The 63,549-nt window shown below is 26.1% G+C and overlaps 1 protein-coding gene across 1 annotated transcript; it reads left to right on the forward strand.

Moving 5' to 3' along the window:
- The first annotated feature begins 9,989 nt into the window (after window positions 1-9,989).
- On the forward strand, window positions 9,990-56,550 carry LOC145844213 (eEF1A lysine and N-terminal methyltransferase-like). Its single transcript, XM_082951586.1, has 13 exons — window positions 9,990-10,153; window positions 16,740-16,849; window positions 17,293-17,394; window positions 23,100-23,285; window positions 29,425-29,565; window positions 30,312-30,423; window positions 33,823-33,945; window positions 34,430-34,599; window positions 35,668-35,881; window positions 39,326-39,449; window positions 49,689-49,915; window positions 55,455-55,553; window positions 56,059-56,550. The coding sequence occupies exons 1-13, from the start codon at window positions 10,009-10,011 to the stop codon at window positions 56,313-56,315; spliced, it is 2,010 nt and encodes a 669-aa protein (XP_082807712.1). The 5' UTR covers window positions 9,990-10,008; the 3' UTR covers window positions 56,316-56,550.
- Window positions 56,551-63,549: the final 6,999 nt, after the last annotated feature.

Consider the following 63,549-nt stretch of genomic DNA (forward strand, 5'->3'; position numbering starts at 1 on the left):
ATTGTTGCCTCTGACTTTGACCAGCTATTTCTCTTAAATTATTTTAAATTTTTTAAATCTCAGGTTTCTCACTTTTCCTGGAAACCTGGAATTTGAGAAATTTTGAAAAAAAAAAATGGAAAAACCTGGAAATTTTAATAATTTTGACACATTAAGTATTAAAATTTAAATCTGACACAAAAAATCTATCATATAGATAAAAATATATTGTCATTGTCAAACATTTTTTATTACAAAATACTTTTAAACTAGTTAAATAGTATTTTTTCAATGTTTCTATACCATTTCATTCTATACCATACTATTACAATGTATTCTATACCATACACAGTTTCTTACCTTAAACTTAACTTAAAACTAAAATAGACCAAAAAATGTCTACTTATAAAAACCTGGATGAAATTTGAAAAACCTAGAAAACTTTTTGATAAATTAAGTGGCAACCCTGAAATCTGTAAAAAGCATCTTGTATCTTGGTTAAAATTCTATAAAACAAGAAAAAAATGTGAAAAAAGTGATTCATTCCCCTATGCCCTTAACTCATCATTAATTTGATTCACAGCTAGTTCAGTTGTACTATTTTCATAAACCCATAATGTTTCTCATGCAGCACATCATTCAACAACAACAAATTTTTTAACCTCTCACACAAAAGTTGAAAAAATAAGTTATCAAATAAAAGAGAAACTGTTTAATAGTTATTATTGTCATTTATTACTAGGTTTATAAATTAGGATTACAAAAGCATATCAACTCAAGAAACACACCATACTCAACACATTTATTACACAAGTTAAAAAGATAAGGAGAAATTATTTTCCCACTAAGTTTACAAAACAACTACTAGGGATATCAGAGTGCACTTTTATTTGGTTTCACAGTTTTAATATATTTCTGAACTTAGCTCTCTAAAATTTCATAAAAACAAAATCGTTTTTTACTGAACCACAACTATACTCACCATTTTTTACACTAATAACATACTTTCTCTTTTAAAAAATTATCAGCAATATTTACAAAAATTTTGTTCATTAGATTGCCAACCTTTTTTTGAACCATCCACAAATTTATCTTTTTCACTGAGCACATCTTAATTCTACATTTTGAGGTAGATTTAGTGAAGACAATACTATTCACATTTTTCCATAATTGCTTTCTTTTTTCTAAGTTTTTTTAACTAATTGTTTAAATAAAGTTTCTTTGAGCAAACTTATAATATATTTTTATACTTTTTATAAGAAACAAAAAAACTTTTATTTTTGGTGCTTAATGGCAAATTTAAACAAGATTTTAAGTTAGTAATACCTTTGTATATCTATGGTTTAGCTTTTAGTTTTTCTTATTGTTTGCTTAAACTTTTTATAGGAACATGGAGAAATACTGTTTTAGTAAAAATATCTCAAGTACATCCCATCATTTTCACAATTTTCTTTGCAATTTCATACTTAAATTATTAAGGCTATTGTCAACAAAGTTGAGATGCCACACGACCATCAACAACAGTATCCGAGACAACCTACAACCAGTTTCTTCTTGATTAACACTTGTCAAGCAGGCATAGTTGTAAAAGAACTGCTGTTGAGATCTTACAAAGCAAAATATTCTGAAAAATCCCTATAAGTCCCTAGAAAAAGTTGGATAATATGTGAAAATCCCTAGAATCATGTTTTTTTGCTTAGTGATTGAAGTTTTTGTCCAGATAACCAAAATTCCAGATAAGTACAAAAAATCAATTTTTTCATATAATAGTATGAATTTGAACAATGCTTGCTAAAAATGACCTAGAATGTTCATTGTAAATTAAAAGGTGTAATTCAGAGGCATTTTCTAAGAGTACTTGACCAGTTATTTGACTGCCCTTCTCACGTTATTGACAAAACCAGATATAAAGGGTGCTGTCCAGCTTTTCAAACCAGCCTTCTCTACTTTTATTTGTTTTGGTGGCTTTAATTAATCCAAGCTGCTCCTTTTCTGCTTTAAACTTTTAAAATTTTTCTTCATTTTTTAAAATGTACAAAGTTGACCAGCCTATACTGAACTGCTTGATTATAGAATTTGGCACATTGCTTTTTACCATTTTACAAATTTCTGATTTGTTTTTAATGGTTAGTGCAACTCGTTTTCTTTTTTAGAACTCTTGTCTATTTCTAAACCTAGTATGTTAAGTGTGTTAAACTTTTATAACTTTAAAAAAATATATATAGTCATGCATCTTATCTTAAACAAAAAGTGTTTGAATTAACAATTTTTGTACTATTGTTTGAATTAAAAATCAAACATAATATAAGGGTTATGCACTCATTTTCTAAAAAATCATAATTTAATTACCTATAAAAAAAAACTTTGAAAGTTTGAAAAAAAAATTAAAGGTTATGCTTTAAATAACATTGCTTTAAAAATAAATAAACTGACTTACTTTACATGCAAAGGTTTTTGATAACTAAATTAGTTTTGAACAAAGACAAAATGTAGTCTTTTTTAGTCTAGTTTTATTACGACATAATAATGAACAAAGTTGAAAAACTTAAATATCACTTGAAATTTTCTAACAGCATGAAAGCTGAAATTTTTGTATCACACAAAAATGTTAGTGTTCAATATTTAAATTTTTTTGAATTTTCTTCCTACAGAAACTGTCCAGATAAGTGAATAAGCACTGTATTACAATCAAAATATTTTTTGGTTTTATAAATTTTATTATATTTTAGAGTTACATACACTTTTTTTCAGAATGCAAAACATGAAGTACATTTTATAAATATTTTAGTATCACTTTTTGTATGATTTCATGAGTGTAAAAGTATTAAGGATAACAAAATAGATTTTTTTTTGTTATATTCTCTGATTTGATCAGATAAATAATTTATTTAATATATTTCTACATTTTTACATAAAAATTGTTTAGTGACATAACATGCTTGTTTCACCTATAAAAAATTACACTATTTAGTGTACTTATATATTATATTAAGGGCATAGGGGGGTAGGTCTGACATTTTTTTTACTAAAAATAACATTGGATCTTATATGAAAGCTTAAAGTACAAACTACAAGCCAGTTTTTATAGAATAAAAACATATTATTTAACTTTTGAGATGTTGTAGATGTTATAATAGTTTCCAAAACAAATGAATGAATTGCTAATTTTTCACGGTCAATTTTCTCAGAAATTAAAAAAATCACTAAAAATCTATCTTCACCTTCATTTTTTGAGCTAGAGACCTCAAACTTTCGGGAAATATTCCTTTTATAATTTAAAAGACTTTGAATGTTGTAATTTTAAACATATTAAAAATAAAAGTTTTAGATAAAAAAAAAAAAAAGTAGATTTTTTAATAATAATTTTATTTTTTAAAATTAAAAAAATTCCTGCATTCAATCTTTTATAAATTTAATATTACACTTTCTGTAAAATTTGAAGAAGATTGCTTAAAAAATGAAGGAGAAGATAGATTTTTAGTGAATTGTTCTTTTTTGCGTTTTTAGCGCCTTCCATTAGGAACCTATTGAGGTCACCGACTTTGATCGCTCATATCTCAAATTTTTTTTTGAATTTTTTCAGGCGGTTAAAAATGTCTGATAGCTCAGATAAAACACTATAAAATAAGATCAACTTGTAAAAATCAAGGTGGACCCCCCTATGCCCTTATTATTCAGAATTAAAAAACTCAAGTGTTTATTGGACAATAATAACTGAAGTGTTTTTTTTTTTTTATTACTTAATAAAATAAGTTAGACCTTCTAAAAACTATTTGAATGCCTCTTATATCTTAACTATTATAATAATTTCAGGGTTGCCACAAGGTCAGGAAAAATCAGTAAAAACTAAAAACAATGACAAAAGTCAGGAAAAGTTAAGAAAAAATGGGGGTTTTTGAAAAAAAGTCAGAAAATTTGACAAAATTAATAAATAAGTCAGATTTTGTCAGTTTAAATTTACAAAACATCTTGTTTTCCAAAGCCTTCAAATGGTAAATAGTTGATAAAAAAACCTTTAAATTCAGAAAAGTTGCAAAATTTTCCAAGAAATTTACAAAATTATTGAATTTCCTATGCATTCATCTGGTATAAATTAATAACAAATCCTTAATAAAACTTCAAGTTTTTTTTATTTACATAATAAACAAGTACCTTACTTGAACTAGCAGTTTTTGTAAGCTTTTTAGTATTGATGATCTGTAGCAAGGATACTTCCATAGTGAAACTGATATATAAACAAAAGTTTATCTAGCGTAATTTTAGAATCAAAGTGTTTTTTGTTTAAGTAATTAATTGAGTGATTTATAAATAAGCAGTTAGTGTAGTATTTTATGTAACAAGTTGATGTGTATACTTTACCTCTTTATAATTTTTCAAAATTGTTTAAATTTGTAAAATAAGTTTTAAGAAAGGTGTATGCCATGATTAAGTTTACTTATTTGTATTTTTTATAGAATAACTTAAGTTTTTAAAATAAATAAGAGTAGATTTATTTGTTGCAAATTTTATACTACATGATAAGAGGAAATATTTTGTACAACAGATATATAGTTTACAGGGTTGCCACTTGGTCAGGAAATCAGGAAAAGTCAGGAGAAATTTAAAAAAATGACAAAAGTCAGGAAAAAATGGGAGGTTTTGATAAAAAGTCAGTAAATTTGATAAAATTAAAAAAAAGTCAAATTTTGTCAGTTTTAATTTACAAAATTCCTTGTTTTCCAAAGCCTTCAAATGGTAAAAATTAATTAAAAGTCCTTAAAGTCAGAAAAAAATTCAAAAATTTTCCTAAAAATTTACAAAAAAAATGAATTTTATTTCCAATGCCTTCACCAGGTATAAAATAGTAAAATATCGTTTATAAAACTGCATAAATTTTCTATTAACATATTGAACAAGTACCCTACTTGAACAAGCAGATTTTGTAAGCTTTTTATTATTGATGATCTGTAGCAAGGACACTTCCATATTGAAACTGTGATATATACACAAAAGTTTATCTTGCATAATTTTAGAATCAAAGTGTTTTTTGTTTTAGTAAATGATTGAGTTTTTTATAACTAAGCAGTTAGTTTAGTATTTTATGTAACAAGTTAATGTGTATACTTTAACTCTTTATAATTTTTTCAAAGTTGTTTAAATTTATAAATTAAGTTATGAGAGAGGTATCTGCCAAGATTAAGTTTACTTATTGTTTTTACTTTTTGTAGAGTAACCTAAATTTTTAAAGTAAATAACAGTATATTTATTTGTTACAAATTTTATACTAAATGATAAGAGGAAATATTTTTACATCAGATATTTAGTTTACTTTTTTATGTCTTTTCTTTACAGTTACTTAAGTATATTCTTTCTTAATTGATTTTTGATTTAAGAACTCTATATTAAATAGAGTGGGTAGTGTTTTATTTAACTAAGTGAACAGTTTATAATAGTAATACATGTTTTAGATAAATATTTTTTTATTATTAGATATTTTTACCTTCTAGGTTGTATTACAACTTTTATGCTCATTCTTACTAAAGTTAAATTTTCTAGTTAGATAAATAGCTTATTACTGGTAGAGAGTAAATTTAGTTTTGGTATTAAGTAATTAGATTAGATTAATTTGAACAGAAAACTAATACTTTATGTATTGGGTGTTCAAACTCAAACTAATCATTGTTATTTTTCTTTTCAGATTGTCTTTTTTAAGGTTTGAATTGTTAAAGTTACTTATATTTCGTTTCGTGATGCTAAAAAGTTGTGTCTTTTTTCAGACTAGCTGTGTTTATAAAGTAATTATACAAGTAATTTGCTAATAGAGCTGTATATTGCAAATACATCAATCATACACAGATGGTTCAAGTGATGTAATGGAAGTTTGATGATTTAATTCAGGAAATTTTATTTTTGTAAGCTATATTAAAATTTAAAATTTTAATGTGATGAAGGTATTCTGCCTCTTTTGTCTCTAAATACCAGACAGAATTGAAAATTTGACTTAACAAAAATAAAAAAATGGTATAGCCTTAAAATCAGTCTCAGTCTTGTACACACACTTATAAGAGATCTTTCTGTTTATCTTCTTAGTTTTAGTTTTATTTTAAATTTTTAACTAATAGTATCTAATTTATGATATTAAATTTCTCTATTTGCTAGTAAAATATTTTGTTTTCTACAGAATTGAAAATGTTTGTTTTTTAATAAGGGAAATATCTCTTCGAAGTGTGTGTATAAGACTGAGACTGATTTTTTTTGATGGTTCTAACCATTTTTTTATTTTTGTGTATTAATATTACAGGGTTGCCACACACTCAGGGAACTCAGGGAATTTTCAAACTGTAGAAAATCTCAGGGAAACTCAGGGAATTTTGGCATTTTTCTTTTAACTCAGGGAAACTCAGGAGAGTTTTGATTTTTTCTCTAAATTTCAGGGAAGTTTTTGAAAATCTCAGGGAAATTTTTTTCTAGATCTAGAATGAGGTTTAGTTAATCCAGTTTCAATATTTTGTTCAAAAGTAGTAATTTTTATTATTTAAGTGGTTATTTAGAACTTTTTTAGCCTTGCGGCTAGTTCTTCAATATTCTTAGTATTAACATTGTAGTTTTTTAAGTTTTAAATTTATATTTACTCAAGTAAAATCAAACAGTTTAGAATTTTAGTTTTGTTAGTAATCAGAATTAACTAAGTTCTGAATTATTAAAATTTGTAAAATCTTCTAAATAAGTAAGTAATAAGGAAGTAATATCAACTAATATGGGAGAGATGACAATAAGGTCCCGAAGAATGATCAAAGATCATCTATATGCAAACAGTCTAGAACCAAGCACAGTTGAACTAAGTTCTGAATTGTTATAATTAATAAAATCTTCTAGGGCCCAATATTTGGCATATCTTGAGCAACAGCGCTTTGCTAAAAATGTTCCAAATAAAGGTGATGCTTTGAGCAAGTTAGGAGAACAAAAAAGTAAACTTACAAAGCAACTCAAATGTTTGAATGAAGACTATGATAAATATACTGCAGATGCCAACAAACAGTCTGATTTAGAAGCAATGAAAGAATTATTAGCAAGAGGAATAGCTGCTAAGGACAACGCAAATAAACTTGAAAATAAAATTAAAACTATTGATTTAGAAATTGCATACTTAAAAAAACAGTATTAAGATTTTTTTATTAGGTAATGTGAAATTGTTTTAAAATCAAAATTATGTTTTCAGTTATTAAAATAGATTGTGTATGAACATCTAAAAGACATAAAAAAAAATTTAATTTTAGATTATTTTGTATCAGTTGTTAGGTATTAAGTTGTACTTTGATATGAGATATTTCTTTAGCTATTTCTTTAAACTTTCTTTTTGCAGGTTTTTTTACAATAATGTTAAGCTTTTAAGTTTTATTTACTGCATCCAGAACAGTTGCTAGGAAAGACATACAAGTCATAATGAAGTTATTATGTATGCATTTAAGTGAGTTCTTCATGTGAACTTATTATTATAGTATAATTAAATTTTGTCAATTAAAATGTCAAACAAAATAAACTTTATTCTTTTATGTAGAAAGTTAACTAACAAGTTTACACAAAGTTGTGCAAAAATTTAGTTTTTAATTTTTAATTGGTTTAAACCTTTTAAGATTGAGTTTTTGAAAACAGTTTTTTTCATAAATTTAATGCAGAAGCATACACATACAACCTTCCTTTTATTTTTAAAGAAGAAAAATGAGAATGAGGTGTTAATAATTTGTGTTAGAAGAGACAATTTTTTTTTTAAGATTTGAAAAATACTCAGGGAAATTTAAGGTTACTCAGGGAAATTTTTGGTCACTCAGGAAGATTTTTTGGCTCAAAGAGTGGCAACCCTGATATTAGATTCAATACTTTATATAGTTTCAAGTGTTAGAATATATATTTTAGAATAAGTTTAAATTAAGAGTTTGATTTAAAAAAGTCAGGAAAATTTTTATAAAAAATCATGAAAAGTCTAGAGATTTTTCTTAGCTTGATTTGTGGCAACCCTGTAATTTACTAGAATACTACTTTTGCATGTAATTTAATACTGTCCATAGCATAAAATTTTCATTATATGCTACAAGTAGGGTTTCTCACTTCCCTATAAATTTCTATAAATTTGCAATATTCTGAAAAATTCCTATAAATCCCTAATAAAAACTGAAAAATATGTGAAAATCTCTAGAAAGTATGTTTTTTTTTGCTTGTTGATTGAATTTTGAAAGCCAAAACAGCTAGATAGCGTGGTGAAAAACACATAATAAATAATTATTTTTTTTAATGCAAAATCATTGCAATCTAAGAGCAAAACTATGGCTCATTTGCGCCACACAGAGGATCAAAATTTTCTAACTTATATTAAATACAATTTATTTAAAGTTTTCTAATTTTACTTAAATTAGAGTTCAAAAATCCTCAAACTTTTGTAAATGACTGTTCTTATAAATGGTTAATGACATATTTTACTACATGTACCTTTTAAATATGTTTGTAGTGTTTAAAATTCCTTGTTTTTTTTTGATAATTGACCTATAAATTTGATATTATTTATTGATTTCCCATTAATTTTTTTTGAAACACTAAAGCTCCCTTTATAACCTATATAAAATAGACATAAAGACTTTCATACATCAAACTCTATCCTATAATAAGTGTAAACTTAATAACTTTGATGATAAAAAAAAATTAATATTAATATATTAATTTATGTAAAATTTAAGTTAAAGAAGTTATGAATAGTAGCTTTATAGAGTTGTTATCCTACACTATCTATCAAGCAATTTTTTTAAAATTATTTCCCTATTGTTTTTCTTTAAATTTTATGGGTTTTGCTATATATTTTTTTGAAATTTAGTTGTAACCCTGTAAATGACAGGTAGATAAACTACAACTTAGATTGTATTTACCTGCATCATGCTTTTATTAAGTTGAGGTAAATAAGAACCATGAAGTAGTAGCAAGTTTAACCTTTTTCGTACTAAATTTTTAAAACTTGTATTTTTCATAATTAATATTATAATCAACAATAATGCTATTTTTATGTGAAAGCAGAGTTGCCAAAAAACTTTGAATCCTGGAAAAACCTGGAACATGACAACTGGCAAAAAAAAACACCTGGAATTTTAAACAAAAGTAACTAAAATACTTGGAAAAACTTTGAATTTTAAACTAATTCTACACATTAAGTGATGAAGTTTTTAGAAGATGCGTAATATTTGTTATTTAAACAAAAACACTTTTGTAACATATAGTTGTTTCAAATTTAAAAACTCATTCAAAGTAGCTTTGCAGTATCTTATTAATGTTATTATACTATTAGTAGTTTTAAACTTTGAATTTAACTTTTTACTAAAAATTAATCAAAAAAATTGTTTTTTAAAATAGGAAAAAAATGAAAACCTTTAGCAACCTTGTATTAGTAAAATGCTGCTTACTTATTTTTTTTTAAATCTGTCCTATATATACTATGAATTTTATGTAATTTTAATATAAATATTGTGGTACACATTTTTTTTTACAGTTAATTTTGTGCATCCTTTACAAAAGGCTGTGGACCTTTTATGTGTATAAATAAGGATTGCTACACACTCAGGACACTTAAGATATTTTGAAGCCTTTGAAAGTCTCAGGATATTATAAAGTTGTTTTTTAAACTCAGGCTGAATCAGGACATTTTTGTTTGTTATAGAAAACTCAAGATAGTTTTAAGATTTTAAAAAATCTCAGGACAGATTTAGTTGGTTTTATTGCAATATTTCTGCTTTTACATAACCAATTTTGTTCAAGAACTTGATTTTTAGTAAATTTCTAAATACTTAATTAACTTATCTTAGCCTTGCAGCTAGCTCTTCACTACTCTTAGAAATAATATTGTGTTTGTGCCAGAAGCTAAAAATTATAAAAAAGCTCAGGATAGTTTAAGATCACTCAGGATAGTTTTTTTGACTCAAAGAGTGGTAACCATGATAAATAAGTATAAATTTAGTAAAAATGATAATGTTATTTATTTTACTACAGCAATAAAAAACAAAACCTATCGAAATGGATTTATTACCTAATGTAACAAAAGATTTTAGCTCCAAAGATTACTGGAATAAATTTTTTACTAAAAGGACAGCTGCTTTTGAGTGGTATGGAGACTATTTGGAACTATGCAGTGTTTTGCATCGCTACATTAACTTCAAAGGTTTTTTTAAAGTAATATTTTTATATTTAGGTCTTTTGAAACTTTTTTATTATTAGAAAGACTAAAAAACTTTTTTTTTGTAAATATTGTTCAAAATAACACTTTTGAGTCCAGTTTTCTCAACATCTTTATCAAAAAGTATTAAAATTCCAAGCAATCTTCACTATTCTCTTCCACTAGCTTTGACCTGATTTCCTGGCTATCTTATACTGATTGTAACTGTTTAAGGGCAAATGAGGTGTCCAACTTTACAGATAAATTTTTATTAAGGGCATAGGGAGTCCTGCATTTTTTTACAATATTAACATTAGCCTTTATTTAAAGCTTCAAGTGTATACTACAAGATACTTTTTATCGAAAAATAAAATCAATCAGCTTTTGAGATATAAGAAATTTTGTAAAAAAATGCTAATACATCCATATGGAATCAAAAAATTTCAAGGCCAGTATTCTTGAAATTTTAAAAATCTATCTCCTTCATTTTTAAAGCAATGTAATTCAAATTTTTAGGAAAGGAATTTTTCAGTATTATAAACAGCTTGCAGGAAGAGGAATTTGAAAAATAACCCATAGAAATCAAAATATTAATTTGCTATTTTATAATCATATTTGCATACTTAATTTAGGTCGTTCTTCCTCAATTAATATTGATTTCATGCTGTAGAGTTTGCTTTGTTTACATTGTTCAAATCTTATTTTTGAACTGAGTCAGAGTTTTGACAGCGTTTGCAATAAAAAGATGGTCAAATATTGTGCTGTTTTTATCTGTTCCGCAGTGGTCTGTAATTTGTTGGAAGACTTGTGATATTTCTCCAATATAGGAGATGCTCTGATCTGCAGAGCATTTGTATTCATAAATAATATTTGCGTGAAATACTCAACTTCTTCTGGGGTTATAAATTTATTGTTAACACTTGACATTACTAAAAGAAAAACAAATGAAGAGTACATTATTTTTAAAATGTTATTAAGTTTTTGAAAAGTAAGGTAATTTGTTTTAAAACTAAAATGTTTTAATTGGGGACAATTATGTACAAAGGGTCAATTTTGCACAAGTAACAATTTCCAGAAGAATAAATTAATGATAGAAAACAAAATGAATAAATAACAATAACCAACTAAGGATAAGGGGTAACAGTGTTATAAAAAAAACTATTAAGAAAAAAACAAACTTACAAAGGGTAAGGACTAGGGGTAACATTGATAGAAAAAAAATAAAAATTTAAATCTGTGTGAAGTAAGTGACCCTTAGTTCAAAAGTGACACTTCATGCAAAAGTGTCCCTTTGTGAATTTTTGACACCTACAGGTTTCAATTTTTTTATTTTTATGAGTAAATTGTGCTTTTTTGGCTATTTAAGGGTACACATTACATGGTTATTAAATTCATAAAAATCAATCAATAAACTATAGTGGACATGTAACATTTTTGATATTTTCTTTATTTAAATCTAAGATTTAAAGTCAAAGTAGCCAAAAAACCTAGACTTTGACAATTTAGCCTAAAAAAACCTAAATAAACCTAAGTTTTAAATAAGTATTGTGTGTAAAATAATGAAATTTTAATTAGCACAAAAATTTGTCATATAGATCAGTGCTTCTGAAAAGGGGTTCCGCGGAACCCTAGGGTTCCGCGGAACCCTAGGGTTCCGCGACGCCTCTCAGGGGTTCCGCGAAGCCTTTCGAAATTTTAAAAAGAACATTTATTTAGTAAAACATTTTATGTAAAATTAAAATTAGGGGTTCCGCGGAAAAGTTGAACTTTGAAAAAGGGTTCCGCCACTAGAAAAAGGTTCAGAAGCACTGATATAGATTATTTATTGTTATTATTGGCTTTTTTCAATAAAAAAAACTTATTTAAGGTAGCTTTACAATATAATATTTTGATGTATTTATACTAGTTTAGACAGTAGTTTACCTTAAACATGATTTTATACTGAAGTTAGACCCAAAAACTTGTACTTTCAAAATTTTGGAAGAAATTTCTGAAAAAAAATGTGGTAATCCTGTATATAGTGTATTTAGAGCTTCAAACCAAAAAAAAATTCGTCTAAATTATGCCAGTTGGCATGAAGCAATTTGAAGTGCTTTTACTAAATATTTAAAAATGTTTGAAATACTTTTGTGTGTAAGTAGTTTTTAAACTCGTATTTTCTTTGACGGTTGTCTAACAATTTTTAAGGATACCAAAGTTTTATCCGTTTTTAATAGTTAAATTAAAACTTTTTCAAAACTTTTTGTATTAAGTTAGATTAGTAGTTTTATCATTAAAAATTTTCTTTTAGCACAAAACGAATAGAAATATTTTTTTTATTTATTTGTTGCATTTTTATTGTGAGCCCAGTAAATATTTGAAGATGGTATGTTGTGGACAAGAAAAAATATATATCAGGGTGCCCACTAAACCGGGAATCCTGGAAAAACTTGAATTTGAGAAATAAACAAAAAAAAAAAAACTTTAATTTTAACAATTTTCTATACCAATAAAATTTTGATTCGAAACAAAAAATATATCATAAAGATATATTTTTTTCATTATGAAAATTGTTTTATTAAAAAACACATTTAAATTAGCTTTACAGTATTTTTCAATGTTTTTAACCTATTTAATAGTTTTCTATCTAAACTTAATTTTAAACTGGAAATAGACAAGGGTTGCCAAAAAATATCCTGGAAAAACCTGGAATTTGAGAAATTAAAAAGAAAAAAACTTGGAATTTTGAACAAAAATCATCAAAAACCTGGAACTTTAAACAATTTTTACACTTTAAGTTGTAAAGTTTTGACATGACACAAAATATTTATCATGTACATAGCAAATCTTTGTCATCATCAAAAATTTTTTTTTTTCAAACACACTTGAAGTAGCCTACAGTATCTTTTCAATTTTTTAATACTACTTAGCACATTTTTTAACCTTAAATTTAGCATAAATGTAAAAATAGACCAAGAAGGATTACTTTTAAAAACCTGGAAGAAATTTGTAAAACCTGGAGAAATTTCTCAAAGTTCTGTGGCCACCCTAATATATGAAAGTTTAAGGTTTAAATGAAAAAGAATTATGCAAATATTAAAATCTGAGTTTTCTATATCTCATTAATTGTTTTATAAGACATATTCTTCAAAAACGCCTTTAAGTGTAGTAATACTATATACCAAAAGTCAGTGTCTCTCAATTTACATTGAGCTAAAAATATACCTTATAAAAACTAAACATTATTTTGTAGTACAAAAACCCTAAGTCACGCTCTTAGTTTAATTATTAAATTAATAATAATTCCCAACCAGGGGTGCTCGCACTCCTTGGGGGTGCGAGGCAGCATTCCAAAGAAGATTTTCACTCTCTGATAAAGTTTATAAAGTTAAAAAGTACATTTTGTTATAAAAAGAAGTTGGCCCTAATTTTCTGAATATTAATTTTATTACCACGTCATATAGCAAGAGCGCTTTTCTAGAAGTAAATTCATTTTACTAATTTCATTTAATAGCTGTTAGTTTAGAATTAACGTTTCAGCAAAGCTTTCTTAGAGTTTTACACCTGTGAATTTTAATCTTCCATTCTTTAAATATTTTAATTTCTTAACTGGCCATTAATTGTTTAAAGCAGTTTATGAGCTAGCATCTATTTTAATTGAAATAGTTAAATAAAAATTAGTATCTTCAGCAGGTTTTTTATTAGCTGTTAAGAACAGGTTCTGTTAAGTCTATTACATTTATAATGTTATCTTTTATTAAGCTTAGTTGTGCAGGAAGTGGTGCTTAATTACTGTATGTTATACCATTTAAGATAACTTGTTTTTAGCTTTAATGAAACCAATTTTATAGATCAGCAAAAGTATTCAATGTATTAACTTTATTTCTATTCATTCCTTTTTTGAACTTAAACTGTTTACCTTTTTCAATCTACTTTTTTCTATTTATGTTGTGAGCCAGGGGCGTGTCTAGACTTTTTTCAAAGGAGGTTCACAATTTTTTTGTTCTTAATTTCCCGCTTAAGTACGCATTTCTTAGGTATGCACTGCCAGTTAAGTACGCAATGTTTGGCCGAAAAAATGATTTTTTCTGCTTAGAAATAAAAAAAACATACAAATATTATATATTTTTATTTATTATACTGTATTAAATTTAGATAAATTAAAACTAAAAGAGCCGGAAAAATTTATATTTATAATCAAATTTTTTTTTCATGCAATTTAATCTATAAAAATTGAAATTTCACTCAAAAAATGGGTAATTACCTCGGATGATGTTGCACCAATATCAAGCTGAAATTATATTAAATTCAATGTTGTTTTCTACCATAATTATAGGCTTTAAAAATATATTTTATAAATACATAAATAAAACTTATGTATCATACACCAATAAAACTTATATATTTAATTGCTTTTTTTTGAAAAATAAAGCAAATGACACAATAACTTATATACATTCCTATACTGTAAAATAAAATCAATTAAGTGTTTTAGTTTATAACAAATGAATTTAATTCTAATTATGTATTTATATAGCTTGTTTAAAACAAAGAATAATTTTAGATCAATCATATAAGGCTTAAGATATTGATTTTAAGCCTAAAATTATGGTTCAAAAAGATATATATAAAATTTAATTTCAGCTTGATATTGGTGCGACATCCTCCTAAGTAGTTAACAAAAAATGTCTAGTCTTTTACAAAAAAATTAAAATATCTTTAAATTTTAATTAAATGTTTGCCTGATGGTGCAGGAATTCTAATAATGATTTTGAAATCTCTCTGAGTTAGAAATTTCAAAAAATCAAGAACCAACTTTGTTGCCAACAGACGTACAAAAATAAAATAACTTAGATAAAAAAATATCAAAATACCATTAAATGATAAAATAATAAATTTCTAGGTGGTGTAGTGGTCTAAAGATAGTTTTGAAAACTATCTAAACTGAACTTTTTAAGGTTTAAACCCAGTTGGTTGACACATAAACAAAGAGTATAAATTTTAAAATACAAAAGCTTCACACAAGATAATTATATACAACCAACTTGGTAAAATAAAACTTTAGTGATTATATTTGACATTTTTTAAGTAAAATTGAACTTACTAGTTCAAAAACAATACTGTATCAAAAGTTATTTACACTAAGTAACAATTTATAGTGGGAACTAAGAGCATCTTAGTAAAAAGTTTTCTAGAAAAAATTGCTATTTTAAAACTTTTACCTATTATGATGTCACGATTGAAATTTTATTTAAAATCTATTTCAGCTGGGCAAAAACGAGCATTTTTTGTTAAGGAAACTTTTTAATCTTTCAGTATTATAAATTCAACATTTAATATTCAAAGTTTATCAAATAACCAAAACAAAGTTAATAATCAACGCTTTTAGTGATATTATAAGAATCTTTTTTCAGGGGGTTCACAGGAAACAGGAAACCAGTCAAAACACGCCCCTGTTGTAAGCATACAAACTTTTTTTGTATTTGCTTTTACACATATCTTTTGACAATTTAAGACTAAATATCTTTTTAACTTTTTAAAATCTTAACTCAAACCTTTATTATTTTGAAACCTCCTAGCTGCTAATAGTTTTGAAAATAAAACATTTCATAAGCTTAACTTAGAACAGCTGATTTTTATTTCTTAAGTACATATACTCATAACAAAATGTATAAAAAGTTTAGTTTTAAGTTTAAGCCTAATATTTATTAGTTTTCTAGTGCTTTTTCCTCACTTCTAATATTTTTTCAAATCTTAAAAAAATAAATGACGAAGTCATAGGCTGAAGCATTGTTTTTGTATAAATTTTTTGTTAATTTGATTTTTAATTGATTTTTTTTATAAAGATGGATTTGTTTTTTTCGTTTAATTGAAAAGTAATTAATTTTTTTAGTTAGTTTAAAATGAGCAGGTAGAATTACAAGTGATGAGCTCCAAACTCACTTGCTTGACTTTCAGAAAACGTTTATCGTTGCAGAGGGAAGAGTGAGTTCTGATGTTTTCTACCTTATAAAAAATAGATAAAACTTGTTCGAATATAGTTTATTATGTTTTTAAATTTCTAAGTATTTTATTTTAGTTAACATAGAACACTATCATAAAAATTAAAATGCAAATTATTGATTAATGAAATCAATGATTTTATAATCAAATTATTAATAAATAACTATAGCATATACTGTTAGGGGTGTGATATCAAATTAAGAGACTTTAGGGGTGCGGAGCATTAAAAAGGTTGGGTGGATTAGTTGGGAACCACTATTTATTAAACTTTAATAGTAGTTGGTTATTATTGCTAAGTTTATCAATTTCTAGTTTAAAACAGTGTTTTATTATTGATTACTACAACTATTTTAAATAATTGTAAATTGCGGAAGACTTTTCACACATTGCAGCTTGTGAGCAACTTTTTGGTCTTTTACGTATAAAAGGCTGCTAGCTCTTGCTATAGGCGATAAATTAAATATTAAATTCTAATATGAAAAAGTTTCAAAAAGTATAACAAGCATGAAAAAAAGGAGCTATAATTGAATGAATACTTTAAAATGTTTATTAAGTTCATTTTTAAAAGTTTTTTGACTAAATTAATTTGAAAAATCTTATATTGCTTTAGACCAAGTGCTAATGTCTGGATGTGGCAACTCACAACTTAGTGAGCAACTTTACGACGCTGGTTTTAAAAACATCACTAACATTGACATAAGTGAAAAAGTTATTAACCAGGTTATTTTACTTTAAATAAAAAGTTATAAAAATGAATTTTTAATAGAATTTATTGATTTAAAATTTTTAGCAACTAACTATGCATATATTTTAGCATTAAGGTATTCATAATTGTACTTGAAGTTTGCTTATTTTGATACTAATTTTAAAAGAATGCCTGTCCATAGTGTTAAAAATGATGTATATATATTTTATTAGCTTGTTAGAATAAGAAACAAGAAAGGCGTTATTTAAAGTTGTTATTTTAATATTAAAATTATTTTTATTGTTGTTAAATTTGTTACAAATTTTAACTTGGATTTCTTTTAATGCAAGTTAAGATTTAAAAAATAATTTTGGACAGAAAAAATCCTGGAAATAATTAGGTTTGCAAATAATTTTTTTTTATTACATAAAATTATAGAAAATGAGTTAAAAAAAAATTATATTTTTGTTCTCTACAGATGAGAATTTCTAATACGAATCGACCTGAAATGAATTGGATGATAATGGATGTTAATAATATGAGAATGGAAGACAATATGTTTAATGTTGTGTTAGATAAGGTAACAAAAAAAACTTTATTTTAATTAAGCCATTTATATTAGTTCAATATATTAAAATTAAATAAATTTAGTTTTATATAAAGAATTTAGTTTGTTTACATCAGCATTTACTATCAGCACACAGTGACTTTGGAAAAAAAAATCAATTTTGTAATTCTTCTTTAGAATTACTGATCGGAAGTTCTTTTGAAAACTTGAAAATTAAAATTCCATCTATAACTGAAACCATGCTAGCTGGTGCAAAGTTTAAAGAATTTATTGCTATATATTCAATAACACTAAAATAAGAAAACCAACGCTAAAAGAAAAGACAAACAAAAAAAAACCTTAATTTTACAATTATTTTGTTTATTTTTTATTGTTTTAAAAATTTTTATAATAAATTTATTATACATATAGTAAACAAAAAAGTTTTTTTTATATGTAATGCTCTTTAATAATGTTATTTATTGTTGAATAAGAATTTGAGTTTAACATTTATACAAAAAATAATAATATATGACATAACAATTTATCAATCTATTAGCCAAACTTAAAAACCATTGGACAATTCAAAATTTAGCTGTTTTTTTTGAGATTATTTTATAGATAATTTAATTTAAGCCCATTTAATCGGTTTAAATTGGAAAGTTGTCTGTTACATTAAAGTTAGTTGTTTTTGTACAATTTAGTTTTAAAGGTGTAGATAACTTAATGAGAGACAAAAAGGATAATGACAACATTCTTAAAAATATTAAAACAGTCCTTTATTTAAAAACTAGAAGTGACAGTAATAATAGAATAACATTTAAGGGCATAGGGGGAATAAAACACTTTTTTCACAATTTGATCTTATTTTATATAGTTTTTACTAAGCTAAAGATGCTTTTTACAGATTTAAAAAAATCAAAATCGTTTTTGAGATCCATCGGTCAAAGTCGGAGGCAACAATAGATTCTTATGGGAGGCGCAAACTAAAAAAACTAAAACAGCTAAAATAGACTATTTCACTAAAAATCTATTCTCTTCTACGTTTTTTGAGATAATTACCTGAAATTTTCAGGAAAACGTAGAAGATAGATTTTTAGTGAAATAGTCCATTTTTGCCGTTTTAGTTTGCGCCTCCCATAAGGAATCTATTGTTGCCTCCAACTTTGATGACCGGCTATATCTCAAAAATAATTTTGATTTTTTTAAATCTGTAAAAAGCATCTTGAGCTTAGTAAAAACTATATAAAATAAGATCAAATTGTGACAAAAATGTTTTACCCCCTCTATGCCCTTAAGTTTCTCAAATCGTTCTTTTTTTATGTCAATATTTCAAGTTTAAGGCCATAGGGGGGGGGGGGGAAACCATGTTTTTTACAAGTTGATCTTATTTTATAGAGTTATTTCTAACAGGGTTGCCACTTTACCTGGAATCCTGGAAAAACCTGGAATTTGATAATTTAGGCAAAAATAACCAGGAATTAAAGAAATTTTGAAAAAAACCTGGAATTCTGAACAAAAAACCTGAAATTTTTAAGAATTTTTAAATGTTCAGTAATAAAATTTTGGTTTGACTCAAGAAATTTATGATATAGATGAAAAATTTGTTATCACCAACAATTTTTTTATTAAAAAACACATTTTAAGTAGCTTTACAGTATCTTTTCAATCTTTTTATACTGTTTAACACTGTTTCTTACCTTAAATTTAACTTTAAACTGATATAAACCCAAAAAATTTGTACTTTTAAAAACCTGGAAGAAATTTAAAAAACCTGGAAAAAATTTTGAAAAAACGAGTGGCAACCCTGTTCTAAGCTTGAAGATGCTTTTTATCGTTTTAAAAAGTTTGAATTATTTTTTGAGATATAACTAGTCAAAGTCGGGCCGCGTAATAAGTTTCCTATGGAAAGGAAAAACTAAAACAGCGAAAAAAGACTATTTTATTTAAAATCTATCTTCCCTACATTTTACAAGCAATCTTCTTCAAACTTTCACAGTCTAATTTTTATACAATAACAAAAAAATGTTACTTAAGAATTAAAAAAAATTGTAAAAATGTTAAAAAAAAACACTTTTTTTTTTTAGATTTTGTAATAAAATTTAAATTTTTCTACATTATTAAAATTCTAAGGTAATGTTTTTTTTCTTTTAATATAAGGAACATTTCCTGAAAATTTGAAGAAGGTTGCTTGAAAAATGAAGGAGGAGATAGATTTTTAGTGAATTTTTAAATTTTCGAGAAAATTGACCCGAAAAATTTGCGGTCCATACGTTTGTATCGGAAACTTTGTATTAAAGTTACAATATCTCAAAAGTTAAATGATATTTTTGAATTCTATAAAAAACAGACTTGTAGTTTGTATTTAAAGCTTTCTTATAAAAGCCAAAGTTAATTTTAATAAAAAAAATGTCGGAACCCCTCCTATGGCCTTCAAATAGAAACTTTTTTGATTTTTTTGAAGCGTAATAGTTTTTTATATACAATGTTAACAAATACTTATCAGAGTATACTTCAAAATTCTGTTTACAGTACAAAGATCTCTATATTTTTAGAAATATAATCAGTTTTTTGAAATAAGTGTCCTATAAAAATATATGAAAGAGAAATTTGTCGTGACTAATTTTAAAGTATTTAAAAAAGTTAAGTAGAAATCTACCTCCTACATTTTTAAAGCAATTAATTTTAAGTTTTAAAAAGAACTGCAATTATCCCTTACAGAATAAATATTAATTGTTTTGCTCATTAAAAAAATAAGTTGAAATTGAAAATTTTTCCACCAGGTGTTTGTTATTTGTTAGAATGGAAAAAAAATAAATAAAAACGATTGCCCAAAAACTGGAGGAAAAGATAGATTTTTATTGAGATAGTCTTTTTTTTCTTTTTAATTGTTGCATTTTATAAAAAACTTGTTGAACACTCTAACTTTGATCACTTATAACTAGTGATGTACCGGACCCGGATCCGGACTTTTTTTTCAAGTTAGAATCCGACCGGAACCGGATCCGGACTTTATTTTCAAATTAGAATCCGGCCGGATCCGGATATCAGACAAAAAATGGCAATATCTGGCCGGACCCGGATAGTGAGTCCGGTACATCACTAGTATAAATTAGCCTGAGTCAGAATGAGGTTTTTAAAAACTGAAAAAAAAAACTTTAATCTAATAATAAGTAGAACAGCTAGCAACAAGGTTTACAAATTTAGGTGTTATTTACAATTAAAAATCTGAAATTAAGTTCTTGAACAAAATACACTAGAAAATTACCAAATATTGAAAACTGGATCAGCTCTAACTCATTCAAAATTTAAAAGAAAACTAGCCTGAATCAGTCCAAAATTTTCTAAAATTCCCAAAAACTTTCAAACTAGCAGGATTTCCACTGTTTAAGTCAATAAAACTAGCTAGAGTGAGTATAAACAAGCCTGAGTCAGAATGAGGTTTTTGAAAAATGAAAAAAAATACTTTAATCTAATAATCTATAGAACAGCTAGAAAAGGTTGACAATTTGGTAGTAAAGTTGTGGACTGATTGTGGTACACTTAACTTATAGTACTACCCATCATAATTAAATCCTACCTTATTTAATTAATATCTAGCAAATACTAAATTCTAACTGAGACTACTTTCTATAATCAGATACGATAGTTTTGAGTGATGAATCTTTTATATAAAACACAACAAGAAATACTAGCATATACAAAATTATTAATTACTTTGGTAACACTTTAAAAATTGGAAGCTATTTAAATCTATATCAAAAGACTTAAAACAATAAACTAAAAATTAGTAAAACTTTTAGTAAAGAAGAAACTGTAAATTTTTTAATAAACTATTAAACTATAAGCCTGGCTTAAGTATTTAAACAATTAAACACCAGTTGAAATATTCACTTTTAAAACAAAACACTACTTACAATAAGCATTCACAAAAAAGTTCAAGATATTTTGTTGCTTCAAGCTGCACACCAAACTAACTAACTGCTTACATATAAACTGCCTGTCATGTTCTGATGTTTTGTTGCATCAGTATTTAGTTTAAAACATTTCGTCATATGATTCTCATTGGCTCGTACATTCAACCGTATTAACTCTAAATATTCTCTGAGCTCAACTTTAAATATTAATTAATGCAAGTATTCATTCTAAACTTTTCAATTTTACAACATATGTAAAGAGTTGCATTTCTGAAATGTTTATTTCATAGTTTAAATGTAAACAAGTGTAAATTAGTCACGTGTACAAAATGAGCCAATCACGGTAGGTGTTTAATTTCAACTGATTTCAACAGTATGCTAATTTTTACTAACTAGATCCGGGTCCGGCCGGATCTCTGTTAGGATCCGGCCGGACCCGGATTCGGATATCAGACAAAAATGGCAATATCCGGCCGGACCCGGATAGTGAGTCCGGTACATCATTACTTATAACTTTTTCTCAATTTTAGTTTTGAAAACAGGGTAGTTAAATAATTGGTAGCTCTGTAGGATATGGGTGTTGTTACCGTAATACCTACTTTATAAAATTATAACTTTAATAATTGGTAAATTGTGTTTTAGTCTACTTAATATAAGTCAGATAAGAAAGTTTCAACAGTGTAAAATTATATAAAGAACCACAAAACACTGTGATAAAAACGCTACTTCAGAAGTATAATTTACTTTTATAAACGTATAAAATAAAATAAAAACTAAAGAACAATTTAAGTTTAAGTGAACAACACTTTTTAAACTTTAACTAATATAAACTTAAAATGTTTAAAGAACTCTAAAAAAACTAAATATTGTTTATTAAATAATACTTCTTATACATTAACCACAAAAATACACTAATAAATTTGCATACAGTTTTTCTAAATAATAAAGGTCTAAGTTTCAGTCTCTAGGTCTTATACAACAACTCTATATAATAATAATGATAACATTGCCTGAGATACTTGCGTTCTAGTTGACTTATTTTGTGACACTCAGCATTCAAATACTCAACATTGAAACAATCGAAGACCATATGAAATATGCATTATAGCTTTATTCAGGGATGCCACATAACCTGGAATTCTGGAAAAACCTGAATTTTATACAAAAATCACTAAAAATAGTCCTGGAATTTAAACAATTTCGATAATTTAAGTATTAAAATTTAGATTGGAAACGAAAAATATATCATATGGTTAAAATTTTTTTGTCATCATCAAATTTTTTTTATTAAAAAATTTTTTTAAGAAGCTTTACAGTATCTTTTGAATATTGTTATATTATTTACCACAAATTTCTACTTTAATCATAAGTTTAAACTATGAATAGACCAAAAAGCGTGGACTTTCAAAACCTAAAAGAACTTCACAAAGCCTGGAAGAATTTTCTCAAAAATCAGTGGCCACCCTGTTAATTACAAGTGCAAAAAATAAGATTAAAAAAAAAAGTAAATACGCCCCTATGTACTTATACAATTTCTTATCATTTAATTCCGTAAATTACTCTCTTGATTTTAGCAATAAAATCAATCAATAATCTAATAAATCATAATCAAAAGACAGAACTTTTAAATTAAATATTTCAACTGAATGTAGTAGTTTTTTTAAGAATTTTTTAAAACATTTTTACCATATAGAACAAGTCCTAAACTTACAAACAGGGTACTAAAAATTGAATTAAAATGATTAGAAATTAAATGTATTTAAAAGTGACGATATTATTTTGTAATATTTTTACTTAATTTGCATTTATTGATGTAATTAGGGAACGTTGGATGCAATGATGAGTTCAGAAGAAAGTGATAAAACTGTTGAAAAGGCATTTAAAGAAATAACCAGAGTCTTGAAAGTAGGAGGAAGATATCTGGTGCTTTCACTTGCACAAGATAATGTTTTACAGCTAATGCTTGACTTTTTTTCATCTCACAACTGGTTGATTAGAATTCATAAGGTTTGTTTTTGTCTCACAAAATGTATAGCCTTAGTTATGAATTAAATAAAATAAAAAATATTTTATGGTATATACTCTAAGCTTTCAAACTATAGCTAGTGTATTACTTTCAAAAAAAGTACCTCATTTGTTACGAAAAATCACAGAATTAGTAATGATTACTATTTACCATTTTTATTTTGCCATAGAGGGCTTTTTTTTAAACACTTTAAGAAGTATTATAAACCAGTGAGCCTATAAAAGCTCTAGATACTGTGGTACTAATACACATAAGAGGGGGATATCAAAAATTATAAGTAAAGTAATGCATTTTTTACTAGTTAAAAAAGAGAGTAATTTATATTTTATCTTGTATTAAAGTTTTTAATTAAATAGAGGTAGGGAGTACAGCATTTTTTGTTGTCATATTGTAAAATTGACATTTAAACATTTTATTCAGATGTATTTAGGCGCCATTAAGAAGAACTTCAAAACAAAAAAAAAGTTACAAAAAATCTTGCACCCCAAAATCACTTTTTTTTTTTGGTTTTTCGAATTAAATAGTAATAAAAACACTTATGTTATTATACATGTCCTAGACTTATAATTTTTATCATAAATGAAATTTTGTATTTAAAGACAATTCAACTACTTTTGATGTGTTATAAAGTCATAATCACACAAAATATGCATATTTGTCTGTAAAATAGTGCTTTTGAAAATATTAAAAAGCATAGCTGGTGTTTAATCTTATTAAAGTATTTAATTGTAAAATGAAACTTTGTAGGTATACTTACTTTAAAGGTAAGTTAGGATATGTGGTATATGTATTAGCAGGATATCTGATGTCCTAATTTATTTATCTATAAAGGTTTTAAAAAAACCTTAAACAATTATTCAATCTGCATTACAACAAAGTAACGAAATATTAAAAAGTTATGATTTATTAAAGGCAAGTTAATGTTGTATGGCATTACACAATGATAGCAAAATAAAGAACGTTGCAAAATAAAACTAACATTGTACTGGATCATTTAGTATTAACACTTATTATTATTGCAAAATGACTTATACTTACAAAAAATTTTAGTATAAAAAAACTGTCACATGATTGATAAAATCTAATGGACTACCTGTTTGAAATAATTAGGTAAACATAATACTTTAAAGACTTTAAAAACTATCATTTAACTTTCTGTAAAAGACATCTGTCCTACTAAAAAAAATATTTAGATATGGTTTCTCAGTGAAAAAGATCTTTCATTAGAAACTTTCCATTCTCCTTCAATTTTACAATATTATATATAGAATATATGAATAGAATCTATATGCAAGTTCAGCAAATCACGTTTAGGTGGGTGTTTCCACTTCAAATTATTTCCATCTCGAACTCTCATATGGTGGTCCATCTTGTAAGTCCCTTCATCATTTTACCTACCTTCACAAGTAGCAATATACCAGGTGTCTAATGATCCTTCACTAATTAATGTGGCATCTATAATGCCCTACCAAAACATCTTTATTTTTTTCTTTCTGTATATAGGGGGAAGAAGCCCCTACAGTTAATGCTGCATCAGCGTTTGTTGGTAATGAACACAGAGACTAAGAGCCTTCATCATCTTCTGCAACAAGAGCATATAAATTTAGGAGTTTTTCCTCGTGGGTATTATTATTTACTATGAAAAGTTCTGGATTACCCATTTTAGATCAGAATAAGCTTGCTAAAAGCTGATAGGAATATGAAGTAAATTTAGTTATATATAATGGTTTTTAAATTTCTAGCTAAAAATAGTTACGTCATAAAGAAGTAAGTATAAAAATCTGTTTAAAAGGTTAAAATTAGAGTTAAGTTTTACTTTACTAATTTGAAAATATTTTTAAGACAAAACTTAAGATATTTAGTGATTAAAGATAAAATCAGTCAGTAAATGTAAAAATAAATGCTTGAAACCTTTTGTTGAATCTCTAAAAAAAATTTAAGAATCTTCATTATATTGTTTTGAGTAGATTATATACGTCATGATTATGAATATTCATAAAAGTTTAAACATAACAGTTTAGTTCAACTACTTAGCTTTTTGTTTGAGTTTGTTTACATCAGCTATGTTTTCAGAGCTTAGTTGTTGAAGTGTTTTAATTTCTAATTTAAAGGCTTTATACCAAAAACTTTTTAAATTAAAACTATTAGCAGTTTATTTTTATATTTTACTGTTTGTTTAAAGTTATTAGAGATATTCACAACATTAGAACTTAGCTTTTAGATATAAGTACCAAGTTTTGTGGGAGTACAAATTTTAAGTAAAACTCATTTTTCTTTACAAGAACAAATATTAAAGTTTTTTTTATTTAAATGTAAGCTTTTTAAATCTGATATGATATCAGCAATCACTGAATTTATTTAGAGTTAAGGATTTATAATTATGTATCAATTTTAAGTATTAGTCAAAATACTATAATAAACATTTTTTACTTATTTTAATACTAATGTTAGCGTTTCATTTTAAATTTAACAAACTACGACAATGCACGTCGTTATATTATAAATCTTCTGTTTATATTGTTTATACTTATTGCTTAATTAAATTGAACAATTGTGTTTAGTAATATTAAATTTTTACACTAGTAATAGATTAGATATAACAATTTTTTAAATTTATCGCTGAATTTTTTTGTTAAGGGCATAGGGAGTCAATCACCTTTTTCTCAATTTAGTCTTATTTTATCGAGTTGTAACTAAGCTTTGAGTTGCTTTTTGCAGATTTTTATAGCTCAAAATATTTTTGAGATAAAGCTGGTTGAAGTTAGTAACTCTATAAAAGTACTAATCAAACACCCAATACCTTAATTGACTTTTAAAGGGGATTTTCCTTACTTTGAAAAAATGTCAGGCTAAATTAGTCTCAGTCAGGCTAAATGAAAAAAAATTTGCGCACGAACCCTGATTATTAAGTGTCTTGAAATTTTTTGAGATATTAAATCTATTACCATTTGATACTTCTGACAATTTTACTAACAAGTGAATATATTTAAAACAAAATATAACACACTATAAGAGACTTGACGAAAACTTTCTGAACATTGTAATAGCATTTAATACTGAAACAAAAAACTTTAAAACTTTGCTAACACTTAAATATTTAAACATTTTTTATCATGTAAATCTTAAAGAATTATTTCAATTTCTATTAAAATTTCAAAGGCCTAACCACAACTATTTAAAATTGTAGTAGCATTTATTAAGTAAAAAATAAGCTTGTATACATATGAAATTTTAAATTAAGCTAATAGACATCATTTTTAACTTTTTTATTAAGTACAATAAACCATAAATAAGTTTCTAATAAATATTTCTATTTATATTTACTGTGAAAACCTTTAGAATTTGTTTTGATTGCTTCTACATTTTTTGCTTTAGTTAGATAATAAAAACTTATCCCAGTATTATGATGACGTCATTAAAAATAAAAATTGAACAATTTTGCAAAAATAAACTGCTTCAACTAGGACATCCATAAAATTACCTACCGAAAATCATTATATTTAACTAATTTTACACCGTATTCTTAGAAACATGTCGAACAATTACCCTATTTGAACAAAAGTTGTTGTATGTAATCTTTATAGTATTGATTATCTGTGGCAAGGACACATATAGTGAAACTTTGGTATATACACAAAAGTTTATTTTATATCTGGACACTTAGAGATTATTAGCAAAGAGGTAAGCAGTGAGAAAATAGTATACAGTAACCTCTCGCATCTTTACGCACTCTCGTTTAGTTACGCATTTTAGAATTTTAAAAAATTCAAGATATAAAGTTTTAATTTTTTTTAATGTTGCACAAACTAGGTTTATTGTATATTTTCAAAATACTTTTCAAAAATTTGAAGTGAATAACTTGAAAAACACAAGGGATGATTTTTGACTAAATAAATATTTATGCAATTTTAGTTTGTGCCTTCCATAAAAAGCCTATTGTACTCTATAGCTTTGACCCTTATAGCATAGGTGTCTTAACACCCCTTCTTTTATACCTTTAAATAAATAAATTCAATTCATCAAATTCTTATGGCATGAAATTTTATTCCTACTCAAAAAATTTATTAATATAACTTAAGTACAATGCAAGACAATTTTATCCTAATGTGAGCAAACTTCAAATTAAAAAAGTTGTAGTAACATAAACAATTTTTATTAAATTTTTTTTTTATATTTTATATATTTTTGTACAAAAGAAGAAGTCCATTACAGCACCAAATGCACAATTTTGTAAAAGGCTATAGAAACAAATTTTGATACAGACACCACACTATTTCTTAATTGTAAACAATTGACTAATTATAAATTGAATTCGCTAAGTAGTAGAATATAAATGTTAAGTATCAAATAAGTCACATGTAAATAAAGATAAAGATGAAATCTACTTATTATTAAAGTTAATAAAAACTTTCTACATAACTATTATTTTATATAATTTTTTATTTTTTCATGCATACATGTATAGTTTTATCTTTTGTTTTCATATTTATAAATAAAGTAATTAAATTTTTAAAAGTGGAAAAGTCCACAGCCTGCATTTAACTAGAAGCAATATCAAAAAACAGCCATTATAGTAAGTATATTTGATACCTCTCGTATCTTAACGCATTTTTTCAGTGGACACAATGTGCGTAAATAAGCGAGAGGTGCAAAATCTTAATAATTAAGTTTATATTGATTGTATATTCGTTCAAGTAACTTATTATTACAGTTATCTTTCGCTGAAGTACACAGTCTGAACACAGCAGCTACTCAATAGAAAGTTTCTAGCTAAGAGTTACTAGTTTTCATAAAATAGAAACCAGAAAGAAAGTTTTTATTTTGGTTCAACAATGTGTACTGAATCAGAAATGCTTACTAAAACTTGTACTAAAACTTTCCGTACTTGTCAAAATATGTGTACTAAAAATACGTACTTATTAAAAAATGCGTACTCATAATGCGTTTTTAACTGGAAGTGCGTACTTGAAATGCATAGCTAAAATAAGGGTAAAAGTCAGGCTAAATTGGTCAAAATCTTGTAAATTGGTCAAAATAAAACCGTGAATATGTTAGTACTTGTCAGTACAAATTAAAGTTCTTGAATTAAAGAAAAACTTCTTTAGTATGTATCATAACGTTCATACCAAAAACATAATTTTCCATGTACGCATTCAAGGATTTCTTGCAATGAGAATATTTATCAGTGAGAGTGAAAAATCATAAAGTGAGTGAATCAGTGTTGCTGTTATTAGAATTGTTTGAAAACTAAAGAACATATGAGTTAGCACTCTGAAAGTAAAATGTTAAATATTGCTGTAGCACTTGAAAAACTTAAGTTCAAAAATATAAATACTTTATGGTGGTTATGAATATTATCTTAGTAAGAGGATATTTTAAAATTGAAAAAATAAAAATAAACGAAAAAGTTCTACTTTAAAAAAGCTACGCAGTTAGAACTCTTTTAGTAGGTTACGTCGTTTTATTAGGTTATAAGCCAACCAACAAAGGTTAGAAACAATGTCAATCTAAAGTTGTTAAATTTTGCGTACAAACCTTGTTTAGACCGATTTTAAAAATATTTTCTTATTTTAGATATAGAAGAGTTTGCTTCACATAAATATATTTTTTACAAGTAACTATTTTTAGTTTGACATTAGTAACTAGAATTGAACATTCTAGAAGTAAATTTGAGTTAAAAAGCTAAAAATAGTGTAATTTATTAACTTATCTACATTAAAGAGCATTTTAAATCTAAAACTTTATGTGAATTATTAAAAAAATAATTTTTAAGTAAGTTCTTATAGTTATAATTTATACTAAAGTCACAATAAATTATTGATTTAAAATGTTACAGCTTATTGCAAGTTTCTCACATCATTGAAAAAGAACTAGTGATATCTAATGCTTACATCTTGTAAATTCATCACTATACATTTATGAATTTGTAAAAAGAAAACTATGAAAACATATGTATTATTTCTTATTATACAACGTTTTCGGTGAAAAATCTGTGATTTTTTTTAGGGGAAGTACAGGCTTCAGCATACCCTCTTTAGCCGCTTTATACACAAAAAGCTAAATGTTTTCCGAAGTTTATTTCTGTTTATAAATCTCTTATAAATATTTTTTGATTAATAGGTTAGCTTAGACGAATGTAATTCGGCTGGTGAGTGGAGGATGCCATTATATCTTTTTGTGTTTACTAAAGTTAGTCAAAAGTTCAAACTAATAGAAATATGCTTTGATGACGACGAAAAGCCAAAAAGATTAAAAGACGAAGTAAGACTTGTTTTATTTTTAGTATAACACTTAAAATTAAAACTAACCATCGTTGACAAGATTATAAAGAGAGATACTATTATGTTTAACAACTTAACGTTTAAGCTACCTACCTTAATTGAACAAAAGTGAAGTAATAATACTCTTTATAACAAAAATTCGTCAAAATATATTTCTATTGAAAATTGATGTCTAGAAAAAAAGTAGACATTTTCAGCTACATATTCTGGAAGCCTTATGCATTAAACTTTAAGGCCCAGTTTATGTAAGCAGAAAAATTTCGTATTTCAAAGTAGAGTTTTGAAATCCTAGTAGTAGGTAATTTTAAAGTAATTAGTTCCTTAAATTAAAAAAAATATTGTTTTATTTTTAATTCTTAGTTTTTATCGCTGGATTGTTCTAGTTTGATCTAGTCTAACAAGTTTAATTAGTACAGCAAAGTTCTTAAAAGTTAGCATTTGTTACTTTTTACACTTGATTATTACGTCATTTTATATTTTTAAACTTCATCGTTATAACTGCATAATAATTTTATTTCAGTTTCAATTCAGTCTAATTAAGTGAGATACTATTTTTGACAAAACTTACTTGAAAGTACTCAAATAAACTTAATAAAAAATGAAATGTGTTTTGTTATATTTTTTGAAAAAAAAAGTATATATAACATAAAAATTTTTTGATATGCATAAGTAGTATATAAATTATAAAAGCTGCAAGCTTTGAGAATAAAAAACTACTTAATTCAGGCAGAAGCAAAAAAGGTAATAAAAGAACAGCAGTATTATGCAATGATTCGAAATAATCTTGCTAGTAAAGGACTAGCTAAAGATTTGCCTCAAATAGAACTGTTTTCTTCTGGTTAGTTGAAACTTTATTTATATATGTTTATTTTGTATAGTACTGAGTAATTTAAAAAGTCCTTTTGATCATTTGAAAAAAAAAACAGTTAAGAGCATGGGGTCACTGCGGTTTTTTTTACATCTTGATCTCATTATAGAGATTTTAGGTAACAATCACTTTATCAGATGTTAAAAATTCAAAAAGTTTTTGAGATTTAAGCTTACAAAGTCAATAAGTCCAATTTTTTTATGAAAGCTGCAACTTAAAAGGACGAAAAAAGACTTTTTAATAAAAACCTATCTTCTTCAACTTTTAAGCAATCTACGCCTAAGACCTTTTTTGCCATTCATCAAGCGGTCCGGAATATCTAGTGCAAGTTTCAAATTTTAGGATTATTATTCATGCACACTAAATCAGATTTCGTGCGCATTAAAATAATTTCCGTGCACACTTTGACGATCACTGCACTAGGGTGCATCTGTTGCCCCGACCCCTGAGTTTCCACATGATTTTTTTGGTTTTCTGTGCTTTTTTATCATTTTCTCGTTATTTTTAGGGTTTTATTTTGAGAAAATCAAGAAGTACCTCCGTGAGACTTTCTTCAAGTTATTTTAAAACGCGAAGAAGGTGTTTTTGTGATGATTGCTACATGTACAAAAATTTGCAGCTAAAAGCTTGAAAGTTTAATTTTCAAGTTCCTATACAATTTACTATTGTTGTTGTATGGGTTGTTTTAGAAAAATTTAAAGTGCGCCACGGTGGTATAATCTAGGAAGCTAATACTTTTTGTGTTTTTTTTTATGTGATTCTCCACGCTGAAAAAAATTATCACTATGTTACTCAAATATTTTCATTTTATAGGGGCAACAGATGCACCCTAAAGTACACATTAAAAATCTGTACAAATAAATACATATCATAACTACATATTACTACATATTTTATACTCAAGACTTATTAGTAAATGTATGAACTTTCAACAAATATGTTTTGTATATATGGTGGAAGTTTTTGTTTTATGGAGTTTTTTAGTAATGTGTAAGCTATAGTGGCTCTAAAAATGTTTTATTAAGCTTAATAAATTAATAAAGTAATTAAAGTCAAAATGTTATAGGTACGCAATGTCGGTTCGGTAAGCATTTTTGCGCTGTGTTTAAAGTGCGTACCTTATTGGAATGTTACTGTATTTGTATAAATCCTATATCCTTATGTCATAATTTTAAGTGTTTTAAAACAGTTTACCTACTAAATATTTTTTAATTCATTTAACATTTATCAATTGAAAAAGAAATTCTGTAGTTTTGAAAAAGTTCGTGTAGTAAAAAAAAAGAAGAAAATAAGTAACCTGAATACATACATACTTAGTTACAAATGGTACATAAAAGTTTATTTAGTTTGTATTAATCTTCCAGATGTATTTTGGTAGTTCTGTTTCATTTTCCGTATATATTTTGAAGTCACTGTAATGGTTGAACTTTTTTTGAATGTGCTGCCTGTTGATCCCAAATAGTTTTTTTTTCGTTTGCTGACTTGATTGTTGCTTTATATATGAAATTTTCGACCAAGCATTTGTTATTAAGGTTGAATTTATTTGGCGGGTAGCTGTCTAATTTGCACGAGGGATTAGCACGAAGATACTTTTGCACGAGCAGAACATTTTGCACGGGTTAAATTTTTTTATAATTTCTGTGCTAATTTAAATTTTTTTATGTAGTTTTTTTTTACTATCACTGTTACCTCTAACCCTCGGTCGGTAAGTTATTACTGTTTTATTTATTTATTTTGAAATATTATTTTATTTTTTTCTATTACTGTAATTTCTATTATTAGCTTTTTTTTTAATTATAATTTTCATTAGTTATTTTATTTTTATTATTACTATCACTGTTACCCCTAACCCTTACCCTCAGTCAGTAACTTATTTTTATATTATTTATTGTTTTTTTTAAGTTTTTTTTTTGTTTATTTTACGCTCGTTCAAAAATGTAACTCGTGCAAAATTGACCCTTGGTGCAAAATCGTCTACGTGCAATTTTGTGCCCACGTGCAAATTTGTCTTCGTGCAATTTAGACCTGTTCCCTTATTTGGCAGCTGGAAGGTGTTGTGTTTTTAATCGTTTATATTTTTTTAAGTATTTTTAGTTGTGTATTTTTATAATTTTTTTAACTTTTTTATGCAACTAATAATATTTTGAAATCGCTCCTATTTATTATTTTGTTTAGTTTGTGTTCATTAAAATGTACACTTTACTTGAAATATTTGTCTAGTAGTTGTAAAAAAGCTTTTTAGATGTTAGTTTTTACTGCTTAGCAGTAGAACGGATTGAAGTAATTAGTTTTATTGATCATGCTTATTTCTTTTTTGTCTGTCTTGATCATTTACGTATTAAAGTTTGTGTTTAAAGTTATTACACAAACTAAAAAAAGTATAGATCAATTTTTGGTTACATGTTAATGGGTCGGCTGAATTAGTAAGGTTTTTGAAGTTGTTTCACTCAAAATATGCCAATGAAATAAAGTGATAATATAGCAGTGCATTATTAACATATAAACCCCTAACCCACCATATCAAAACAAATAAAATAAAAAGCTTTATAATTAAAAATTTAAAGAAACTGAAGAAAAATTTTAGCCAATCAGAAGCGCCTAGAAATTGCAGCTGATAGATTATTAATTCAAAATATTTAAGAAACCGTAACTCAAAAGTTAAATATTTTAAGAAATAAAATTGTATCAGAGAAGTTTAAATTAATAAATATTATGATGGTAAAAAATTGTTATAATAATAACTCAAACTGCTTTAAATAGGCATTTTTTCAAACTTTGTAATTTATTTATTTTGACTATATCTCAAACAAAATTTTAAAATAGGAAAATTAAAATTTTCTAGAAGGTTCAACTAAAAAGATTATATTGATACAAAATATTAAAAAAGATAATACAACGTTACTCAGAGTTACTCGAGTTTTGAATATTGAAAGTTGAAAAATAATTTCAAATATTTAAAGTTTAATTGTCTGATTTTGAAATGTCTTTCGCCCGCCATTATTAATTGTTTTATATTTGGCATACATAAATAAAATACTTGTAGTGTTTTTTAAAACGTTTTATCTAAAACATTTCTTTCAAAAGTAAACGAAATGAAGATCTAGTATAAAAAAAAAACAATAACGTTTAAATATTCCGTACCATGTTTCACCATTAATAAGGTTTTTCAAAGCAAGTGTATGTATGTGAAATAGTTAATTAGGTTATATATGTAAAGAAATAAAACAAATTAGTTTAGCACTGTTGAATGCTTTAGCTATTAGTCTTCTTATTCATCAATGAAAAAATAATTCCTAAACAAGAAAAAAGGATTTATTAAAAGTTTAAGTAAATTATTTAAGTAATGATACCTATTGCATGAACTTAAAGATGATGTGGTGAATGCAAGGTACAGGATTCAGGTGATTGATTGCAAAAAACAAAAAAAATCTTTTGGAATCTTCATTGTTCCACAAGGACAAGAGCACACATGGATAATGGGATCTAAAGCAGGTAAAATTATTATGCACTTATTTTTATTGTATGTCCTTATGTAACGCATATATATGATTATATTCGATGTTTAGTATAAGTCATGATTAAACAATTTACTAAATAAAAGATTTATTGTTATTAATAACTAAATTTTGTTATTTCTAATTGTCAGTTTAAAATTAAACGTAAAACAAAAAAGTATTATTTTAAAATGTTTTTAAAACCCATTTAAACCTTAGTTACCTAAAATAGCACTTTGTGTATGTTTATTATATTTTATAAACTATTTTTATTTACTTAAAATGTTATAATTTATAGCATACAAAAACTCTTACGTTTAAAACAGTTGATAGTTATACTTAATTTGAATTTATGTATTTTAATTTTGTTTTGCATTTAAAAAAGTATTCTAAAAATGTTGTATGTAATTTTTGATAAGTTTATGATTATTATCGTAATTTGTGTCACAAAACTAGTTATTATATTATACTGTATACTATAGGTCGGCAATGTCTTGCCGAGAGTGCAGGTTTCGGCAGATTGGCCGTGGTTTATCTCGACAGGAATCACACGTATGAAAATGAAGATAAAAGAGGTATGGATTTGATACAAGCCGAACTTTCATCGAAAATAATGCAGCTTGCACCTCAAAACCTACCAAAGCATTATAAGGTATATATATGTATGTATATATATGTTAAACCAAATTTTCCTAATAAATTATTTAAAAGCCCTTCAAGTGGGCTCAGTACAAAGTGATTTAGTTTAAGTAATCACCTTATTCTCTATATATATGTAAACACTCAAAAAAGCTCTAGAATAGGCCTACACTTAGAGCTTTTTTGAGACTCCGTAGATCTGTTCTTAAATTTATTTGAGAGCAGTGAAACGCCGTTAGTCGGAATAAAGTTTGAACACAAAAACATGTGTGGTATATATTCCGATAAGCTTAGTTTATCAGGATCTCTAGGATTTAACGCTAATGTTACATCTTATATATATAAAAGTATTTGTATGAAATTTTTATAATGTTTACCTTTTTTTTTTTTCATAAGTAAAAGTTTCATAAAGCATTATTGACTTAAAATATTAAAAAAACTTTTAATCGCATACCAATCTGCCCAATATATCTAAATTTAAATACCTATTAATATAGTAAAATTTAATAATATAAATTTTATATTCCTAATTTAATAAAAAATACAAGTTGATTTTTAACTAGTTAGGTTTAATAAAAATACGTTATGCATTTATTTTAGAAAAACTGTCAAAAAAAAGTTAGAACTGTTTATATTAGTAAGCTAGTAATTAAAAGCTTAAAAACTTATAATGTAAACACCTCAAGGATTGTACTTGTCAGATTAAGTCATGCTGAATCAGTTTTTCAGGCAATATTGGTAAAATATCATGTTTTGTCAGCTCAAATGATTGAATGTTTGTGAATTTCTAAAATGAATATGGGAATTAATTTCTTTTTAGTTTTGATTAAAATTGTAATTACTTTGTAAATAAATTTTTGTTTTTGTAGTTTTTATAATTTATAATTTTGCTAAAACTTTTGACAAAAGTCAGAATTTATCTGTACAAACGATTAAAATAGTTTGCATTATTTATAAATCTTTAAATAAGGGTTTATACCAAATAAACACATACAATATAAATTATTTAATACTTGATTTACATAATACTTGATTTACATCTAAAACATGATTGAAGTTGTTTAATTTTTTAACCAAACAGACGCCGTTTGTATCTTCAGGGGGGACACTCGGCCAGAGATATGTAAGAGCTGAATTTGAAATTAATCAAAAAAGTATTGCAGTTGAAGATTACAAGGCTGTAGCTTCTAACTCAAGTACTTACTGGTGCCGAAGAATTGTTTACCAAGAAAGTTTTATTTCTTTACCTGCCTCTGTGATAACAGAAATTGGTTTAAAATCTTCTAATTTAAACAGTTAGTTATTTATTACATATATTTGTGCTTTATTTTTTTAATTTATGAGTAATATTTCAAAGTATATACTATCAGCTTTAAACATTCATGGCTGCTTGCTAAGTTAAGGGAAAAGAGGTGTAAATATTGTGTTTTACAATTTGATCATATTTTTTAGATTCTTTTCTTAGCTACAGGGCTCGTGCGCGTCAGGCTAAATCAGTTTTTTTGAAAAAATTAGAAAAACGTCGGGCTAAATTTTTTATTTATTTAAAAATTTTAGAAACTCAGTTTTTCTCAGTTCAAATGCTTAAAATTTTTGATTAAAAAAATTCAGAAATCTTTTCAAGATCAAATTGAGATGTGAATATACTTCAAAATAAAGATTTAGTTATTAAAGAAAAAATCAGTCAGTATTTGTAAAAGTAAATGCTTAAAACCTTTTGTTGAATCTCTATAAAAAAATTAAGAATCTTCCTTATTTTGTTTTGAGTAGGTTGTATACGTCATAATTATGAAAATTCATTAAAAAATACAGTTTAGTTCAACAACTTAGCTGTTTGTTTAAATTTGTTAACATCAGCTATGTTTTTCAGAGCTTAGTTGTTTGAACTGTTTTTATTTCTAATTCTCTTAACGGTTTATCATATATTTTACTGTTTGTTTAAAGTTATTAGGGAATTGACAACACTAAAACTTAGCTTTAAGATATAAGTACCAAGTTTTGTGGGAGTACAAATTTTAGGAACAATTTATTTTTCTTTACAAGAACAAAATAATAAAGTTTTTTTTTTTTTAATTTAAGTGTAAGCTTTTTAAATTTGATATGACATCAACAATCGCTGTATTTATTTCGAGTTTAGGAGTTATAATTATGTATCAATTTTAAGTATTAGTCAAAATACTATAATAAACATTTTTTCTTATTTTAATACTCGTGTAAGCGTTTCATTTCAAGTGTTAATAAAACACGACAATGTGCACGTCGTTTTATTATAAATTTTCTGGTTATAATGTTTTTACTTTAAGCTTAATAAAATTGAAGAATTGTGTTTAGTAATATATATTAAATTTTTGTACTAGTAATAAATAAGATATAGCACTTATTTTAAAACTTATCACTGTGTTTGTTATGTTAAGGGCATAGGGGAGGGAGGGTCAATCACCTTTTTCACAACTTAGTCTTATTTTATTGAGTTGTAACCAAGCTATGAGTTGCTTTTTGCAGATTTTTAAAGCTCAAAATGTTTTTGAGATAAAGCTAGTTGAAGTCGGAGACTACAATAGTACTAATCAAGTACCCCCAAATACCTAAAATGACTTCTAAAGGGGATTTTCCTTACTTTGGAAAATGTCAGGCTAAATGAAAAAAAATCGCGCATGAACCCTGTAGCTATCATATACTTATAAGCGCCCAAATAAGTTCAAGTTGATATAAAAAGGTCAAAGTCGGTAAGTTCTATAGGTTCCTTATAACTTTGAAGACTTATAAGACGAAAAAATAACTATTTAACTACAATATATTTTCTCCTTTTTTTTCTAAGTAATATTTTTTATATTCTTACCGTTACTCTATTACTAATATTTGAAAATCTTTCCGATAAAACATTTTTAATAGTTTTGAAAAACAAATTGAAATGACAATATTTATGTTCTTTTATAAAAAACTTTAATTTTAGTGTTAAAAAATCTACCAACAGAATTCAAAACGAAATGTATTTAATAAACTAATTTTTCTATTATGAACCATCAAATGAAAACAATTATTTAGAATATAAAACCAAAAATATTTAAATTTTATTAGGTAGAGGGTTGCAAAAAAAAAAAAACTATAGTCCTAGAAAACCTGAAATTTCACAAAATTTTTACATGTTAAGTAATAAAATTTTGATTAGATACGAAAAATCTATGATATAGAAAAAATAATTTTTATTTTATTGTTATCATTAATTAAAAAATACATTTAAAATAGTTACGACTTATTTAGTATGTTTTCGATGATGTTATACTTCTAAAGGCAGTTGTTTACCTTGAATTAAGTTTTATACTAAAAATGAACCAAAACACTTGTCATTTGAAATAACCTTGAAGAAATTTAGAAAACCTGGTAAGTTAAAAAAAAAAACTTTTGGCAAACCTGTAGCAAATAGTTTTAGATACAGATCCTAATGAAGAAAGTTCGATGGATTGTATAACAATGATAAGGAGAATTTGCACAATACGTTCCTTTATCAAACTAACATATTTTTCTCTGTATAAATCAAGAAATTTTTCTCTGTATAAATCATTAAATACGTTAATTTTTTGGAGTCTTAAGAACTCCCTGATACTTTATTAACTTGTTAAGCAAAAAGAAACATGTTAACTGAAAAGAAAAGTGCTGTGCAAAATGTCGTTATTATAAATTAGAACATATAAAGTTGCTGATGTATTTGTATTAGACAGTTCAAATTCTGACAATTTAAATAAAAATACTTTTGACTTATTTTTTTTTAATATATTTTAATAAACTCTTTTATAATTTTTTATTGTTGTAATCCTACATACTATTTTTATTTTATTAATAATTTAAATAATTTTTGAGATATGATTAAAGAGTTTAAAAACTTACTAAACTTTTTTTTTCGTAAATAACTTTTTGAAGTATGATATTACCACCATAGTCTAATTAATAAGACTTACATGAGAGTTTTTTTTCAAGTTTCAATATTATTACCATGATAGGTTAATAAAATTTTTATAAGAATTTGAACCAGAATTCAGAAACAAATGCAGGTTGTGATCGAATTAAAAGCAGGGTTGCCACTTTACCTAGAAACCTGGAAAAAACTGGAACTTGACAATTTAGGCAAAATACCTGGAATTTGAGAAATTTTGAAAAGAATCTGAAAAAACCTGGAATTTTAAACAATAAATAAAATTAAGTAGAAAATTTTCGATATGGCACAAAGATTTTTTCATATAGATAACTTTTTTTTGGTCATCATCAATTTTTTTTGTATTCCATAACACAAATAAAGTAGCTTTACAGTATCTTTTCAATGTTTTTATACTATTTAACACAGTTTTTAACCTTAAACTTAATAGTAAAAATACACCCAAATGTGTACTTATAAAAACCTGGATGAAATTTTGAAAATACGAGTTGCAACTCTGTAAAAGGCTTAATTAGCAATACAATATGTTTAAAGTTTGTTAAAGCTACGAAAATCTTTTTTTACTTAAGATTAATTTTATACTTGTCACTTAAAAACTTATATTTTAGTTATCATTGAACAATGTAGAAATCTTTCAAAAACCGTCGGGCCACCCTTACTAATTAAAAGTCTTATTTAAAAGACTTGATAAAGTATTTTTGAATTGAAAATTTATATTTGTTCGACTTTAAAATTATCACACTGAATTATACTAATGATTTAAGTTAAGTTTTTATGTCGAAGTCCTCGTACTTAAACTTTTTTTTAGGTAAAATAAAACAAAACCACAAGAAATCATCACAAAGTTGTATAGCTAATGTAAAAGAAGTAAATCCGAGTAAAATTAACTACCAACCAAACCAAATTGTATTAGGTTTACTTGCAAGAAAGAAGTTAGTTTTACTTTAACCAACTTTGTTTGTTTAAACTTTAAAGTACAAAAAGAACTTATTATCAGAATAAACGTACCAAATTATTACTATTTGTCTACTTTTAAATGAGTAACTTGAAAGTATTATTAATCATGCCATGCGTTTTAAAACAGTATTTCTTTTTTTGAAATCAAAAGTATATTATGTTATATATTTCAAGGTTAGCAACTATTTGTGACAAAAAGCTAATCTGAGTCACCAAATCTAGCCTGGTTTATATTCTGTTGGTCTTAATCAGCTTGAGTTTATGATTAAATTGAAAATATAACTTATATAAGTCTAAAACTGGAAAAAAATAGTACGAAGAAGATTTAATATTGTAGAAAGCTAGCTTGAATTTTAGGAAAAATATCACAACTAGCCTGAGTTATGCTGAGTAGCCTGAGTGTGTGGCAACCCTGGTAGTTATTCAATACGTCTTTCAAATATATGTTTTATAACCATACCTTATTAACTGGTGTCACATGTGCTCTATGCAGGGTTGCCACTCGGTCAGGAAAAGTCAGGAAATCAGGAAAAGTCAGGAAAAATTGAAAAAAATGACAAAAGTCAGGAAAAGTCAGGAAAAAATGGGGGGTTTTGAAAAAAAGTCAGGGAAAGTCAGGAAATTTGGTAAAATTTAAAAAAAAAAGTCAGATTTTGTCAGTTTAAATTTACAAAATTCATTGTTTCCCAAAGCCTTCAAATGGTAAAAATTAATTAAAAGTCCTTAAAAGTCAGAAAAAGATTCCAAATTTTCCTAGAAATTTACAAAAGTATTTAATTTTATTTCCAATGGTTGACCTGGTATAAATTAGTAAAATATCCTTTATAAAACTGCAAAAATTTTCTATTAACATATTGAACAAGTACCCTACTTGAACAAGCAGACTTTGTAAGCTTTTTAGTATTGATGATCTGTAGCAAGGACACTTCCATAGTGAAACTGATATATACACAAACGTTTATCTAGCATAATTTTAGAATCAAAGTGTTTTTTGTTTAAATAGTTGAGTTCTTTATAACAAAGCAGTTAGTTTAGTGTTTTATGTAACAAGTTAATGTGTATACTTTACCTCTTTATAATTTTTTCAAAGTTGTTTCAATTTATAAATTAAGTTATAAGAGAGGTAATGCCAAGATTAAATTTACTTATTGTTTGTATTTTTTGTAGAGCAACTTAAGTTTTTAAAGTAAATAAGAGTATATTTATTTGTTACAAATTTTTTACTAAATGATAAGAGGAAATATACTATACAACAGATATATAGTTTACTTTTTATGTCTTTTTTTTACAGTTACTTAAGTATATTATTTTTTAATTGATTTTAAATTTAAAGATTTATACTAAATAGTTTGGGTAGTATTTTATTAAATTAAGTGAACAATTTATAAAGTAAAACTGATTTAGAAAAGTCAGGAAAATATTGGTAAAAAGTCAGGAAATTTTTCTCAGCTTGATCAGTGGCAACCATGTCTATGTATTCTTAAAGGTCTAGGATATTTTAGTACTTACTCATTTTTAAACAACATAAACTAAATTTGGTTTAATTAAAGTTACTTTACTTAAAAGAGTACAGTATGTGAATTGTGGCTCAAGATATTTTTAGCCATTGAGTTATTAAAATTATAAATAGCTACATACGTTGCTTTTATAAAGGATTAAAATAAAAGTAATTCATGCAGGGTTGTCAAAAAAACTGGAATCATGGAAACATCTGGAATTCGTCAATTTAGGCTAAAAAACTGGAAAACCTGGATTTTGGGAAATTTAAAAAAAACCTGAAATTTTGAACAAAAATCACTTAAAACCTGAAACTTAAACAAATTTTACCTGTTAAGTAGTAAAATTTAATTTGACGCGAGAAATCTACCATGTAGATTTTTTTTTGTCTTCATCTCGAGTTTTTTATTAAAAAACACATTTAAAATAGCTTTATAGTATCTTTTCAATGTTGTTATACTACTTAGAACAGTTTTTAATCTTAAACTAGAAGTATATCCAAATACGTCTACTTTAAAAAACCTGGAAAAAATTCAGATAACCTGGAAGAAATTTCTTAAAAAATTTTGGCAACCTTGCTCATTATAAAATCTTATTTTTTTAAATGGTTCAAATTTTGCAGACATGTTTTAAACTTACAGTCATGAACCCATTTAGTTTTATTGTTCTAACTAATGTATTAATATTTAACAATCGTCTGAACTTTATCTTAAAATAGCACCTATACTTGCATATTCAAATTGTAGACCATTACCTAAAGGGGAACATGTCAGAATAGTAAGGCGTGACTTTAGCACGGTGCGTTACTTTTGCACAGTGGGTCACTTTAGCACAATGCGTCACTTTTGCATAACGTCTATTTAGCACGGTGGGTAACTTTAGCTTTGAGTCATTTTTGCATGGTGTATTACTTGCACGGAGCATCATTTTTGCATCGAGGGTCACTTTTGCACGGCGTCAGTTTATCATCGAGCGTCATTTTTGCACAATTTCTTTCTCTTCTATTTTTGCTCGAAGCGTTTTTTTTAACAGTTTACTTTTGAACTAAGCGTTATAAAATTTAAAACAAATAAAAAAAAAGGTTTTAAGTAAAGCTTAAAATTTCTACAAATTTCGTGTATTAACATTTATATTTTATCAATTGAAAGTTTCATAATTCCTCTTTTTGAAGAGCTTTAGCTTGTGCAAAAAAAGGCTTTGTGCAAAATTGACCCGACGTGCAAAAGTGATCCACTGTGCTAAAGTGACGCACCGTGATAAAATGACGCAGTATTAAAAGTAACCCTCCGTGCAAAATTGATCCACGGTGCACAATTGACGCATCGTGCTGAATTGACCACCTGTGCTAAAATGTCGATGTGCCATTATGACACCCATCCTACCTAAAGCACTCTAACACAAACAATTCCTTTTAAAAACAGTTTAATTTTTGCAGGTATGTTCTTAAATGTATAGTTATAAACAGGGTTGCCACTCGGTCAGGAAATCAGGAAAAGTCAGGAGAAATTTAAAAAAATGACAAAAGTCAGGAAAAATCAGTTAAAAAAGGGGGGTTTTGAAAAAAAGTCAGGAAATTTTATAAAATTAAAAAAAAATCAGATTTTGTCAGTTTTAATTTACAAAATTCCTTGTTTTCCAAAGCCTTCAAATGGTAAAAATTGATTAAAAGTCCTTTAAAGTCAGAAAAAAAATCCAAAATTTTCCTAGAAATTTGCAAAAATATTTGTAAAAATATTTATTTCCAATGCCTTCACCTGGTATAAATTAGTAAAATATCCTTTATAAAACTGCAAAAATTTTCTATTAACATATTGAACAAGTACCCTACTTGAACGAGCAGATTTTGTAAGCTTTTTAGTATTGATGATCTGTAGCAAGGACACTTCCATAGTAAAACTGTGATATATACACAAAAGTTTTAAAAGTTCCTTATATGTCATTTGTTTATCTAGATACATTTATGCTAGGAAATGCTAAAAAATTGTGTCTTTTTTCAGACAAGCTGTGTTTATAAGGTGATAATACAAGTATTTTGCTGATAGAGCTGTTTATTACAAACATGAATCATACACAGATGGTTTAAGTGATGTACTGGAATTTTGATAGAATTCAGCAAAAAACTGTTGATTTTTACCCTGTATTAAAATAAGATTGAAAGCTTTATATAGTTTCAAGTGTTAGATTATTTATTTTAGAAGAAGTTTAATTTAAGAGTATGATTTAGAAAAGTCAGGAAAATTTTGGTAAAAAGTCAGGAAATGTCAGGAAATTTTTCTCAGCTTGATCAGTGGCAACCATGTATAAAAGTATTTGTTTTATATGGCGATAAAAACATATATTTAAAATTGCACAGTTTTCTGAATTTTACCTTTAATAGTACCTATATTTAATTTTTTAAAGTACTTGCCATTACACTAGTATTGGCACTATAACACAAACAATTGTTTATAAAAACAGTCAAGTTTTGCAGACATGTTGTTAAATGTACAGTTAAGAACCTGTTTGTTTTTTACTGTTCTAACGAATGTATTAAATTTTTCATGAGCATCTGTACTTTTACCTTAAAAATCACCTTTTGTCTAGTCTGATTTTGTCCAGTGAAAAACAACTATCCCATAACATGTATAAATAATTCAAACTGATTTTGTTTAGTATTTACTGTGAATATTAGTTTTATAACTTTGACTGCTTGTTTAGTTTTAATCTAATTTTTGTGCGTATTAACCAATAGATTGGTAATATTAATTATTTTATATTTAAGAAAATATCTTTGTATACTTGACCAAATATTATTCAAAGTTAATCAAATTCAAAATATATTTCGAAGAAATTATTTATTTCATTTAATTATTAGCTAAAAAAAGTGATAAGAAAAAAAATCGGAGTGTAATTTTGCTTCAACCATTAACATTTTTTTAAATTGTACGGATCCTAATTTTTGAATCCGGTTGATCACTAGATTATAGTAACTAGTAGTTATTTCGGCTATCTACAGCAAAGCGAAGATATTTTTACGCCACCATTTAATACCTACTAGACTGCACTGCACATCCATTAACAACAGCTCATATGAAAATGTTGTTGGTGATTGTGCGGTATAATCTAGTGCGTATTGAATAATGGGGTAAAATACCTCAGTTTTGCTGAAAATAGCCAAAATAACTACTAGTTAACTGATCAAAACCAGAGTAAAATATAATCTCACATTTAAACTGACAATGTCTTAGACGTTTAGTTGTGAACGATTTAAAGAACATTTTTTCCTGTACCCACAACAAACAATTCACTAGTAATGTTTGATTCATACAACGGTTCATTGTAACCAAAGTTGCCATGGGTCAGGCTAAGTTATTTTTTTAGAAAAATCGGAAAAAGTCAGGCATGTTAGTTTTTTGGGGTCAAAATGACCAAAAGTCAGTTTTTTTAGGTGAAGATTCATGAAAGTCAGTATTTTTCAGTTCTAATTTACAAAATTCCTTAATTTTCAAAGCCTTAAAATCATTAAAAAATTAACAAAAAATTCTTTCAAGTCAGACTAAAATTGCAAAATTTCTTAGAAAATTACTTACAATTACATTAAATTCCAAAGCCTTCATATGGTAAAGTTCAATAAAAAAGTCCTTTATAAAGTCAGACTAAAATTGCAAAATTTTCCTGAAAATATGTTGAACTATTACCCTATTTGTACAAGTAGTTGCTGTATGTAATCTTTTTAGTGCTGATTATTTGTGGCAAGGACACTTCCATATTAAAACTTTGATATATGCATAAACTTCTATATTGCAAAATTTTAGAATCAGACTGTTTTTTGTTTTAATAAGTTATTAAGACCTTTAAAATTAAGCACTTAGTTTAGTATTTTATGTAACAAGTTTATGTGTATGGTTTACTTCTCTATATAACTTTTTCAAAATTATTTAGAATTTAGAAATAAGTTAAAGCAGATTATGTTATTTAGTTTTGTGTTTTTTGAAGTACACATTCTGAACACAGCAGCTACTCAACAGAAAGTTTGTAGCTAAGAATTACTAGTCTAAATAAAAAAAAACGTGACAGAAAGTTTTTATTTGGGTTCAAAATCTGTACTGAGAATAATAAGAGCGTACTAAAATGCGTACTTATCAAAATATGTGTACTCATAATGCGTATTTAAATGGAAGTAGGTACTTTAAAGCGTACCTAAGAGAAAGGTAAAAGTCAGGCTAAATCAGTCAAAATTTTGTAAAGTCAGACTAAATTTTAAATTTTTGCGTGGCAACCCTTTGTGACAATGTATGCCTGGTGAGTCTTTAATAAGGACTAAAATAGGTTGCCGATTGTTACAAAAGCTGTTGTTTATGGATGTACGGTGCTGTCAATTGCTTATAGTATATAGCAGTTAGTTTTCATTTAGACTTTATACAAAACTAAATGTATCGTAAATAAAAAGAACTAGTAAATTATTTAGTTAACTAAATAAATCTAAAAGTATTATAAAATTCTTTCTACAATTAACCAAAGAAAAGTTTCTGCAACTTTTCTATAAAAAAAGGTTTTTAGCCAAATTTTTAATAGTTGGTTTCAATTTGGGTAGATGTCAGAAAAGCACAGCGTCACTTTAGCACGGGGTGACACTTTAGCACGGGATGACACTTTAGCACGGTGTGACACTTAAGCACGGGGTGACACTTTAGCACGGAGTGACACTTTAGCACGGGGTGACACTTTAGCACGGCGTCACTTTAGCACGGAGTGTCACTTTAGCACGGGATGACACTTTTGCACGGATATCACTTTAGCAAACACTTTTGAAACAATCGGTTTAAAATAATCAAATAAAAATTTTACTGATCAAACTTCAAATTCTGCTATTTATTAAAATTTAAAAGAATAGAAAACCTAAACAGACAGGGAAAATTGTAAAACAGTTTTATTCACTTTTGTTGCAGTCTATATATAAATCTTACACATTTACTTATTTATTTAACGTATTTACTAATATACTAGTATTTATTAATATTTATACTTTACTCACTGAAGTTAAATTAAGCTATAATCTTATTAAATAACGTTATAAAAACCTTAAGCTCGTATACGTTGCTAGGTTTAAACAAGTAGTTCTACGTTTAAAATATGATAGTAAATATTCAAATACGTTAGTTAAAATATCTTACTAAAATGATTTTATAGAATTTTTAAAATTACTTTTATATTGTTATTATTAAGTTGAGGTTTGCCATAGAGTAACTAGTGTAATTTTATATTAAATACGAAGTTTTAGTTAAAGCTTTAACTTGAAACATATTAAAAGCTTGTAGTATTATGTTGCATAGTTTATTTTTATATTTTTCAACATAACATATAAGCATAAACATATGTGTAATTCCATGCTAAAATGACGCCGTGCAAAAGTGTCACTTCGTGCTAAAGTGACGCCGTGCTAAAGTGTCACCCCGTGCTTAAGTGACGCAGTGCTAAAATGTCACCCCGTGCTAAAGTGTCATCCCGTGCTAAAGTGACTCCGTGCTAAATTGTCAACCGTGCTAAAATGTCACCCGTGCTAAAGTGTCACCCCGTGCTAAAGTGTCACCCGTGCTTTTCTGACCCGTTCCCTTTAATTTAACATTTTATTAAAAAACTAGTTGCCACTACTCACAGAAAAACTTAAAAATTTAAATTCAAAAGAACAAGAGTCTTTTTTTAAGTTTTTGTAACTTAAGAAGTTAGCATTTTTAGAGAGTGTTACATACACGGTATAAATTAGCTTATCTAAGGTACTTAGATCGTTTCTTAAACTTATGTTTAATTTATTTTAATGAAGTGCTTGTCATAGTGAATTTGTTGTAGTTTTTAATTTTTTGTTAAATTTTTTGGTTATAAAAAATATATAATAGTAATTACCACAGATGTTCTTGTGCTAAAACTTTATTTCAACTAACGGCGTTTCACTGCTCTCAAATAAATTTAAGAACAGATCTACGGAGTCTATAAAATGTTAACACACATTAGAAAAATAGCAGAAAAAAGCATGTATAATTATGTATAGTATTTATCTAGGTAGTAACTATAAATGGACTTTATGGTTTAAAAACAAAGTTTGGGATAAAAGCATAAAATTATAAAATTGTCCACAAAAAAAACAAATTTAATAAAAGTAGGCACTAACCTCAAAAAGCTCTAAGAATAGGCAAGTTTTAAAAATGAAAATTAAATTGAGTTGTGCAGAAATGTTACGTCATAATAATTTTAACAAATTGTTCAATAATTTATACAGCTTAAAAACATGAAGTATTAAACTTGCAAGTATATGTGAGTTTTGTGAAATAAATTAGTACATAAATAGACAGAGTTATTTAAAGTAGAATCGTCGGTTATGGGGACAGATATTCGATAAATCTTGCCGCTTATTCAGAAGTAGGTCTTTATCTTCTGCTGCAATTACTGCTCTTTCTGTATTACAAGTTGGGCAAATTCAACTTACTCCGTTGGATGCATGTTTGATCTTTGAAACAATACTCCACTCCATGTTTGGCCTTTTACCGTACCTGTGAAAAAAGCTCCAGACATAATCCGATAAACGCGTGCTTTGTTTTTTATTTATATTTTTAAAAGTATGTTTATGATTAGCATATCTATCCTTGAAACTACCTGCTGTACTTCCGATATAAATTTTATCTGGGCCCTTACTTTCAACTTTAACTTTATAAATTACATTTTTAATTAAACAATTACCTTTTAATGGGCAGTTATCTTTGTTTAGTTTACGGCAATTACATGTTTTAGGCATATTACTTAACTTATTACTATTAGGGTTAGTTGGTTTTGAATATTTATTTATAGTTTTATTGTTATGCATTTTACTTATACTTTTAGCGCTATTATCACTTACTTGTTCTAAGTTTTCTTTTATCATTTTAGAAATACTTCTAGTTATACGTTGATTATTATAATCTACACTATTGTTAGTACTATTGATATGGATATTTTCATTATCATTAATATTAAAGTTATCATTATAGCTTATATCTTTAATGTTAAAGTTTTAATATGTTTTACATTATTGTTACCATAATTAAAATTTTTACTATTAGGATTATCATTATTATTAATGTTATTAAAATTATTATTATTACTGTTATTATTAATTTGATTAGTATAATTAGAAATATTGTTCATATCTACGTTATTACTAACTTTATTACTAGAGTTATTATTTGTGTTAGCTTTAATATGTCTATTTTTAAAATTTGAAATTACTGTTTTGTTGTGCGATTGTATTAAAGTTTTAACATTACTCATGCAACTATAAGAAATTTTAACTGTCTTTCTATTAAAAATTTTGTTATAAAAGTGGCTATCGGGGAAGTGTTTATCGACTAGCTTTAAAAATTCTTTACCTAAGTTTATATTAACTGAAGAGCAATATGGAGGATTATACCACATTATATGTCGGTTACGCGGTTTTTTGCGTTTTTTATCTACATCTAATTTTTCATACTTTAATTTACATTTAAAACCTCGATTTTTTAATTCATTTTCGTACGGTGCTTTTATTTCGTTAAATATCTTTTCATTCGAAGAGAGAGTACTTAGACGTTTTTGTGTCATTACCGGGAGGCATTTTTTTACATGATAAGGGTGGTCAGAATTAATATTGATAAAGTTTAATAAAGAATTCAGTTTACGGTACGGACGGTAAGTATTATTAGATAAATTTAAAGTAACATCTAAAAAATTCGTTATTTGCGCTCCTATTTCTAAAGTTATTTTAAAACCGATATCAGACATCAATCTAAACGTTGACTTTTTAATTTTTTCGTAAACAAGAGGTTTTGAAAGATCAATAACACCGAGTCCATCATCTCTATACAACCCACAATTATCAAAAATACTTTTGAGTTTATCTAGGATGTATAAGCCTACAAGATCGCATACCTCCGCTCCATGAAAACTACCCATTGGTATATCAAAAAAACTATCGGTATCATTTTTCTTCCATACATCATCACCCGAAAAAAGCAAAGAGTCGCACGAATGGAATATAATGTCTGTATCTGATTTATTAAAATCAGAAAATTGGGATGCATAATCTAGTGCGTTAATTAAGTGCGCTTTTGTAATAGACGGATAAAATTCGACGATATCAAAGCTAATAAAACGCTTACTACTTTTATTGTTAATATTATTAAACCATTGTAATAGTTCACCAGTGTTTTTCCATTGGATTAGACTAGTGGCTGTTCTTACGTCTTTAATTATACTAGTTAAAATTTGTTTAGAAATTTTACCAATATGCGTTTTACTTTTACTTATTAGTCTGCACTTGACTGTTGCAGGAAAATTATCTTTATGATCCTTTACTGTTATATATGCTTGCGATCTTTCTAACTTAGGTATACGTTTACCAGTAATATTATTTTCATTTAAAAGTTCTTGTGCACGGGAGTCTATCGTATCAGCCGGATTATTGGTACATTTTTTATAGTTTTTTGTGATATTATCTAAAAGTAACTTATCATAATTTTTTGGACTGATTTTATACAAATTATTAGTTTTGTCTGCAAAAATAACAAGTTTATTAGACTTTTTTATAGAATTAATCTTGTTACGTAAATTATATTGAAAGTTATTAGTTTTACCGGGTTTAAGTTCAATTTTATTAATTAAATCAATTAATTCAGATTCAAATAATAGTAATTAAAAACATTTATTTCTTTTAAATGCGTTTTTTAATGCAGGTCTGCACTCAAAACAAATATGAAGGTTTGCTATCTTGATTTAGAAAGTGGTTTAGGGTTGGTGAACAGTGTAGTTAATTTTTTTCAAAATACACACAGCACAATTTTAGAAAACGATGAAAGTTTTTCGAAAATTGCTTGTAAGTGGTTTGGCATTAATGATAAGAGCAAGTTTATTGACATTGTTTCATCTAGTTCCAACAAGTTTCTTGCTCAAAACAATACTGGTTTGTTATTTTTAATTTAATAAACTTTATGTAGAAAACTAGTCAAAGATTCAAAAAGTTATCGTTTTATACCAACACATAGTTTATGTAATTTAAGGTTTGTATAAAAGTATATTATTGTATATACGTATATAGTTTGTAGCAGGGTTTCTTAAATTGGGCGATATCGTCCATTTAGGCAGATGTTGGCTATATGCAGGCAATAGCTAGTAAAACAGCAAAATAAAATTGGCTGTTAATTAGTAAAGGAGCGGTTGTTATTTAAATTTTTGCCAAGTGGGCGATTATGAGAATGAGTTGTAGAAACCCTAAATAAGAGTACATCATGTAATCTAATAGTTAAAAATGTTGTTATGTTGGTATTTATACGATTACTTGTGTTGACTTTAAAAAGTACTATAAATGTATCTAGAAAACTATTCTCAACGGTATAGCGTGCTAATAGCCTATTTTTAATAGTGGCAAACATAATACCAGTTTATTTAAACTTTGAGTTTTTATGATTGCTTATGCTTAAAATCTAAAAAGTTAACTGATGGTTAAACCAATTTTGAGAAATTGATTAACTTATTTTTTAATTTATTTTAATGGATTTTAGTATCTAATTAATTTGACAAATGAAAATGCTCCTCTTAAATTTCATTAAATTTTAAAGTATTTAATATAATAAATAGTCACTTATTTGTAGTTTTTTAAGTTTTGTTTGTTTGTTTAGAATTTAGATGGAAGATTAGTTTTTGCACTGAAAATTTGTACTCTAAAAAATTATGTAATTAAGTCACAGTGTTTGTTTTTTTTATAACTTTTGTATTAATGTTTATCAAAGTGCAATTCATTTCGAACCTAAAACATCTGATGATTATTTATTATTATTATTACTATTATTAATTTTATTGTTTTTATGAAACATATTTCCTGTTCTTTTTATGTTCGAGTTTTTGCAATGAATTATTAAATAGCCCTTTAAGTGGGCTCTATTTTAGGTGATTTAGTGGGAGCGTGTCAGAATAGCACAGCTTCACTTTGGCACAGTGCGTTTATTTAGCACGGTGGGTCACTTTAGCACGGTGCGTCACTCTTGCACAGCGTAAGTTTATCCAGCGTCATTTTTGCATTATTTATTTCTTTTTTATTTTTAATTGAAGCGTGCTAATTTTTATTGACTGAGCGTTAGACAAACTAAACCTTTTTAAACCTTCATTTGAAAATTTTATAATACCTATTTAATTATAAACATTTAGCACTGTGATATATAAAACACGTGTTTAAAAACTAAATTAAAAGTAAAAACGCATTAGACTCGTAAAAAATTTAAACTTAATTTACAACTTTATTTTGTAAGTGTTTTAATAATTTTTAAATCAGGGTTCGTGCGCGTCAGGCTAAGTCAGGCTAAATCAGTTTTTATGAAAAAAGCTGAAAAACGTCAGGCTAAATTAGTTTTTTATTTAAAAGTTTGAGAATATCAGTTTTTCTAAGTTCAAATGCTTGAACATTTTTGATTAAAAAAATTGAGAAATCTTTTTAAGATCAAATTGAGGTGTGAATTTATTTCCAAATACAGATTTAGTAATTAAAGCAAAATCAGTCAGTATTTGTAAAAATAAATGCTTAAAACCGTTTGTTGAATATCTAAAAAAAAAATAAAAATCTTTATTATTTTGTTTTGAGTAGATTATACACATCATAGTTATGAAAATTCATTAAAAAAATACAGTTTAAACATTACAGTTAAGTTCAACAACTTAGCTGTTTGTTTGAATTTTAATACTCGTGTAAGCGTTTCATTTTTAATTTTAATAAAACACGTCAATGCACGTCGTTTTAATATAAATCTTCTGGTTATAATGTTTTTACTTAAATTAAATTCTTAAATGTTCTTAATTAAATTGAACAATTGTGTTTAGTAATATATATTAATTTTTTACACTAGTAAAACATTAGATATAAACTTATTTTAAAACTTTTTACTGAATTTGTTATGTTAAGGACATAGGGGCGTCAATCACCTTTTTCACAATTTAGTCTTGTTTTATAGAGTTATAACTAAGCTATGACTTGCTTTTTGCAGATTTTTAAAGCTCAAAATGTTTTTGAGATAAAGCTGATTTAAGTCAGAGACTATAAAGTACTAATCAAGACCCCCCAATACCTAAAATTACTTCTAAAGGGGATTTTCCTTACTTTGAAAAAATGTCAGGCTAAATTGGTCTCAGTCAGGCTAAGCGAAAAAAAATTCGCGCACGAACCCTGTTAAATGTAGTTTAAAGTTAAATTTAATCTAAAACAAGTTTATGTTGTATGAAACTAAATTCAGACTTGAAAAAATATAGTTATATCAAAAAATATAGTAAAAATTTTTAAGTTTTTTAGTCAATTTTCCTTAATAGGGTTAATACTTTAAGGCTTTTCTTAGTTTTACTAAATTTTTAGTCTAAAAAAATGAAAACTTTAGAATGTTAAAACTATATTATACAGGGTTCGTGCGCGTCAGGCTAAGTGAGGCTAAATTAGTTTTTTTATTTTAAAGTTTGAGAATCTCAGTTTTTCTCAGTTCAAATGCTTGAAAATTTTTGATTAGAAAAAATTGACAAATCTTTTTAAGATCAAATTGAAATGTGAATATATTTCTAAACAAAGATTTAGTTATTATTCAGTCAATATTTGTAAATATAAATGCTTAAGACCTTTTGTTGAATATCTAAAAAGTTTTTAAGAATCTTCATTATTTTGTTTTGAGTAGATTATATACGTCATAATTATGAAACTTCATAAAAAAATACAGTTTAACATTACAATTTAGTTCAACAACTTAGCTGTTTGTTTGAATTTGTTTATGTCAGCTATATTTTTCAGAGCTTAGTTAGTTGCACTGTTTTAATTTCTAATTTAAAGGCACTATACCAAATACTTTTTCGATTAAAACTCTTAGCAGATTATTCATTTGTTTTACTGTTTGTTTAAAGTTAAAAGAGATATTCACAACACTAAAACTTAGCTTTAAGATATAAGTACTAAGTTTTGTGGGATTACAAATTTTAGGTATAATTAATTTTTCTTTACAAGAACAAAACATTAAGGGTTTTTTTTATTTAAGTGTAAGCTTTTTAAATCCGATACGACGTCAACAATCACTGTAATTATTTAGATTTTAGGATCTATAATTATGTATCACTTTAAGTATTAGTCAAAATACTATAATAAACATTTTTGCTTATTTTAATACTTAATACTCGTGTAAGCGTTTCATTTTAAATTTTAATAAAACACGACAATGCACGGGGTATAAGGGGGTCAAATCACCTTTTTTACAATTTAGTCTTATTTTATTGAGTTGTAATTAAGCTATGAGTTGCTTTTTGCAGATTTTTAATGCTCAAAATATTTTTGAGATAAAGCTAGTTGAAGTCAGAGACTACAATAGTAGTAATCATCTAGTTACCAATACCTAAATTGACTTCTAAAGGGGATTTTCCTTACTTTGAAAAAATGTCAGGCTAAATTGTTCTCAGTCAGGCTAAATGAAAAAAAATTCGCGCATGAACCCTGTTTCATTTTAGATTTTAATAAAACACAACAATGCACGTCGTTTTAAAATAAATCTTCTGGTTTTAATGTTTTTACTTAATGCTTAATTAAATTGAACAATTGTGTTTAGTAATATATATTAAAATTTTACACCAGTAATAGATTAGGTATAACACTTATATCAAAACTTATCACTGAATTTGTTATGTTAAGGGCATAGGGGTGGTCAATCACATTTTTCACAATTTAGTCTTATTTTATTCAGTTGTAACTAAGCTATGACTTGCTTTTTGCAGATTTTAAAGCTCAAAATATTTTTGAGATAAAGCTGGTTGAAGTCGGAGACTACAATAGTACTAATCAAGACCCCCCAATACCTAAAATGACTTCTAAAGGGGATTTTCCTTACTTTGAAAAAATGTCAGGCTAAATTGGTCTCAGTCAGGCTAAATTTAAAAAAAATTGCGCACGAACCCTGATTATATTACCAAAAAATTACAAAAGTAAGTAATTAGTACACTAAAGTTCTCTAAAAACAGGCCTAATTTTGTTTTTAAACAATTTTGCAACTTTGTATACTTGAGTTTTTTACGAAGTTTAAAAAAATATCAGCTTTCTTTTAATTTTTAAATAATAAATTATTTTATTGATTAGTTATTATCTTTAGTATGTTATCGTATAATTTATTTAGTTTAAGGTGTATATGGTTATTATAAACAAACTTTAGCATTTTTAGGCTAGATAATAAAGAGTTTTGAAATATTTAATACTATAACATCTACAAATACTAAAAAATATAAAATTAAGTTTTCCTTAAAAAACTAATAGACAAATTTAAAAAAAAAGTTTTAATTCAAGCTTAAATTTCCACAAATTTTGGGTATTAACATTTTTTTGTAATCAAATTAATAAAATTTGTCATAAATTCTCTTTTTGAAAAGATTTAGTTCTTGCAAAAATAAGGCTCCGTGCAAAGTTGACACACCATGCAAAAGTGACCCACTGTGCTAAAGTGACGCACCGTGCTAGAATGACGCCGTGCTAAAAAAACCCACCTTGCTAAAGTGTCGCTGTGTCATTCTTACACCGACCCGTTTTAGTTTATATAATCACATTATTTTGTATATAAATATAATTTAATTTTTAAACACAACACTATGTTTTACAAATACAATTATTTCACTGTTTTGTTAAACAGACTTAACTTTGTTTATTATAATATTGTCTTAATACATAGTTTTAGGACATGTTTTAAAATTGTAGATCATTATCATATACAGTCTGTTTTTGTATCAATTAGAATTTTATTTGTCATAAAACACATTTAAACACCAATAACAGTATCATTTTAATATATTTATACTGTTTAACACAGTTTTTACTTTGAGTAGCGTTGCTAAAAATCCTTGAATTTGACAATTTAAGCTAAAAAACCTGGAATTCTGAACAAAAATCAATGAAAAACCCGTATTTTTAAACAATTTTAGATGTTAAAAAGTGAAATTTCGATACGAAACAGAAAGTCTGTCATATGAATAAAATAATTTTTAATAAAAAACTGATTTAAATTAGCTTTACAGTAGTTTTTCAATATTATTATACTTTTAACACAGTTTTTTATCTTAAACTTAAATTTTAAATTAAAATAGACCCAAAAACAAGTACTTTTTAAATCTTAAAAAAAAATTGAAAATCTGGAGTAAATTGGCCAAAAATTAGTGGCTATCCTGCCTTGTTAAAATTTAAACTAAAAATGGACAAAAAAACTTCCATTTTCAAAAAACTGAAAGGTATACAGAAAGCCTGGAAAAAGTTTGAAAAAACCATTGGCAACCCTGAATTATTTAGTTTTATTTTTCTTAGAAATAAATGTGTTCACCTTGTTTACATATTTTTTCATTCTAAGTTTACATTTTGTAGGTAATTATTAAAAAATTTCAATGTTTTAAAATATTAAGTTTTTCTGCTAACTTTTTTAATTGTTTTTTAGTTATTAGTTATTTTTTCACAGAAAAGTTCAATGTAATAGTTGCTACTTGTCGGTTGGACTCTGAAAATCAGTTCTGCAACATGGATTACAACCTGATTACATCTAACCTCCAACCTGACGGTAAGACATGCTTATTTTAAAAATAAAATTTTAATTATTTTGCCAATTCAAAGACCACCTTAAGATTTTCTGTTTTTTAATTGAAAATATGTTTAAAAGGGTAAAGTAATAAGATGGATCATATATTAAGATTAATGATTGTATTCTTTCTATACAATAGTAAAACATTTTTTCACAAAATACTTGCAATTGTCTAAGAAAGCTTCAAAATGTTATATAATTTGTAATCAACGCCGATATCGAGTTTAATTTTATTCAAATTATTTTATTTTCCAGTGTAATGTGTAGAGAATATATATTTTTTTTTAAATATTATAACATTGAATTTATACAAAAGTATTCATTTACGTTTATAGGAAATAAGTTTTACGCCACAAATTAAAATTTACATATTAAATTTTCGATCAAGTTAAGTTATATTGTAGCTACTAATATTACACTGTATTAAGTACCAAGTATTATACAACAGTTAGTAAGAAAACAAACACCTTTTATACGTTCACAGGACTCTTCATTTTAAGCCTAATTTCATCAAACGAGTGTGATTTAAATAAGCATTTCAAAACCGATGACTATCAAACAATCAATGGTCATTTTGCTTCAATTCGCACGTATGACTTGATAAATGCATGTCGGTTGGTTGTGGCGTGCGAGTTAGTTCCAAACGACTATGACGCTAACTTCCTTCAGTTTTTGAACGGCAAAATTGATATTGATTTAAAAGATCTTTACTCTTTTATAGAATCTGGTGTTAAAAGGTAAAAATTTAACAAATTTTAAATAATTATGTTTTAGTTAATTTACGTAGTTTAAATATAACTTTTTCTAGACCAAGTACAAGTTTAAAAGTATATTTAGATTTAAACACTTTTATTGAATTAGGTATTTTTAAAACACAGCTTAATTACATGATTATTTATTTTGTTACAAGTTGTATAAACTACAAAAAAGTGTTAACCATAATAAAATTATCACCAAGTTTTAGACGATTAATAAACTTTAATTCAAAGTGAAATTGTTTTTTTTCTGTTCGAGTTGTATTTTATTAACTAAAGTTAGTTAAAATAAACTTAAGTTTTTTTAAAGTTAGGTAGTAAATATTTGTACTTGTTTTAAAAGGGAACGCTGTATGTTGTCTTTAAAGCTTAAATAAACACTTAGTTTGTAACAGATGTTTTAGAATTTTACTTGTTTTCAGTTGCTTAGTTCTTTATCTAAGACAAAAAAAACTAAAACGTTTAAGCCTTAGCTATGCATGTATATCAAAAATTAGTTTTAAAGTATTTAGCAGCAAAATTATACTTTAGTTATCAATAATTACATTTTTTATATTCTACTAAATTAGTCACCAAGACATTAAAATAATAGTTATGTTTTATTTACATACCAGTATTTAAAAAAGTCTTTAATTAGATAACCAATTTTAGTAAAAACCATTTTCTATGACTTTTAATCATATTATCAGGCTTTTCAGTTTTACAGCACTGATAAGCTAAACACTGTTTGCTGAATAAATTTAAAAAAAATAGTATAAAAAGTAGGAATCACTAATCTTTTCTTCAAAATAACTAAAAGTATTTAAACATTATAACTTCATAGTTATATTTAAAATACTGGATTTTATATAGTAGTCTTATTTGGCTAATTCTGGAAAAAAATTAATTAATTAAGCACTTAAAATTTTAAGTGTGTACTTAAAGTTTTCATATAAGAGTCAATGTTAAATTTAAAAAAAGTCATGTGGAAGGGCTTTAAATTTTTATTAAACTCAATACAGAAGTCAATGCTAAATGTTTTGTTTAAATGATCTAGTTTATAGAGATCACCAAACTACACCCACGGTTGCCGAAAATCCTGGTGTTTGAGAAATTTTAAACAGTATTCACTTATAAAACTGGAATTAAAAAAGAAATTTCTTGAAAATACCGAAACTTAGACTAGATACAACAAATATGTCATATACAACAATTTTTATTATAGAACACAATTAAATTAGCATCAAGGTGTCTTTTCAATACTTTTATACCACTTAAGACCTTAAATTTGTACTAAAAATAAACTGTAAAACTTGTATATATTGAGGGTTTTATAACTCAAAATGCACCTTGAGAATTCAATTTTAATTTTTCTTATGCTAGAGCACACCTAAAAGATAATGTTTTTTTTAGAAGCTCTGCTCTCTTGGTATAGTTCATGATTTAAATGTTTTTTTAATTAAAAAAAAAATTATATTAGAATACAATAACTGTAGAAAAAATAGTTAAATCCGAGTCCTTCTGTTTTTTCATTTTTGTAGCACTTGCAAGCTATTTTTTGACAAAATTTCTAAAGAATTTTGAAATAAAAACAGCAAACCGAACTTCTTTTAATTTAAACAAATTCTAAAATATTAAAGCAGAAAATAAGCAAGATTATGTTCAAATAAAATAAGTATAGCTCTACACAACTTTTTATAAAATTCATTCAATGTTATACTTTTATTTTAATTTCAGAAGACCTCTGTTTAGCCCACTTTGTTACATGACTGTGATTAAATTACTAGCCAACTGCTTGAGCTAATAAAAAAATAGGTAGACTAAAACTTATATGAAAGTATAATCATATTTTTAAACTTATTTATTTCGTATATACTGCTCAGGGTTGCCGAAAAACCTGGAATTTTGGAGAAAAAAAACCTGGGATTTTAAACATTATTAATTTTTACATGTTAAATAGTAAAATTTCGATTTGACACAAAAATCTATCGGTTAGATAAAAATGTTATGTCATCATCAATTTTTTTTAAATTATTATGCACATTTATAGAAGTTTTAAGATATATTTTTAATGTCGTTATACTATTCACAGTTTTTTACCTTAGATTTATTTCAAACTAAAAATATACCCAAAACGTGGATTTTTTAAAAACCTGGAGAAAATTTGCCAAAAACATTAGGCAGCCCTGATACTGCTTTAACAATGGAATATATATAAAATCATTTAATAGCTAGAGTGATCTGAAATTAAAAAAGTCAAGTATATTTTACTTATCATTTTATAAGTTTGTTGATATAATCCTCTGTTATTACTGTAATGTCTGATAACATAATGTTGGTCAGGGACTGTGTTAGTAGCATACTTTTATGAGTATGCCTAACGTCATTTTAGCTAACTGGGCACGTGTAGAGTGCTTAGAAACTAGTTTTGCGAGGCTATAGGCCGAAAGTGTCTTAATTTTTTTACTAGTAGTACTAATAGCCTACCAAAAACAAAATCTTATTAGTGACTAAATTAGACAGTAGTGCAGGGGTCGGCAGTCAGTTGGTCTTCGCGGGCCAAATTTCAAAGTTTCAAAAACTTTGGGGCCACAGTTTTAGTGATATTTGAATAATATTTCGGCTTTAATTTTGGTCACACCAGATATAGTTTTACTTTTATTCACTTTATTACTTTAAATGACTTTAAGCTACACATAGAATGCCTATTTAATATACAAATATCTATTGGAATACAGTTCACATTATTTAATATACTTAAGTCTTAATAAAGTATGTGCTTTTTTAAACGCTTAATGAGTTAAATTTAATAATTTATTTTTATCATTTTACTTACAACCTAACTCTCTATAAAAACTGAGCTTGAAAAACATTTATGGGTCACTTTTATACATTTTTTTATTTAATGAACCACCTATTCATATTTAAAAAAAAAAACTTTTAAGGTAATTTTTGCGTCTTAAATAGTTTGCACTCTTTTAAAAATTCAGTGTTTAGTTAATTAAATAAAATTGAAACCTATTAACACTGTAGATAAGCTAAATAATTTTTTAAAACATAATTAATGCTCGAATACTTTAATAAAATATTTTATTAGTAATTAACTAGTCTTTTACACGGTTGCCACTTTAAAAGCAAAAAAGTCTGAAAAGTGAAAGTTAAAATAGCTGAAAACTTTCTACTAATCAAGCTTAAATACATAACTAAAATATTGTTATTATAAAAAAACACAATATTTAAATAAACAAAAAAAAAACAATTAGTAAACTACACTACAGTCATAAAAACTATTCTGAGAATTCAAAGATTTATTCAAGTGTAGTTTCACACTCACCTGAGTTTTTTTTTTTTAATGTTTTAAACAAGTTTAAGTTAGTCTGAGTTTTAAATTTTTTAAACTAGCCTGTTTGTTTGGCAATCCTGTTTAAAATAAAGTTCACAAAATACATAAATATCGAAGTTTATTAACAGTGAATTAATTATTTAACTAAAAAATTTATTTTAATTCAGCTTGAGTGGAAAATTAAGTTTTTAAACATTTTTAACATATGTATAAAAACTGATTAAGCTATTAATGAACTTGAAAAACCTATTTTTATTGAGCATTGTAACAGTTCTTTATCTGCAATAAAAATATTGTATTTAAAAAGAGCAAATGTGAATTATAAGACGAGCTATAAGAACTATAATACGTTAGTTTGGAGTTATTGCGAGAAACGAAAAATAAAAAACAAATCACTTAAGTCAGTTTCAACAACGCACATGACTATTTTCAGTAACTAAAGACTGATCAAAAAAACTGTTAAGGCAAGTTATAAAGTAGCAAAAGTAATTACTAAAAAAAGATACCGTTTAGAGTTGAAAACTTATTCAAATAATTTTGTTATCGTTAATAAAATATTTTAGTTTATTTCTTCAATGACAACAAGAAGTCGTGTTTAGGAAATGTCTGAAGATTATTTAGTCGCATAAACCAAATTTGGACTTAAATCAATCTGTTAATATGAGAGAACTGATACAACAGATATTGCTCATTTTAGAATTTTTATCACAGGTGGTTTTACTAATTTTGACATTTTAGAATAATTTCTAGGTTTAGTTCCAATACAAAGCACAACAATAGTTAAAGACATTCTAAAAGCAAAGGTGCAATGAACCAATATAAAGGTTTTAAAAGTACAACTTTTTGCTTCTATTTTTAGTATAAAATAAAGTTAAAGGTAAAAAAAAGCTCTCTTAAACAATATAGAAAAATTATAAAGATACTGTTAAGCTACTTTAAAAGTGTTTTTAAACAAAAAATATTTATATGGTAGATTTTTTTTGTCTAATCAAAATTTCATTACTTTACACGTAAAAATTGATTCCAGTTTTTTCGATAATTGTCAAATTCCAAGCTTTTCTGGGATTTTTGAACAACACTAATTGTTTACATTTATGTGTCTAATAATAACTTAAATTATATCAGCTGCAAGACTTAAAATCTAAAATATATTTTAATTCAAACCAATACTGCGAGTTGAACAAAACATACATCATAAGTTTAATTTACCACTCTTTAAAGCAAAATTCAGTCCGAGTGACCAAAACTAGCCTGATATTTTAGCATACAAAAAGCAATTTTAGCCAAAAACTGAAAAATGACTAAATTGGCCTGATTTGAAGTCTTCAAATAGTTATAGTCTGAGTGTGTGGCAATTTTTATTTGTTTATTTGATCAATTTTGAACTATTATGATTAAAACTGTACAAACTTAACAAATTACCATTTCTCAATCTAGTTTGTATTAAATAGTTAGTTCCAAAAAACAGCAACTGTTTATATTAGTATGCAGCGAATAAAAATTAAAAATCAAAAAGTATACCTAACAAAAAAGTTTTTAATTTATGTCATATATATTGTTTTAAATGTGTCTGTACACACTTAGATATTACATGTAGAAACAATAATGTTATAAAATAATGCATAAACTAAATTTTATCTTGTTAAGTATTAAATAAAAAGTAGTTTAAAATATGAGCATGTTTAATCATTTGTGTTCATAGGAATTTATTTAAAATGCAAAGAAAACTTCTTAAAAAATTAAAGGTGGCAAAAGCAAAATAAAATTAACCTTATGTCTTATTATTATGTTATTTTAAATGCTTTTTTGCACCTTAAAATATAACATTTAGTAATAAAACATCTGTAATAGAAACTTAAGTATAAAAAACGTGTAAAAAAAAACAAAACTGTAAAGAAATGACATTTTTGTTAATTACAGTAACCTCTCGCTTATTTACTCACATTGTGTCCACAGAAAAATTCGTAAAGATATGAGAGATCGTAAAGATACGAGAGGTACCAAATATACTTACTGTAATGGCTGTTTTTCGATATTGCTTCTAGTTAGAAGCAGACTGGGGACTTTCCCACTTTTAACAATTTGTTTACTTTATTTATAAATATGAAAAAAATATAAAACTATGCATACATTAAAAAAAAGGTTTTAAATTTATGTAAAATAATAATACTTGTAGAAAATTTTTACTAATTTTAATAATAAGTGGATTTTTGCTTTATCTTTATTTATATGTGACTTTTTTGATACCTAACATTTATATTCTATTTTAATTAGCAAATTCAATTTATAATTAAGCATTCGTTTACAATTAAGAAATGGTTTGGTGTCTATATAATAACTTGTTTCTAAAGTCTTTTACAAAAATATGCATTTGGTGCTGAACTGGATTTTTTCTTTTGAACAAAAATGTATAAAATATATAAAAAATAGTTAATTAAAATTGTTTATGTAACTAAAACTTTTTTTAATTTGACTTTTGCCCACATAAGAATAAACTTGTCTTGCATTGTTTTAAAGATGTAATAACTTAATGTTTATCAATAAGTCAAGGAACATAAGTTTACAAAGTCTAAAGATATAGAGAGGTGAGTTAGCATTTAAAAGCATATTTTAAATTAAAAATATACAATAAACCTTTTTTTTGAAATATTGAAAAAAATATTATTTTAATTTTTTAAATTTTTTTAGAATTCTAAAATGCGTAACTAAACGAGAAGGCGTAACGTCACGAGTGTGTAAAAATGCGAGAGGCTACTGCACTGTGCATTACTTTTTTACAAATCGGAAAACATTTGCATTTAGTTTATTTACGAAATAGGTATTATATAACTATCTATCTATTTTATAAGTTAATTCAAAACATATTTTACACTCTTTTTTAAGAAAATAATTTCCTGTTGTGAGAAGAAAATTATTATGAAATTGAGAAAAAAAAACCCGGTGGAATGCTAACCTGTTTTTTTTCACATTTTAAGCTAAATCAGTTAAATTCTTTTAAAATGTTATACAGGGACTTAAAACGAAATTAATCAAACAAATTTAACTTAAAATATTTTGGTCAGCGGGCCACATATACATGCTTGGGGGCCGCAAAGTTTTCTTTCGCGGGCCGCATTCCATTCAAAAAAATAACGTGCTCGCGGGCCGCAGATTTACCCTTTGCGGGCCGCATTTGGCCCGCGGGCCGCAGTTTGCCGACCCTGCAGTAGTGACTTAAACTAGTGGTCTTAGGATATAGTTAATGTACTCTTAGATTTAGCCTAGATATTTTTTGGCTTCGTCTGTAGTGATTTAAATATACAACTTGATTTATAATAATAATAGATACTAGAAAGTAAATATTTAACTTAGCCTAAGTGATCTTAATGTGTAATTTACTAAACAAATTTAACAAAGAAAAAAATACGATACACTAGCACTAATAATATAAAATTTACTTATCTACGTTCTGCCGATTGAACTAAAATAATGATATTTAGCACTCAAAATTTATTTCACATTTAACAATAAAGCGATCACACACGTGCAAGTCAGAGCTCTACGATTTGCTTGCACGGTACTTTTCACTCGATGTATTAGCGTTTGTTTTTTAGTGATTCTTACTAAAGTGAGAGTAAGGCTAGGACTTAAGGGTCTAAAAGTCCGCTTTGGTTGAGCTAGAAAAGAAATTTGTATTTGAGAAACAGTAGTCAACGTATGTTGGTAAACATATAGTAATCAATATCTACTTGCTTTAGTTTTTTTAGCGGTTCTTACAGATGTCAAATGACCCACCGTAGAAGTACAACACTCGAAAAAACGGTTGAAAACGACCAACGAAATCCAAAAAGTGTATAGCAGGGTTTCCCAAACTGGGCAAAGTGGCCCCCTTGGGAGCAATTACAGAAACTTAGGGGCC

Source organism: Thalia democratica, chromosome 9, assembly GCF_965202585.1.
Source record: "Thalia democratica chromosome 9, ktThaDemo2.hap1.1, whole genome shotgun sequence".
In the NCBI taxonomy this organism is placed as follows: domain Eukaryota; kingdom Metazoa; phylum Chordata; class Thaliacea; order Salpida; family Salpidae; genus Thalia; species Thalia democratica.

Bases quoted from the DNA above. Each gene is read 5' to 3' on its own strand.
- LOC145844213 (XM_082951586.1), top strand. From the start codon at position 10,009: ATGGATTTATTACCTAATGTAACAAAAGATTTTAGCTCCAAAGATTAC. The intron at 16,850-17,292 runs GTTATTTTACTT...TGTTCTCTACAG, and splicing joins GTGAAAAAGTTATTAACCAG to ATGAGAATTTCTAATACGAA. The intron at 23,286-29,424 runs GTTTGTTTTTGT...TTTGATTAATAG, and splicing joins GGTTGATTAGAATTCATAAG to GTTAGCTTAGACGAATGTAA.